At 44.1% G+C, this 72,089-nt stretch overlaps 2 protein-coding genes and 1 long non-coding RNA gene across 3 annotated transcripts; all 3 read right to left on the reverse strand.

The window, feature by feature from the left end:
* Nucleotides 1-26,367: 26,367 nt before the first annotated feature.
* Nucleotides 26,368-27,644, reverse strand: LOC139836044 (uncharacterized). The gene is made up of 2 exons (XR_011751862.1): nucleotides 27,088-27,644; nucleotides 26,368-26,987 (listed from the first exon to the last, which is right to left on the reverse strand). It is a non-coding gene; the product is annotated as an uncharacterized lncRNA (long non-coding RNA).
* Nucleotides 27,645-62,854: 35,210 nt separating this feature from the next.
* On the reverse strand, nucleotides 62,855-65,590 carry LOC139831772 (protein neprosin-like). The gene is made up of 4 exons (XM_071821105.1): nucleotides 65,372-65,590; nucleotides 64,596-64,649; nucleotides 63,598-63,738; nucleotides 62,855-63,232 (listed from the first exon to the last, which is right to left on the reverse strand). Exons 1-4 carry the CDS (start codon nucleotides 65,588-65,590, stop codon nucleotides 62,855-62,857), a joined length of 792 nt encoding a protein of 263 aa, XP_071677206.1.
* A 255-nt stretch (nucleotides 65,591-65,845) lies between these two features.
* On the reverse strand, nucleotides 65,846-68,276 carry LOC127329002 (uncharacterized). The gene is made up of 9 exons (XM_071821107.1): nucleotides 68,051-68,276; nucleotides 67,787-67,982; nucleotides 67,485-67,688; nucleotides 67,223-67,399; nucleotides 67,005-67,148; nucleotides 66,785-66,919; nucleotides 66,588-66,698; nucleotides 66,374-66,508; nucleotides 65,846-66,300 (listed from the first exon to the last, which is right to left on the reverse strand). Exons 1-9 carry the CDS (start codon nucleotides 68,239-68,241, stop codon nucleotides 66,106-66,108), a joined length of 1,488 nt encoding a protein of 495 aa, XP_071677208.1. The 5' UTR covers nucleotides 68,242-68,276; the 3' UTR covers nucleotides 65,846-66,105.
* Between the last annotated feature and the right edge of the window lie 3,813 nt (nucleotides 68,277-72,089).

A 72,089-nucleotide genomic window follows, 5' to 3' on the forward strand; every position in this document is an offset into this window, starting at 1 on the left:
TACTATTTCTTATAAGCATGTTAATTTTTGTGGAATGCATAGACCTTGTGGAATTAACCAAATCGAAGATGAATATTGTATCCATCATAGGAATGAAAAAACTAGAAAGTGGTCTAGGGCTCTAGATGATCTTGGTGAAAAAGTTTGTGCCTCTATCCTTTTATTTGTGAACTTTTCCATAGAGTGGGTCATTTTAATTTCAATGCTCCTCCAATGATAATTCGAACCTCATGAGTGCTGCAAATTTGTATTGTGATGATGAAATTACTCCTAATCAGCATGATGAACTTACTTTATTTTTGTGGTGTGAAGAGTTATCAAGAAAAATTTCTTTGTTAGATATGAATGATCTTGATATTAATAGTGTCCTGCATGGGTGTCTTTCTTATTGCATTGATAATTGCCATACAAATACTTACATACAAAATATTTTAGAAGATGACACTTTGCCAAAATATGATAGGACCGCTGTGTGTTTTGAACTTATTGATGAAAAGGAGGAATCCTCCCAAGTTTCTTCTACTGTTTCTGGAAATAAATCAGGTTATGTGGAGAAGCCTCCCATCAAGCCTCTCCCTCCTAAAGAAGGGAACGAGGAGAAGGAGAAGAAGAAGAAGAAGGGAACGAAGAAGAAGAAGAGGGGGAATAAAAAGAAAGAGGTAATGGCATATCCCCGCGTGTATGAGATAACGATAGGTAACCGTAAGTATGTTGCTCCTAATGATTATTATGATAATGAATCTGAGTACAATGATCTTCCTATGCCCTTTACCTACATTAGTGATCATGATTTGAAAGAGCACACTACTTTTGATATTGAAAATCTCTGGGAAACTAATTCTGAAAATGATGATGTTAATAATTGCCATAGTATTAGTACTATCCATGCTTCTTCCCATAATGATATAGAAAGCTCTAAGCTTGGGGATGATGTGTTTGAAAATCCTTTTTCTACTGATGATTATATGTTTGATACATCTCCTTCTAGTAACAATGATGGTATGGTTACAGATGAACATACTGTGGAAGATAACTATTCTATTTCTTATGATGACACTATGCCTCCAATCTTTGACAATTATTATAAAGAATGCTATGACACAGGTTATAATTATCCTTATGAAACTTGTAATAGTTATGTTGGGATTGCCAAAAACCATTCCCTTAGTATGCAACTTGTTTACCATGTTCAAATTCTTGATAATAATCCTGTTTCAATTATTATTAATGAGAAGAGTTTTTCTTATGCCAAAATTAATGATAATTTTATGCATGTAGCTCATGATAAGAATGTTCCATGTGATAGTTATATTGTTGAGTTTGTTCATGATGCTACTGAAAATCTTTATGAGAGAGGACAATATGGTTGTAGGGATTTTCATGTTACTAAAACACCTCTCTTTTTGCTTAAAAATCTTGAAGTTGCGCTTGTCTTGTTTTCCTATGCTTATTGCATTGTGCTTACATGACTTGTTTATTTACAAGATTCCTATGCATAGGAAGCGGGTTAGGCTTAAATTTGTTTCACACTTGCTTTTTGATGCTCTCTTTGCTTCAACTCTCATCCTTATATGAGCATCATTAAAATTACCGAGCCCATCTTAATGGCTATAAAGAAAGCATTTCTTGGGAGATAACCCATGTTTTATTTTGCTACTGTTTTGTTGTGTCTTGGAAGTTGTTACTACTGTAGCAACCTCTCCTTATCTTTATTTTATTGCATTGTTGTGCCAAGTAAAGTCTCTAATAGAAAGTTGATACTAGATTTGGATTTCTGCGCAGAAACAGATTTCTACCTGTTACGAATTTGAGTAGATCTCTCTGTAGGAAACTCGTAAAATGCTGCAAATTTACATGCGTGATCCTCATATATATACGCAACTTTCATTAGTTTTGAGCTTTTTCATCTGAGCCTGTTAAGTGCCTCTGAAAAATTCGTCTTTACGGACTGTTCTGTTTTGACAGATTCTGCCTTTTATTTCGCATTGCCTCTTTTGCTATGTTGAATGGATTTCTTTGTTCCATTAACTCTCAGTAGCTTTGGGCAATGTCCAGAAGTGTTAAGAATGATTATGTCCCCTCTGAACATGTGAATTTTTGATTATGCACTAACCCTCTAATGAGTTTGTTTTGAGTTTGGTGTGGAGGAAGTTTTCAAGGATCAAGAGAGGAGGATGATACAATATGATCAAGAAGAGTAAAAAGTCTAAGCTTGGGGATGCCCCCGTGGTTCATCCCTGCATATTTCAAGGAGACTCAAGCATCTAAGCTTGGGGATTCCCAGGGCATTGATACGTCTCCGATGTATCGATAATTTCTTATGTTCCATGCCACATTATTGATGTTATCTACATGTTTTATGCATACTTTATGTCATATTCGTGCATTTTCTGGAACTAACCTATTAACAAGATGCCGAAGTGCCAGTTCCTGTTTTCTGCTGTTTTTGGTTTCAGAAATCCTAGTAACGAAATATTCTCGGAATTGGACGAAATCAACGCCCAAGTTCCTATTTTCACCGGAAGCATCCAGAACACCCGGGAAGGACCAGAGGGGGGGCACTGGGCCCCCAGACCATAGGCCGGCGCGGCCCAGGCCCTGGCCGCGCCGCCCTATGGTGCCGTCGCCCCTTCGACCCTCCTGCGCCGCCTCTTCGCCTATTTAAAGCCTCCGTCGCGAAAACCCTGATGCGTTGGACGAAAACCACAGAAACCTTCCAGAGCCGCCGCCATCGCGAAGCCAAGATCTGGGGGACAGGAGTCTCTGTTCCGGCACGCCGCCGGAACGGGGAAGTGCCCTCGGAAGGCTTCTCCATCGACACCGCTGCCATCTTCACCGCCATCTTCATCACCGCTGCTGCTCCCATGAGGAGGGAGTAGTTCTCCATCGAGGCTCGGGGCTGTACCGGTAGCTATGTGGTTCATCTCTCTCCTATGTACCTCAATACAATAATCTCATGAGCTGCTTTACATGATTGAGATTCATATGAGTTTGTATCACAATTTATCTATGTGCTACTCTAGCAAAGTTATTAAAGTAGTTCTATTCCTCCTGCACGTGTGTAAAGGTGACAGTGTGTGCACCGTGTTAGTACTTGGTTTATGCTATGATCATGATCTCTTGTAGATTGCGAAGTTAACTATTGCTATGATAATATTGATGTGATATATTCCTCCTACATATGCATGAAGGTGACAGTGTGCATGCTATGTTTGTACTTGATTTAGTCTTTTGATCTATCTTACACTATAAGGTTACTAAAATATGAACAAATTGTGGAGCTTGTTAACTCCGGCATTGAGGGTTCGTGTAATCCTACGCAATGCGTTCATCATCCAACAAGAGTGTAGAGTATGCATTTATCTATTCTGTTATCAATGTTGAGAGTGTCCACTAGTGAAAGTCTAATCCCTAAGCCTTGTTCCTAAATACTGCTGCGTTACTACTGCTTGTTTACTGTTTCACTGTGTTACTACTGCTGCAATACCACCACCATCAACTACACGCCCGCAAGATATTTTCTGGCACCGTTGCTACTGCTCATACTTATTCATACCACCTGTATTTCACTATCTCTTCGCCGAACTAGTACACCTATTAGGTGTGTTGGGGACACAAGAGACTTCTTGCTCTGTGGTTGCAGGGTTGCATGAGAGGGATATCTTTGACCTCTTCCTCCCTGAGTTCGATAAACCTTGGGTGATCCACTTAAGGGAAAACTTGCTGCTGTTCTACAAACCTCTGCTCTTGGAGGCCCAACACTGTCTACAGGAAAGGAGGGGGAACGTAGACATCAAGCTAATTTTCTGGCGCCGTTGCCGGGGAGGAAAGGTAAAAGGTACTCACACTCCGGATCTCGGCTACTAAGCTATTTCCCGGCGCCGTAAGTACTCGAAGCTATTTCCTTTAGATCCTGCAATTGCAACTTTTTGTTTCTTGTTTACACTAGTTAGGCATAATGGACAACAATGAGCTTCTTATTCTATTTCCTGATTTAAGACATGGATGGTTTGATGCGAAAATTAAAAAACCTATGGAATCTTATTTGCATGCTGGTAGTAATATTAGTATGAACGCTTTGAACACCATTGTTGATAATAATATAGAAAGTTCTAAGCTTGGGGAAGCTGGTTTTCATGATCTTTTTAGTCCCCCAAGCATTGAGGAGAAAATTTTCTTTGATGATACTTTGCCTCCCATATATGATGATTATAATGATAGTGGTCTTTTGGTGCCACCTACTATGGAGAGTAAATTTTGTTGTGACTATACTATGCCTCCAACACTTGATGAGAATAATAATGATAGCTACTTTGTTGAATTTGCTCCCACTACAACTACTAATAAAATTGATTATGCCTATGGGGAGAGTAATAATTTTATGCATGAGACTCATGATAAGAATGCTTTATGTGATAGTTATATTGTTGAGTTTGCTCATGACACTACTGAAAGCTATTATGAGAGAGGAAAATATGGTTGCAAAAATTTTCATGTTACTAAAACACCTCTTTATGTGCTGAAATTTTTGAAGCTACACTTGTTTTATCTTCCTATGCTTGTTACTTTGCTCTTCATGAACTTGTTTATTTACAAGATTCCTATGCATAGGAAGCATGTTAGACTTAAATGTGTTTTGAATTTGCCTCTTGATGCTCTCTTTTGCTTCCAATACTATTTCTTGCGAGTGCATCATTAAAACTGCTGAGCCCATCTTAATGGCTATAAAGAAAAGAACTTCTTGGGAGATAACCCATGTATTATTTTGCTACAGTACTTTGTTTTATATTTGTGTCTTGGAAGTTATTTACTACTGTAGCAACCTCTCCTTATCTTAGTTTTGTGTTTTGTTGTGCCAAGTAAAGTCTTTGATAGTAAAGTCAATACTAGATTTGGATTACTGCGCAGAAACTGTTTTCTTGCTGTCACGAATCTGGGCCTAATTCTCTGTAGGTAACTCAGAAAATTATGCCAATTTACGTGAGTGATCCTCAGATATGTACGCAACTTTCATTCAATTTGAGCATTTTCATCTGAGCGAGTCTGGTGCCATTTTAAAATTCGTCTTTACGGACTGTTCTGTTTTGACAGATTCTGCCTTTTATTTCGCATTGCTTCTTTCGCTGTGTTGGGTGGATTTCTTTGTTCCATTACCTTCCAGTAGCTTTGGGCAATGTCCAGAAGTGTTAAGAATGATTGTGTCACCTCTGAACATGTGAGTTTTTGATTATGCACTAACCCTCTAATGAGTTTGTTTCGAGTTTGGTGTGGAGGAAGTTTTCAAGGGTCAAGAGAGGAGGATGATATACTATGATCAAGGAGAGTGAAAGCTCTAAGCTTGGGGATGCCCCGGTGGTTCATCCCTGCATATTTCAAGAAGACTCAAGCATCTAAGCTTGGGGATGCCCAAGGCATCCCCTTCTTCATCGACAAATTATCAGGTTCCTTCTCTTGAAACTATATTTTTATTCGGTCACATCTTATGTACTTTACTTGGAGCGTCTGTGTGCTTTTTTTTTGTGTTTGAATAAATTGGATTACATCATGCTTGTGTGGGAGAGAGACACGCTCCGCTGGTTCGTATGAACACATGTGTTCTTAGCTCATAATATTCATGGCGAAGTTTCTTCTTCGTTAAATTGTTATATGGTTGGAATTGGAAAATGATACATGTAGTATTTGCTATAATGTCTTGGATAATGTGATACTTGGCAATTGTTGTGCTCATGTTTAAGCTCTTGCATCATATACTTTGCACCCATTAATGAAGAAATACATAGAGCTTGCTAAAATTTGGTTTGCATAATTGGTCTAAGGTCTAGATAATTTCTAGTATTGAGTTTGAACAACAAGGAAGACGGTGTAGAGTCTTATAATGTTTTCAATATGTCTTTTATGTGAGTTTTGCTGCACCGGTTCATCCTTGTGTTTGTTTCAAATAAGCCTTGCTAGCCTAAACCTTGTATCGAGAGGGATTACTTCTCATGCATCCAAATCCTTGAGCCAAACAACACTATGCCATTTGTGTCCACCATACCTACCTACTACATGGTATTTCCTGCCATTCCAAAGTAAATTGCTTGAGTGCTACCTTTAAACAATTCAAAATTTATCACCTCTGATTTGTGTCAATGTTTTATAGCTCATGAGGAAGTATGTGGTGTTTATCTTTCAATCTTGTTGGGCAACTTTCACCAATGGACTAGTGGCTTCATCCGCTTATCCAATAATTTTGCAAAAATAGCTGGCAATGGGATTCCCAGTCCCAAATTAATTAACAAAAATAGACACTCCTCCATGGTATGTGATTGTTGGACGGCACCCGAAGGATTCGGTTAGCCATGGCTTGTGTAAGCAAAGGTTGGGAGGAGTGTCATCATAATAAAACTAAAATAAAAAAGCACTCCTTCATGGTATGAGATTGTTGGCAGGCACCCGAAGGATTCGGTTAGCCATGGTTTGTGAAAGAAAGGTTGGAAGGAGTGCCACACAAAAATAAAATAAAATGGGAGCCGCTCTTTGAAGGTTTGTCTGGCAAGGGGGTTAGAGTACCCGCTACCATTCGTTGACAACAACATACACCTCTCAAAACTTTATTTTTATGCTCTCTTTATGTTTTCAAAATAAAAGCTCTAGCACAAATATAGCAATCGATGCTTTCCTCTTTGGAGGACCATTCTTTTACTTTTATTGTTGAGTCAGTTCACCTATCTCTCTCTACCTCAAGAAGCAAACACTTGTGTGAACTGTGCATTCATTCCTACATACTTGCTTATTGCACTTATTATATTACTCTATGTTGACAATATCCATGAGATATACATGTTACAAGTTGAAAGCAACCGCTGAAACTTAATCTTCCTTTGTGTTGCTTCAATGCTTTTACTATGAATTATTGCTTTATGAGTCAACTCTTATGCAAGACTTATTGATGCTTGTCTTGAAGTACTATTCATGAAAAGTCTTTGCTTTATGATTCAGTTGTTTACTCATGTCATTACCATTGTTTTGATCGCTGCATTCATTACATATGCTTTACAAATAGTATGATCAAGGTTATGATGGCATGTCACTTCAGAAATTATCTGTGTTATCGTTTTACCTGCTCGGGACGAGCAGAACTAAGCTTGGGGATGCTGATACGTCTCCGACGTATCGATAATTTCTTATGTTCCATGCCACATTATTGATGTTATCTACATGTTTTATGCACACTTTATGTCATATTCGTGCATTTTCTGGAACTAACCTATTAATAAGATGCCGAAGTGCCAGTTCCTGTTTTCTGCTGTTTTTGGTTTCAGAAATCCTAGTAACGAAATATTCTCGGAATTGGACGAAATCAACGCCCAAGTTCCTATTTTCACCGGAAGCATCCAGAACACCCGGGAAGGACCAGAGGGGGGGCACTGGGCCCCCAGACCATAGGCCGGCGCGGCCCAGGCCCTGGCCGCGCCGCCCTATGGTGTCGTCGCCCCTTCGACCCTCCTGCGCCGCCTCTTCGCCTATTTAAAGCCTCCGTCGCGAAAACCCTGATGCGTTGGACGAAAACCACAGAAACCTTCCAGAGCCGCCGCCATCGCGAAGCCAAGATCTGGGGGACAGGAGTCTCTGTTCCGGCACGCCGCCGGAACGGGGAAGTGCCCCCGGAAGGCTTCTCCATCGACACCGCTGCCATCTTCACCGCCATCTTCATCACCGATGCTGCTCCCATGAGGAGGGAGTAGTTCTCCATCGAGGCTCGGGGCTGTACCGGTAGCTATGTGGTTCATCTCTCTCCTATGTACCTCAATACAATAATCTCATGAGCTGCTTTACATGATTGAGATTCATATGAGTTTGTATCACAATTTATCTATGTGCTACTCTAGCAAAGTTATTAAAGTAGTTCTATTCCTCCTGCACGTGTGTAAAGGTGACAGTGTGTGCACCGTGTTAGTACTTGGTTTATGCTATGATCATGATCTCTTGTAGATTGCGAAGTTAACTATTGCTATGATAATATTGATGTGATCTATTCCTCCTACATATGCATGAAGGTGACAGTGTGCATGCTATGTTAGTACTTGGTTTAGTCTTTTGATCTATCTTACACTATAAGGTTACTAAAATATGAACAAATTGTGGAGCTTGTTAACTCCGGCATTGAGGGTTCGTGTAATCCTACGCAATGCGTTCATCATCCAACAAGAGTGTAGAGTATGCATTTATCTATTCTGTTATCAATGTTGAGAGTGTCCACTAGTGAAAGTCTAATCCCTAGGCCTTGTTCCTAAATACTGCTGCGTTACTACTGCTTGTTTACTGTTTCACTGTGTTACTACTGCTGCAATACCACCACCATCAACTACACGCCCGCAAGCTATTTTCTGGCACCGTTGCTACTGCTCATACTTATTCATACCACCTGTATTTCACTATCTCTTCGCCGAACTAGTACACCTATTAGGTGTGTTGGGGACACAAGAGACTTCTTGCTTTGTGGTTGCAGGGTTGCATGAGAGGGATATCTTTGACCTCTTCCTCCCTGAGTTCGATAAACCTTGGGTGATCCACTTAAGGGAAAACTTGCTGCTGTTCTACAAACCTCTGCTCTTGGAGGCCCAACACTGTCTACAGGAAAGGAGGGGGAACGTAGACATCAGGCATCCCCTTCTTCATCAACAACTTATCAGGTCATCTCTAGTGAAACTATATTTTTATTCCGTCACATCTTATGTACTTTACTTGGAGCGTCTGTGTGCTTTTATTTTCATTTTGTTATCTTAGTTCTCTGAATAAATTAGATCATACCTTGTGTGTGGGAGAGAGACACGCTCCGCTTTTTCATATGAACACTAGTGTTCTTCGCTTTTACTTTTAATGTTCAATGGCGAAAGTTGATCGCTTCACTTATTGCTATTTGGTTGGAAACAAAAAATGCTTCATGTGGTAGTTGGTATATTGTTTTGAATAATTTGATACTTGGCAATTGTTTTGAGCTCTCATAGATCATGTTTAAGCTCTTGCATCATGTAGTTTAAACCTATTAGTGGAGAACTACCGTAGAGCTTGTTGAAATTTGGTTTGCATGATTGGTCTCTCTAAAGTCTAGATATTTTCTGGTAAAAGTGTTTGAGCAACAAGGAAGACAGTGTAGAGTCTTATAATGCTTGCAATATGTGCTTATGTAAGTTTTGTTGTACCGGTTCATACTTGTGTTTGCTTCAAACAACCTTGCTAGCCAAAGCCTCGTACTGAGAGGGAATGATTCTCGTGCATCCAAATCCTTGAGCCAAAACCTATGTCATTTGTGTCCACCATACCTACCTACTATGTGGTATTTCTCTGCCATTCCAAAGTAAATTACTTGAGTGCTACCTTTAAAATTTCATTCTTTGTCTTTAGAATATATAGCTCATGGGAAAATAGCCTTAAAAACTATTGTGGTAAAGAATATGTAGCTTATGTATCTTATTTCTTATAAGTTGCTTGTTGAACGGTAACCATGTTTCTGGGGACGCCATCAACTATTACACTTTTGTTGAATATCATGTGAGTTGCTATGCATGTTCGTCTTGTCTGAAGTAAGGGTGATTTATCATGATCAAATGGTTTGAGTATGCATATTGTTAGAGAAGAACATTGGGCCGCTAACCGAAGCCATGTATCATGGTGGAAGTTTCAGTTTGGACATTAATCCTCAATCTCTTATGAGAATATTATCTGTTGTTGAATGCTTATGCATTAAAGAGGAGTCCATTATCTGTTTTCTATGTTGTCCCGGTATAGATGTCCTTAGTTGAGATCTATGATAAACGAGAAATCAAATGCGATATATCTCCTTGGACCTTTGTACAGGCGGCATAGAGGTACCTGATACATCTCAAACGTATCTATAATTTCTTATGTTCCATGCTTGTTTTATGATGATACCTACATGTTTTGTTCACACTTTATATCGTTTTTATGCATTTTCCGGAACTAACCTATTGACGAGATGCCGAAGTGCCAGTTCCTGTTTTCTGCTGTTTTTGGTTCCAGAAATCCTAGTAAGGAAATATTCTCGGAATCGGACGAAATCAATGTCCAGCATCCTATTTTTCCACGAAGCTTCCAGAACACCCGAGAGCCAGCAGAGGGGGGCCACAGGGCCACCAGACAACAGGGCGGCGCGGCCAGGGCCTGGGCCACGCCCCCCTATTGTGTCACCGCCTCGTCAGCCCTCCGACTCCGCCTCTTCGCCTATATAAAGGTCCCTGACCTAAAACCTCGATACGGAAAAGCCACGGTACGAGAAACCTTCCAGAGCCGCCGCCATCGTGAAGCCAAGATCTGGGGGACAGGAGTCTCTGTTCCGGCACGCCGCCGGGACGGGGAAGTGCCCCCGGAAGGCTCCTCCGTCGACACCACCGCCATCTTCATCAACGCTGCTGTCTCCCATGATGAGGGAGTAGTTCTCCATCGAGGCTAAGGGCTGTACCGGTAGCTATGTGGTTAATCTCTCTCTCATGTACCCCAATACAATGATCTCATGAATTGCCTTGCATAATTGAGATCCATATGATGAGCATTGTATCACTATTAGTCTATGTGCTACTCTTGTGATGTTATTAAAGTATTCTATTCCTCTTTCACGGTGTAATGGTGACAGTGTGTGCATCGTGTAGTACTTGGCGTAGGCTATGATCATAATCTCTTGTAGGTTATGGAGTTAATTATTACTATGATAGTATTGATGTGATTTATTCCCCCTTCATAGTGTAAAGGTGATAGTGTGTATGCTATGTTAGTACTCGGTTTAAATTGCAAAGATCTATTATGCTCTAAAGGTTACTTAAATATGAATGCCGAATGTTGTGGAGCTTGTTAACTCCGGCATTGAGGTGCTCTTGTAGCCCTACACAACGAATGGTGTTCATTATCAAACAAGAGTATCTGTAGCACAAAGGAAGAGAGCTTATTTATTTATGTGATCAATGTTGAGAGTGTCCACTAGTGAAAGTATGATCCCTAGGCCTTGTTTCCAAATACTGCAATCATCGCTTGTTTACTGTTTTACTGCATCTTTACTTCCTGCAATATTACTACCATCAACTGCATGCCAGCAAGCACTTTTCTGGCGCCGTTACTACTGCTCATATTCATTCATACTACTTGTATTTCACTATCTCTTCGCCGAACTAGTGCACCTATATATCTGAAAAGTGTATTAGGTGTGTTGGGGACACAAGAGACTTCTTGTATCGTGATTGCAGGGTTGCTTGAGAGGGATATCTTTGACCTCTTCCTCCCCGAGTTCGATAAACCTTGGGTGATCCACTTAAGGGAAACTTGCTGCTGTTCTACAAACCTCTGCTCTTGGAGGCCCAACACTGTCTACAAGAATAGAAGCGTGCGTAGACATCAGTACCCCTTTGTGACACTTGGTTGAAACATATGTTATGCAATGATAATCCATGTAAATCCAAGCTAATTAGGACAAAGTGCGAGCACTATTGGTTTTCTATGCATGAGGCTTGCAACTTGTAGGATGTCTTATGCATAACACATATGAATTATTACTACAGTTGACAAAATTGTTTCTATGTTTTCAAAATAAAAGCTCTAGCACAAAAATAGTAATCCATGCTTCCCTCTGCGAAGGGCCATTCTTTTACTTTATGTTGAGTCAGTTTACCCACTTCTTTCTATCTTAGAAGCAAACACTTGTGTCAACTGTGTGCATTGATTCTTACATGTTTACTTATTGCACTTGTTATATTGCTTTATGTTGACAACTATCCATGAGATATACATGTTACAAGATGAAAGCAATTGCTGAAACTTAATCATCCTTTGTGTTGCTTCAAACTTTCTACTAAGAATTTATTGCTTTATGAGTTAACTCCTATGCAAGTCTTATTGATGCTTGTCTTGAAAGTACTATTCATGAAAAGTCTTTGCTATATGATTCAGTTGTTTAGTCATTGTCTTTACCATTGCTTCGAATCACTTCATTCATCTCATATGCTTTACAATAGTATTGATCAAGATTATGTTGGTAGCATGTCACTTAAGAAATTATCCTTGTTATCGTTTACCTACTCGAGGGCGAGTAGGAACTAAGCTTGGGGATGCTTGATACGTCTCCAACGTATCTAAAATTTCTTATGTTCCATGCTAGTTTTATGACAATACCTACATGTTTTATTCATTCTTTATATCGTTTTGATGCATTTTCCGGAACTAACCTATTAACAAGATGCCGAGGTGCCAGTTCCTGTTTTCTGCTGTTTTTGGTTCCAGAAAGGCTGTTCGGGCAATATTCTCGGAATTCGACGAAACAAAAGCCAAACATATTATTTCACCGAGACGGACCAGAACACCGAAGGGGAGACGGAGAGGAGGCCCAGGGCCTCCACACCATAGGCTGGCGCGGCCTAGGAGGGGGGCGCGCCGCCCTATGGGGTGGGCCCCCCAGGCACCCCTTGCGCCGCCTCTTCGCCTATTTAATCTCTCGTGACGTGAAAACCCTACAACAATTGAAGAAACTCCGGAAAGACTCCAGGGACGCCGCCGCCATCGCGAAACTCCGTTTCGGCGGACAGAAGTCTCTGTTCCGGCACGCCGCCGGGACGGGGAATTGCCCCCGGAGTCATCTCCATCGACATCACCGCCATCTTCATCGCCGTTGCTGTCCCCCATGATGAGGAGGGAGTAGTTCTCCCCCGAGGCTGAGGGATCTACCGGTAGCTATGTAGTTCATCTCTCTCTCCCATGGTGTGATCTATATGAATATGTAGATGTTACTCTTGTCTATTATGCACTCTAGAGGTTACTTTAATATGAACTCCGGATGTTGTGGAGCTTTTTTACTCCGGCTTGAGGTGTGCTCTTGTAGCCCTACACAATGAATGGTGTTTGTGTTGCCTGCCAAAACCCACCGGCGGGCAGCGGCGAGCAACACGAAGAGCCGGGAGGGTCCCAAGACTGCTGGTGGGCCCTGGTCCCTGGGTCGTCGTCCCGCAATGCTCCGGCACACGTCCTGGCGGTTGCAAGGGCGTGCCACCTGACCTATACCTGGTCAGGAAGGTGATGGATTGCTTCGTTTAGCTTCCTGCATGGTAGACACGTAAACATTTAATACGAGCCCCGATCGGCTCTTAAGTTGTTCTGTGGATCGGCTCAAAGAGTCGATTGCCCCGTGGTTCACATTAGATTTACAACGACACGGGGATCATGCTTTATCAATATCAAGCTAAGCTAATCTACGATAGTATAGGGTTTTCACTGCATAACCGGAACATCCTACGCGTAATTGAGCCTAGCAGATACGTAAGATAATGGAAAACCAACCCTAACGAGGCCTAAAAACCAACATGAACTTGATCCCCGGAACAATCCCTTTAGGGTTTAATAAACCACATCTTACGCACTACCGGATCGTTCAACCCGTTTGTAAGGCCTAACCATGCAGATATTAAACTAATCCTTGCAGAACAAGGAACGACTATAACAGATCGGATCTACTAAACAAAGATAAAGCAAGATGCCGCCCTTACACCTAAAATAGGTGTAAGGACGGCTAGATATCGAGGGGCAGCATAGCTAAGCAAGCATATCAGAAGAACGACGATGCCAGCCCCAAAACATCTAAGATAAGTAGTGTTACTCGCCATCAACAAGGCTTCAGCACGAGTAACACCAGATAACGAATAAACCTATACTGCCTAGATCGCAAGATGCGATCTAGGCAGCATGATGATTACCCGGGAGAAACCCTCGAAACAAGGGGTGGCGATGCGCCTAGATTGGTTTGTTGTGAACGTGATTGTCCTCCTTTCTCAATAACCCTAGATACATATTTATAGTCCGTAGACTTTCTATCTTTTGGAAATACACCTAACCGTGTACGGGCTAAACTCTATCTTTTAATTCTAAACTACCATAATATACAGATACACGGGCAAACTAGCCCAAACTCTCGTGCAAGGCTGCTTCAGAGACGCTCCACGTGTATATTCTCCAAGCCCATCTCAAGTACGGCCCATCTCCTGATTTGGCCAAAATCTGGTGATAACACATGCCCCCTGGTTTTGGTAATGATAATTTCAAAACCACTCTGTTTTTCGTAGGGTCATGTCGTGGCAGAGCAGAACCGCTTCAGTATCTTTCCATCATGATACCCTGTCTTCTCAACTTCTGCACGATTGATAGTTTTGGCACCGCATCCTCGAAAACTGCTCAAGCATTAAATCTCCACTATATCCCCTTTATTTAACCGCGCCGAGCAGTTCGCCTCTTCATCCTCTTGCTCCGTACTAGCCATCGGCAAAAAAACCCTTCCTCTGTAGCCATGTCTTCCTCTTCCTCCTCTGCCTCCTCCGGCCTTTCCTTCGACTCCTCCTCCTCCAGCGAGCTAGAGCCGGAGGTCAATCTGATGGCCATCTACGAGGCTCTCGCCCCCGAGTATTGGGACGCGAGGGATTGGGACTCCTCCATCGAGTCGGAGGACGACGAGTCCCTCACCGATGGGGAAGAAGACCTCCAGTTCCTCGTTGACGGGGAGCTGGAGGCAGCCAGCGACGACGACCTCTTCTCATGGGAGGCGGACCTCTCCTCCGACGAGGAGGAAGAAGAGACGGAGGAGGACTCCTCCTCCGAGGAGTACCCACCGGCCAAGCGCTTCCGCGCTGGGTCGGATGACGACGACGACGACGACGAGGAGGATGAAGCCCCTACCGGTGGCTTCATCAGCAGCGACGAGGAGCCCGCCGGCAGCAGTGCCGACGGCAGCTACGACGGCGACGACAAGGGCAACAACGGCCCGTAGATTAGGGAGTAGTGCAGGGCTAGTAGTGGTAGTGCATTAGGCGTCGGATGATCCTTTTGAGAGCCATCGGCTCTTCCTTGTAAATCGCTCCTTTGAATCAATGAAAAATGTTCTTCCAATTTGATTTTTCAATTGTCCAATTTCAAATCTTCCGATTGTCCAAGCAAGTCAACGCACCAAGAACCGATAACCGCGTATCGGTCTTTCACCATCAAACGCCCATAAGGCTTCTCATTATATTTTGTAGTTCTAGAGTCGATGGCTGCACATCAGCTGTTTTATTCTTAAGTCGATGTCTGTGCATCGGCTATTGCTTTGCACGTATATTTCTTTATCGGCCGATTTCATGTATCGGCCCCCATATTCCATTGTTCATCATCCCCAAACTTGAGAAGGGATTTGTTTTTTTTACTGGCCGATTTCGTGCATCGGCCTCCATATTTCACTGGCCATCATCCCACATACTTGGGAAATATTTCTTGAGATGCTAGCCATTGACGGCTACTGGGAACTTCACCCCATCCAACTGCTCGAGCATGTATGCATTGCCCTTCAAAACTTGGTCAACTTTGTACGGTCCGTGCCAATTTGGAGACCATTTACCATACGCTTTATCCTTAGTCCCCAACGGCAACACAGCTTCCCATACCAGATCACCAACGAGGAACTCCTTCGGTTTCACCTTCTTATTATATGCACGAGCTACCTTGGCTTTGTTCTCCTTGATTTTCTCGAGCGCCCAGAGTCTGAGTTCCGTTGCATTCTCAATGCTATCACTCATCAGGGCTGCATATTCTTCAGTTGTTAAATCATTCTGAAACGTAGTCCGTCTCGAGCTAGCCGTGATTTCCCAGGGCAACACGGCTTCTTGTCCGTAGACCAGATGGTATGGCGAGGTCTTTATTGCTCCATGACACGACATGCGATAAGCCCACAAAGCCTCTGACAACACCTCGTGCCAACGTCTAGGATACTCGTCAATTTTCCTCTTAATCAGCTTGATAAGGCTCTTGTTGGATGCTTCAGCTTGACCATTTGCTTGAGCATAGTATGGAGACGATCGGATCAGCTTGATTCCCATGTCCTCGCAGAACTTTCTAAACTCCTTAGAAACGAAAACCGAACCTCCATCGGTCGTGATAGTCTGGGGAATCCCGAATCTATGAATGACATGCTCCTTCACAAAGCTGATGACATCCTTGGATGCTACTGACTTCATAGGGACGGCCTCCACCCATTTAGTGAAATAATCTGTAATGGCCAGAACCCACTCATGGCCTTTGCTTGATGGAGGATGAATTTTGCCGATCATATCCATGCCCCAACCTCGAAATGGCCAAGGTTTGATGATGGGATTCATCGCTGATGCAGGTACCATCTGAATACTCCCAAACTTCTGACATGCTTGACACCCTTTATAGTACTTGAAACAATCCTCAAGCATGGTGGGCCAATAAAATCCCGATCGCCTGGTCAGCCACTTCATCTTATGAGCCGATTGGTGAGTTCCACAGGCACCTTCATGTACGTCATGTAAGAGCCGATTGGACTCGGTTGGTCCCAAACATTTGAGAAGTAACCCTTCCAACGTCCTGTAGAACATGTCATCCCCAATTAGGACGTACTTCATGGCCTTATATCGTATCCGTTTAGGTGCCCCCCGAGCCGAATCTTTCAAGTAATTGAAAATATCGGCTCTCCAATCATCTGGCTCCATGAACTGCACCTGGACATCGGTTCCATCTGCTACGTCCTTGTATCCTGATGCCATCTGTGCGAGATCGTTCGCCTCGGTATTCTGCGACCTTGGGATCCAACTGAAATTTATATACCTGAACTGTGCCATTAGCTCACGGCATTGCATCCATAATGGGAAGAGCAACTCGCTCTCACATTTGTATTCCTCCGTGAGTTGAGAAATCACCAATTTGGAATCTCCAAAGATCTCCACTGCTTCTGCCCCGGCTTCCAATAGCAACTCCATTCCCTTGCATATTGCTTCATACTCAGCGACATTATTGGTGCAAGGGGTGGGTAACCTGATGGAGAAGGAATATGTTGCCCCCCGAGGCGACACGAGTAGAATGCCGATGCCGGAACCATCATCACAAACCGATCCATCAAAGAACATGGCCCATGCACGCACAGTCAGTGCTGCTATATCAGTGTTTATTCGTTCAGCAATAAGATCGGTCAACGCCTGTCCCTTGACGGCTTTCGCAGGCTGATACCTGATATCAAATTCCGATAATGCAAACATCCATTTACCGAGTTGGCCTTTCAACACAGGAGCCGACCACATATGTTTGATGACGTCTGATTTGCATATGACGATAACTTCTGCTGACAGCAAGATGTGCTGAATCTTGGTGCAGGTGAAAAATAAACAGAGGCACAACTTCTCGATCTCAGGGTACCTCGTCTCTGCATCCAGCATCCTTCTGCTGAGGTAGAAAACTACTCTCTCCAGACCATCGTAAACTTGCACCACCACTGAGGCGATGGAGGTGTCAGCTACTGACAAGTAAATGTAGAATGGCCTGTCTTGCTGTGGCGGAACCAACACAGGTGGCTTCGTTAGATGTGCCTTAATCTCGTCAAATGCTTGCTGTTGCTCTGCCCCCCAGCGAAACTCTTCATCAGCCTTAATTTTCACCAAGCCCATGAATGGCTCGATTCGCCCTGACAGATTGGAGATGAATCGTCTGACGAATTTGATTTTGCCGATGAGACACTGGAGTTCTTTCTTCGTGGTAGGTGGCTTCATCGTTCGCACTGCCTCTTGGCTTTTCAGGCCGATCTCAATTCCGCGTTCATGAACCAAGAAACCCAAGAATTGACCGGCCGTTACACCAAAGGCACACTTCTTTGGATTCATTCTTAGTCCGAACTTTCTAGTTCGGTCCAGGACGTGTCGTAAATCCTCCAAGTGCCCTTCCACTGCAACAGACTTGACCACCACGTCATCAATGTAAATCTCCACCAATTTGCCGATCAAATCATGAAAGATGTAATTCATGGCTCTTTGGTACGTTGCGCCGGCATTTTTCAGCCCAAATGTGATGACTACATACTCAAACAAGCCCACCGAGCCTGGTACTCTGAATGCAGTCTTGTGTATATCTTCCGGAGCCATGAAAATTTGGTTGTAGCCGGCATTGCCATCCATGAAACTTAGAACCTTATGACCAGCAGCTGCATTGATCAATGTCTCTGCTACCGGCATTGGGTACTCATCCTTTGGAGTGGCTCTGTTGAGATCCCGAAAATCTATGGCGACGCACCATCGGCCGTCCTTTTTCTCTACAGGTACGACGTTAGAAATCCACTCAGCGTACCTGCATGGCCTGATGAATCCGGCGTTCAGCATTTTCTTGATCTCTTTCTTGACTTCCGCAAGAATTTCGGCCTTCATCTGTCGTGCTCGCTGCTGGAACGGCCGAAATCCTTTCTTCAGAGGGAGCCGATGCTCGATGATGCTCCTGTCTAACCCTGGCATCTCTGTGTAATCCTAGGCAAAGCAATCTGGGTACTCTTTCAACAGAGATATCATCAGGCTCCTCAGATGCGGACCCAACTTTTTGCTGATAAATGTTGGTCGTGGCTTATCCCCAGAACCAATGTCAATCTCTTCTAGCTCATCAGCTGATGTAAACCCATATCCTAGCTTTCCGTCGCCTGCTAGATCGGTGCTAAACACAGGCAAAACATATTGTGAGGATAATATGGGCCGATTGCCTGAATCGGCCTCCTTTTTCATTGCATTGCTCGATGAGGGTTTACAACTTATTTGTGTCCTACGACAACTACGTGGCCTGCTTGTGGTGAGATCATTGCTTTTTTATTGTGTGGGGCTGATCGCAGGGATCGGCCTTGCCACGTACGTCTACTGACTTTGGACTTGCTACTCCGTCAGGCCGGTGGATAAGACCAGCCTTACCCCGTTTTTTGAAGCTTCGATGCGCTCACAGCCGTCCAAACTGATCCCAGAGATCGGCTCTTGGTCATCTGCATCCCAAATGTTCATGCCAGCTAGTGAGATCTCGATCGAGTCATCTGCATGAACGACCTCTACTTCATCTCCATCCCACTGTATCAGGCATTGGTGCATCGTAGATGGAATGCAGCAGTTAGCGTGAATCCAATCCCTCCCTAGCAGGACAGCGTAGGTGCTCTTGCTGTTGACGATAAAGAACGACGTAGGGATGGTTTTCCGGCCTATGGTTAGATACACGTTCAGAACGCCTTGTGCTTCTGACGCCTGGCCGTTGAAATCGCTTAGTGTGACGTTGGTCTTGATCAGATCTTCGTTAGAGCGTCCCAAACGCTGTAGCATGGAATATGGCATTATGTTGACTGCCGCTCCCGTGTCGACCAACATCTTATTGACAGGCTGCCCATTGATATAACCTTTTAGGTACAGGGCCTTCAAGTGCCTGTAGCTCCTCTCTCGTGGCTTCTCAAAGACAACTGGCCGTGGACCGCAGTCAAACTGTGCTACTGGCACTTCTTCAGTTCTTGGAGCATGAAACTCCGATGGCAGTATGAACACCATGTTTGTATCAGCCGATGCCTGTGCATCGGCTTTTGTCTGCTTGGGGCACCATTCTTTCTTCTGTGGACGCGCCTCCGTCTCCAAAGTTTGCTGAATTTTCACGGCCAGATCGGGCCGTGCTTTCCTCAATGTGTACAGGTACTGTGCTTCGGCTTCTTCCAAGTTACGTAGCCGTTGAACCCTACGCTTCTGAGAATGACTGAGTCCATCAGGGCACCACCTTGGCCGGTGGTACCTATCTTCTTCTTCATCTTCTGAGTCCTCGAAGTCTTCATCTCGAGATGACTCAGCTCGCCGGCTCTGAGGTGGGAGAGGCCCTAGACGTTTGAACACTGACACCTCACTTGTGCCCTTCCTCTGCTGTCTACATTCTGGGCAGTTGTCGATTGTAGGCAATCGGCTCACTCCTGAGTCCCAGCAGTGCTTAAAGAAAGGACAATCCCAGTGTCTGTCCATGTCTTCGTGCTCTCTTGATCTCCCTTTAGCGCGGCATTCGTATCCTTCGTCGTCTCTGTCATATCGACGATGTTTTCTGTCGTCTGCACCAGACCGACGATATCTGTCGTCATCTTCGTCGTACCGCCGACGTCGGTCGTACTGGTACTCATATTTGTTAAGGAGATGCGCGGAGAGTGGTCGTTGATACCGCACGCTTCTCACTTCTTCCACGGTGAGGTACCGTCTGTTATCATATTGGGGCCGGTCGCGTGGATCGGCCTCCTTCTTATCCTTGCCACGGGAGTGACTACTTTCCTCTTTATCTTTACCATGGCGGTCTACAGGCCCTGCCATGTTGATATCGGAAGAGAAACCCGGCTGACGCTTCGTGGCATGGTTGAGCTCCACCATATTGACGCCAGGAAACGGTTGCATGTCTACTTTCATGGCAAACTGACCGAAGATTAATCGGCCTTGTTCTATCGCCATTTGAATCTGTCGACGCAACACTTTGCAGTCGTTGGTGGCGTGGGTGAACGTGTGATGCCATTTGCAGTATGGTCTCCCGTTCAACTCTTGCACCGTAGGGATTTTATGGCCTTCGGGTAACTTCAGCTGTTTTTCCTTCAGCAGCAAATCGAAAATCTGCTCAGTTTTGCTTATATCAAAGTCGAACCCTTTGGCCGGCCCTGGTTGTTTCACCCATTTGCAGGACACGGGTAATGCCCCGCGAGTCCATTCAGCCACGGCGACTTCCTGATGTTCCGCAGTGTCTTCAACTTCATCTGCCTCGACCAGGCCTATCGGGCGCTTGAACTTGTCTTGGTACAATTCTGGGTGGCGCTGTTCATATAATGTTAACTTCTGAACCATGTGTGCCAGCGAATTGTACTCCACTTGGAAAGTCAGATCCTTGAGTGGCGCCGCGAGGCCTGCCACTGCCAGCTCGACTGCTTCTTTTTCAGTTAAACGAACCGAATAACATCGGTTCTTGACAGTTCTGAAACGCTGAATGTATTCAGACACCGTCTCTCCCCGCCTTTGCCGCACCTGCGTCAGATCGGCAATGCCAGCTTCGGTAGCTTCTGAGTGATATTGTACATGGAACTGCTTTTCCAGTTGCTTCCATGTCCGAATTGAATCTGGTGGCAACGAGGTGTACCACCCAAAAGCTGGACCCGTGAGCGATTGTGCGAAGAACCTTACACGTAGCTGGTCGGATGCTGAAACCATGCCCAACTGTGCCAAATATCGGCTCACATGCTCAATTGAGCTAGAGCCTTCCGATCCACTGAACTTTGTGAAGTCAGGGAGCCGATACTTGGGCGGCAACGGGATTAGGTCATATTCATTGGGATACGGCTTGGAATAGCCGATTGTTCTCTTCTTTGGCAGGATACCGAACTGATATCTCAGGATTGCACTGATTTGATCCATGGTATGAGCTGCAGGGGCTGAGCTTTCATAACTCGTTCCGGTGGCATATTTAGCTAGCCACGCCTGTTTCTCAGCATCTGCTCCAGAACTCCCTCCTGCTGTGATCTGGTTCGTGTGTGCCCAATTGTTGCAGTCCGGCACGTATGTGCACACGTATCCATGTGGAATCTCTTTGGGCGGCTCATACAGGAATTGGTATTCGCCAGGATCACCTCCAACCTTGTAGACAACATATGCCGGTGAACCTTGTTGCTGAGCCACAAGCGTGAATGGGAGTTGCGGTCTGGTGTGGAACGGTATCTCTCCCTGGTGAGTCCCTAAGGCAGGTCCTGACGGAGAATATTGATGCTTCATGATTTCCTGAACCACACGGAGCGCAACACCCTCAAAAGCATTCACCAGGCTCTCAGAATGACGATGTAGAGAATGCGCCACCATATAATTGGTTTCCTAGCGCAGGGCTCTGGTGCGCTCTTCCGAAGGAAGAGACAGATCTACTCCATCGAGCACGCCTTCAGGTGTGAATCCTTTGAACCTAATGCCGTGTGAACGGGTTTTGTCGAAAGAGCCGATGAGATCGGCTTCGAAGAGAGCCTTAAGCTCATCATACTTCTTCTTGTGCTCGTCAGGCAGCTCTTCGTACTTGACTGGTTCGCCTGACATCTCAGCTGCAGATGTTGACGTGGTTGTTGCAGACTGTCCCACCGGGCGTGGCAGAATGTGTTGCCTGCCAAAACCCACTGGCGGGCAGCGGCGAGCAACACGAAGAGCCGGGAGGGTCCCAAGACTGCTGGTGGGCCCTGGTCCCTCGGTCGTCGTCCCGCAATGCTCCGGCACACGTCCTGGCGGTTGCAAGGGTGTGCCACCTGACCTATACCTGGTCAGGAAGGTGATGGATTGCTTCGTTTAGCTTCCTGCATGGTAGACACGTAAACATTAAATACGAGCCCCGATCGGCTCTTAAGTTGTTCTGTGGATCGGCTCAAAGAGCCGATTGCCCCGTGGTTCACATTAGATTTACAACGACACGGGGATCATGCTTTATCAATATCAAGCTAAGCTAATCTACGATAGTCTAGGGTTTTCACTGCATAACCGGAACATCCTACGCGTAATTGAGCCTAGCAGATACGTAAGATAATGGAAAACCAACCCTAACGAGGCCTAAAAACCAACATGAAGTTGATCCCCTGAACAATCCCTTTAGGGTTTAATAAACCACATCTTACGCACTACCGGATCGTTCAACCCGTTTGTAAGGCCTAACCATGCAGATATTAAACTAATCCTTGCAGAACAAGGAACGACTATAACAGATCGGATCTACTAAACAAAGATAAAGCAAGATGCCGCCCTTACACCTAAAATAGGTGTAAGGACGGCTAGATATCGAGGGGCAGCATAGCTAAGCAAGCATATCAGAAGAACGACGATGCCAGCCCCAAAACATCTAAGATAAGTAGTGTTACTCGCCATCAACAAGGCTTCAGCACGAGTAACACCAGATAACGAATAAACCTATACTGCCTAGATCGCAAGATGCGATCTAGGCAGCATGATGATTACCCGGGAGAAACCCTCGAAACAAGGGGTGGCGATGCGCCTAGATTGGTTTGTTGTGAACATGATTGTCCTCCTTTCTCAATAACCCTAGATACATATTTATAGTCCGTAGACTTTCTATCTTTTGGAAATACACCTAACCGTGTACGGGCTAAACTCTATCTTTTAATTCTAAACTACCATAATATACAGATACACGGGCAAACTAGCCCAAATTCTCGTGCAAGGCCGCTTCAGAGACGCTCCACGTGTATATTCTCCAAGCCCATCTCAAGTACGGCCCATCTCCTGATTTGGCCAAAATCTGGTGATAACAGTTTGCTATCCAACAAGAGAGTGTTTGAGAGTAGTACTTATTTGTTCATCTATGTGATCATAGGCTTTGCAATCTAGATGTCATATGCTATTCAAGTGCTTTATTATGTGAACTTTGGAGTTACTGTGACCTCGGTGTAATGGTGACAGTGTGTGCGCCGTGTGTAACTCCCTTATGAATTGTGGTGTGTTAGTACCTCCTATGAATGCTCACGGTGACAGTGTGGGGTGTTTACTAGTACTTGGGAATACGCCTTTGAGGTGTGCTTTGCACACTTGCCCAATGAATTTGAGTTCTTTATTCAACAGGAGAGTAGTATGATGAAGTGCTTATTTATATTCAATTATGATTGCAATGTTGAGAGTGTCCACTACAGAAAGTAGGATCCCTAGGCCTTGTTTCCAAATACTGCAAACATCACTTATTTACTGTTTTACTACATCTTTATTTTCTGCAATATTTACTTCAGATCGCAATTACCGTTTACCACAATCTATACCACTTGCGTTTTAATATCTCTTCGCCGAACTAGTGCACCTATACATCTGACAAGTGTATTAGGTGTGTTGGGGACACAAGAGACTTCTTGTATCTTAATTGCAGGGTTGCTTGAGAGGTGACCTCTACCTCCCTGAGTTCGATAAACCTTGGGTGATTCACATAAGGGAAACTTGCTGCTGTTCTACAAACCTCTGCTCTTGGAGGCCCAACACTGTCTACATGAATAGAAGCGTGCGTAGACATCACTTGTCCATGGCGATCTGTGCGGCCCGATATCGCCACCAACACCGGGCGGTCGCCGCTACATCCTCGTGCTCATCGATGACCGCAGTCGATACATGTGGGTGCAGCTCCTTGCTGGCGTGTAGTTGACACACGTGTGTTGGGAACCCCAAGAGGAAGGTGTGATGCGTACAGCAACAAGTTTTCGCTCAGTAAGAAACCAAGGTTATCGAACCAGTAGGAGTCAAGGAACACGTGAAGGTTGTTGGTGACGGAGTATAGTGCAGCGCAACACCAGGGATTCCGGCGCCAACGTGGAACCTGCACAACACAATCACAATACTTTGCCCCAACTTAACAGTGAGGTTGTCAATCTCACCGGCTTGCTGTAAACAAAGAATTAAATGTATAGTGTGGAAGATGATGTTTGTTTGCGAAGAACAGTAAAGAACAAGTATTGCAGTAGATTGTATTTCAGATGTAAAAGAATGGAACGGGGTCCACAGTTCACTAGTGGTTGATACGTCTCAAACGTATCTATAATTTCTTATGTTCCATGCTAGTTTTATGACAATACCTACATGTTTTGTTCACACTTTATGTCATTATTATGCATTTTCCGGAACTAACCTATTGACGAGATGCCGAAGTGCCAGTTCCTGTTTTCTGCTGTTTTTGGTTTCAGAAATCCTAGTAAGGAAATATTCTCGGAATTGGACGAAATCAACGCCCAGCATCTTAGAATTCCACGAAGCTTCCAGAACACCCGAGAGCCACCAGAGGAGAGCCACAGGGGGCCCACACATGGGGCTGGCGCGGCCAGGGCTGGGCCCGCGCCACCCTGTTGTGTGGCGGCTCCGTACCCCCTCCGACTCCGCCTCTTCGCCTATATAAAGGTCCCTGACCTAAATCTTCGATACGGAAAAGCCACGGTACGAGAAACCTTCTAGAGCCGCCGCCATCGCGAAGCCAAGATCTGGGGGACAGGAGTCTCTGTTCCGGCACGCCGCCGGGACGGGGAAGTGCCCCCGGAAGGCTTCTCCATCGATACCACCGCCATCTTCATCACCGCTGCTGTCTCCCATGAGGAGGGAGTAGTTCTCCCCCGGGGCTGAGGGCTCTACCGGTAGCTATGTGGTTAATCTCTCTCTCATGTACCCCAATACAATGATCTCATGAATTGCCTTGCATAATTGAGATCCATATGATGAGCATTGTATCACTATTAGTCTATGTGCTACTCTTGTGATGTTATTAAAGTATTCTATTCCTCCTTCACGGTGTAATGGTGACAGTGTGTGCATCGTGTAGTACTTGGCGTAGGTTATGATCATAATCTCTAGTAGGTTATGGAGTTAAATATTACTATGATAGTATTGATGTGATTTATTCCCCCTTCATAGTGTAAAGGTGACGGTGTGTATGCTATGTTAGTACTCGGTTTAAATTGCAAAGATCTATTATGCTCTAAAGGTTACTTAAATATGAACACCGAATGTTGTGGCGCTTGTTAACTCCGGCTTGAGGGAGCTCTTGTAGCCCTACACAACGAATGGTGTTCATTATCAAACAAGAGTATATGTAGCACAAAGGAAGAGAACTTATTTATTTATGTGATCAATGTTGAGAGTGTCCACTAGTGAAAGTATGATCCCTAGGCCTTGTTTCCAAATACTGCAATCATCGCTTGTTTACTGTTTTACTGCATCTTTACTTCCTGCAATATTACTACCATCAACTGCACGCCAGCAAGCACTTTTCTGGCGCCGTTATTACTGCTCATATTCATTCATACCACTTGTATTTTACGATCTCTTCGCCGAACTCGTGCACCTATACATCTGACAAGTGTATTAGGTGTGTTGGGGACACAAGAGACTTCTTGTATCGTGATTGCAGGGTTGCTTGAGAGGGATATCTTTGACCTCTTCCTCCCTGAGTTCGATAAACCTTGGGTGATCCACTTAAGGGAAACTTGCTGCTGTTCTACAAACCTCTGCTCTTGGAGGCCCAACACTGTCTACAGGAATAGAAGCGTGCGTAGACATCAAGAACTTTTCTGGCGCCGTTGCCGGGGAGGAAAGGTAAAAAGCACTCATACTCCGGTCCCAGGTAACTAAGTACTTTTCTGTTGCCGTTGTGTGTGTGCTCGAAGCTATTTCCTTTAGATCCTGCAATTGCATTTTTTTGTCTCTTGTTAAACACTAGTAAGGCATAAGAGAGTGGATTTGTTGACCGGGTGTATACGTGAGCACGCGTCTAATACCGTTGGATCTATTCCCGCACCATTGGATGCTGCCCATGTCTGTTTGTTCACTAACAGCAACTTCACAGTTCTATTCCATGATGTGAGTGGGACCCGCTTCATGGAGAGAATAAAAAACGAGTTTCTTCTCCAAAACAGAGCATGACAAACGATGCCACGAACTGATACAAGTACAACCAATACACACAAGTGCCTTCACGTTTGGCTTTAGCTGCCCGCAAGATCTTTCTCGGACCTCAGTCTTCCAAAATGCGAAAAGATAAGAAAGGGGAAAGTGAATTAAAAAACACACCGATCTCTCTGTTTTTACACCTCAAAAGAATACAGAACAACCAGAGGTTAATCAATGGAAGAAATTTACCACCATAAGAGCGGACACAATATTAAAAGCTAATTATCCAAACTGAACACTAACATAGCCATTCATTAAACAAAAGAAGGCTCCACGAATCAAGACTGAGGCAGTTTGATCCATGCCTCCATGGTCGCACCATACTCCCCAGAATGAGTGCCAATCGAGCGGGACAATGTCCATTCAAGGGATTAAGAAAAGTCAACTGAAGTCATCACCAAATTCACCATCAACAGTGTTCACCGAGGCAAGATTCTGAGAGAATCAGAACAGAGAAATTAATAAAACAGACATGGAGATCTGGCATCCTCTCGATGAAGTGCACCGTGGCGTTCCTGGGCATCCATTGGCGTCCACTCCCTATCCAAGCAAGTGAGGAGCGAGCAGGGGACTGACGGGGTCGTTGGAGACAGGCGTGGAAGACGCCGTTGCAGCCGGCGAAGGCGGCGCGGAGGCTGTCGTAGTTGAGAAGGTCGGCGCGGCAGAGGGTGAGCCTCTCCTCCGCTCCGTCCAGGGCCAACAAGTGCGCGTTCTTGCTATCGGCTGCACAAATTAACCAGTCAGTCACACGCACGCGCCATGCATTACCAGATCAATGAATCAGCAAAATAATCGACGGAGAACTCAGAGACGATGCGCTTACCAGGATCCCTAGCGGTTCCCCTGACGCGGTAGCCACGGAGGAGGAGCTCCTTCACCACCCAGGAACCAGGGGTCGGCGCCGGTGCCCTGGTCCTGGCCGCCGAGGGCAAGTGCTTCTCCACGGCTTCGACCACGCCTGGGAGAACCGCCCGGGTCTTCCCCTCCTCGCCGACCTCCGCGCGCTGCCCATGTCGACCGTCACGGCCATCACGGGCCACGCCGCCGCCGGGTGCGCGCAGGGCTGTCCGCTTCCCGCCGCAGCTGCCCCGCGCAGAGCAGCCGCCGTCGCGGGTATCGTCCGGGCCATGCTCGTGGTGGAGCCATGGGCGGGCACAGGATATTTGGAATGGGTATTCAAAGTTAAATAAAAAACCAATACAAACCTGAAGGTTAATTTTTTTTTCAATATAGAAGTACAGACTACAGCACAACGATTGGCATATTGTTCAATATAAACCATGATTTGAACAGAAAGGTTCAATCAAAACACCATCTCAACATAGTAAATAAATTGCATGACAAAATTTTCAATACTAAATAGAAAGGTTCTGAAATATTCTATAACAATGACACCATCTCATAATACTAGAGAAATTACATAATAATAGACAAATTCAAAGCACAACTTTGCGACTCTCCAAGGCTTGGAAACGTGATATGATTGCATCATGCTTGGAAAAAGAATTCATTGTCAAGATATGTAACCAAGCAATCATTCAAGTATTGGCCTTCCATCTTGTTCCTCAATTTATTCTTCACATAGTTCATTGAAGAAAAAACTCTCTCCATAGTTGCAGTTGCAACAGGAAGAACTAGAGCCAATTTAAGAAGCTTGCAAACGAGATTATAAGTCTGGTCCTTCTTCGTCTCAACAAGCTTAATGGAAAGATCTGCAATACTTTTTACTTCCCTGAACCTTTCATCTCTATGCATATCAGCTATGAAGTTTCTGAGTTGAAAGGGAAGACGCATTAATTTCATCTTTGAGAAATCTTTGGGATAAAAATGAGAAAGTTTAACCAACTTCTCCTTATTATAAGCAGAAAATGAATGAAGCCATACAAACAAGTAACTCCGTGTTTACCTCATCAAATCGATCATTGAACTCTCGAATTTGTCTATCAACGACACCCAAGAACATATCCACATGGAAGGGATTCTGTTGCTCCAGATGACCCGATCGATCGCGTCGCCGGCGCCGGCGTCCAGCAGCCGGCACAAATTGCTCGCTCGTCGCCTCACGATCTTGTTTGTCGCTGGATCGGTGGAGCCTGACGAATACCAAAGGACTGAACCACTGAATAAATCTGCTGCTGCATTTGGGGCTTGGGCCTTGACCTAGATATGGTTTGGTGGGGTTTGGTTTTGGGGTCCGTTCGATGGAGATGTTGTGAGCTCAACACGTTTGGAAGACACGTTCCTGGAGAAGAAACCCGAGTTGACCAGCCCATGCCAGGTTCATGCATCCAACATACATACCTATGACATGTATACGATTTTTTTTTTGCCAAAAAAATGGGTATTCAGCTGAATACCCATAAATCTGTTTGTGCCCGCCCATGGGTGGAGCTCATCGTTCCACAGAGGGCGGTGTCGCAGGCCGGTCCTAGGAGAGAGAGAGGGGCATTGGGGGAGGATAGGAGAGGATAGAATGAGAGGATAGGAGACGATAGAATGGATAGGAACGAGAGCATATAGGTTGGACGGCAGGACGAGGACTCGCTCTTAGTGGGTTAGTGGGGCTGCAGGGGTGCGTTTCACTGCAGAGAAAGATTCCACCAAACGGACGGCGTTAGACACGTGTCAGATATGCAGTGCGTGCTCACGTATACACACTCGGTTACCAGGCTTCTTTTGCACAGGAGAGTGGATTTGGTGTTCAGGGGGTACGTGAGCACGGTCTAAACATCGTTGGATCAGTTTTGAGATTCGTTTTCTGTCTCCGGAGACTACAGGGCGTGAATAGCTTTCCTGCCTAAAAAGCGGCCCGTCCTCGTGGTCCTCTAATCATGACCACTCCGTGACCACTCCGAACAGCTCCTCCGCTAGAGGAGATGGAGAAAAGGCGCCGGCCATAGCAGCACAGGCGGCCACTCTCTGGCTCCTCGTCGGTGACTCGTATGGCCGCCCAATCGGTGCCGCCAGCCAGGGCGAACTGAACGCCACCGCCTCGGTTACGGACGGGGAGCAATACAGCAAGAGCCACGAGATGCGAGCAGCGCCAGAGCAGAGCCTTGAGTTGGACGAACCTGCAGTGGACACCGTCTCATATGCACAATAAATTTCATAGAATTTAATTGCAAAAAGAGCAGGCATCAGGCACATTCTCGTTTGATGTGTCTTTATGGACGAAGGTTACAGTGAGAGTAGTTTTTCCTGCCGTGGAGTCACAGGACACAACAATACATCAGAAAAAAAAGAACAGTATTCGCCAGCAGCTCCACTTCGGCGCAACATCCGTGGACGAATTTGAGATTATAGCTTTCATGGAAACACCTCCGGCTACTCCTCCTAGGCGCCGCTGACGTCGCGCGGATGGCCGCCCAACCAATGCGCGAGCAGGGCAGACAGCAGACTCGAATTACAGCAATCCGCTAATCAAAAAAATGCCACCTCTTGAAACCAGAAGAGATGGAGAGAGAGAGACTATGAGATCGATCCGTGCCTCCCATGGCCGCACCATAGTCCAGAGCGGCGACGCCGGTCGACAATGGAGAAACAGTGAGGCAGAGGACGGCAATCCGGTGTCACCTGGATCGGGCCCCTTGCCTCCGGCCTAGCGTTGACCGGCCACGCCTCGACTTGCGCTGGCGTCTCCGGCCTCGGCTCACCCCGGCTCCACACGAGCGTCTCCTCACTCAACTGGGCAAGGATCGACGAAGGTTGACCACGCAGGATCAGAACGAGAGGAGTTGGTTGTGCTCGAGGTTGGGCTCTGCCTCTGCCGCGAGGTGTGAGTTGGATAGGGTAGGTGGAGGGGAGGAGTGGGTGGGCGGGCGTCCTCATCGCAGGATTTGGTTCCATGGTGGTCACAAAGTGGACTGACAAGGACTCCCATTCACACCTCGTCACAGATTTACAGGCTAACGGCAGAATAAGCGGTGTTAGACACGTGTCGCATAGCAAACGCGTGCTCACCTACCCATGTGAACACCAGCGTTCATCCGTCTGGCTATATGGTAGCTAATGAGCAAGGTTGTTTAATATCTCTTTGTTCCTGGGTGGACGTCCACAAGTGCGATACACCTGGCGGTTCAGATGTTCGACGACATGACCCCAGGGAACCACTCAACATAACCCGAGCAATACCAATTCCACCCAGGTAGTTCATTAAACTTAGTTGTTTTCCATAACTCACTAATAAAATCATTTCATAGCATAGTTGAGCAACAACTAAATTTAATGGCGACAAAGAAGTCAAGTAGGGGTTTGCATAGCAAGCATAATACCCTACACATGTATACTACAAAAATTTCTACAGTGCATTGATAAAAACTAGGACATTTGTGATAGGTGTATCACTTGCCTGGATAAGGTGGAGAGTTGGTACAATCTTCACAACCACACACATTGCAGTCGGCACAATCACAATCTACAATCATATAACAATGCACCATAAGCATGATGCTATACATTGACATGCTCAAACAGAAAACATGTATGCAGTATGTATCTTAATCATGCTCACACCACTTAATTGTTCTCTAGTTGTCCTCTACATGCATGATGCTATGGATGCAAGGAAGTTTGTATTCCGTTTATTATTATAAATCCAAGTTGTCTTCTCTGGTCAAGAACCAAATTATAAAATATTTGATGTCTATGAGATTTAAATAAGACATGCATGCTAATATTGGAGTTCTATATGATTAAATAAAGGAATTTGATAAATAGGTGCAATTAATATTTTATAAACCATAATTTATTATTTCAGAGACATCTCTGCATGTTAGATGATTTTATAAAACTAATGCAAAAGGAATTACTCAAATTGAGATTACGGATTTTATTTTATAGCCTGCTGATTCAAGTTGGATATTTAAATTTGGATGATTTTTAAACTTCTGTAAGTTCACATTTGATTGATCCAAAATGTTCCTTATGTTTTTAGGATTCCAACAGTATATTATTTGTAAATTTTGGACAAGCATATCTCTGGATATGAATTTTACAAAGAGCAGACTATGGAAAGTCGATTTAAACGAAAACTAGGGTGGACAGTGGACATGTGGCACCTATTGGTCGGTACCTCTTCGCGCGGATTGATAGCATGAGCCGTTTGATCTAGTTAACTTCTACGGCTCAGATCTGATTACATAACTAGACAAGAAAAAAAAGAAAAAAAAGAGAGGTGGTGGACCTCGGCGCTGAGGTGGCGGCTAAGGTGGCGCGTGACGTGGCGGCGGGGATGGTGAGCGGCGGCGGCGATGGTGAGCGGCGGCGGCGCGGCTCGGCATCAATCGGCGGCGGCACTCTGGCGTTCCCCAGCGGCGGCCAAGGCGCGTACGGGGTGCGGCGCGGGGCGGCGAAACTGGGGGCGTCGGCGGCGTGGCCTAAGGGGGTCCCTGGCGGAGGCGGAAGGCGGACGGAGGCGGCGCGGCTGTGGCAGCTCTAGCGAAAAATCGGAGCAACCTGGCGGCGGGATTGGGTGCGGGGGCAGGGGAAATGGAGAGGGAGGCGGAGGCTTCAAGGGGGGGGAGATCGGGGCCTAGGGGGCGTGGGGGAGGTGGGGGTCGTTGGCGGGGAGGTGGCCGGGATGGAGACGTGGGCAGCGGGAGGACTCTGGATGAGTGTGGCCGCAGGCTTCCGCAGGCCCGCTGAGCCGCGCCGCGAAAAAAACGTCTCGTGGCGTCGTGGACAACCTGCTAACTCAAAGTGGGCTTTCTGGCCCAGTCCTGCTATGCCCTCTTGGCCCGCCACCCGCACCGCAATATTCCCCACTCGGCCACTCCGTCAGACGCCCTCCCGTACTGCGATCCAATCGCCACCGTGCTCCGGCCAGACAGGCCGCCGCCGCCTCCATACTTCGCCAAGGCAGGCCGCCGCTACCGCCGTACTCAAGCGAGGGCAGGCCGCACCGCACACAGGCGAGGCAGATCCCGAGCGCCGCCGCCGCCCGCCGACCTACTGCTCAGCCGGAGCGGGCTTACCGACGGCCGGCTCCGGCGACCGATGGCTGCCCTCCCTGCCCTGCCCTCCCCTCCCCTCTCTACAGAGCAGCAAGCAGCAATATCAACACGGTCATCTCGTACCCCTTCCGCCACGCCGCCAGCACGCACACCAGCCGGCCGATGCCGCCCCGCCACCAGCACGCGCGGCTTCCTGCCGCTCGTCCCCGACGGCCGGCGCGGTCTCCGCGACGGCGCGACGGACGCAGCGTTCGCGGCCACCAGCTTCGCGCCGCGAGCCCGCTGCTGCTGCGGGGCCGCAAGGTGTAGGCCGCTCTGGTGCGGCGACGGGTGCTCCTCGTGGCGGAACCGCGGAAGAGGTGCGTCTTCGCGGCCGAGGTGGCGGAGAGGAGCGTCATGGGCATGGACCCGAGCTCGCGCGGACTCGCGGAAGGAGAGTGCGTTGGGCAAATGGAGGAGCTGGCGGCGCCGGAGGCCATCGACATGTCCGGGTCCGGCGCTGTCCCCGTATCAGCTGGTGGTGTTGGGAAACACGCGCGGACGCAGGAACCTTCCAAACCCGCACCTGTCCGCGTACCTGCGTCCGCGGGCACCTGCTTGTCCTGCATTCTGCACTTGCGGCTCACGCGGCTAAAGCGGGCTCTTCCGCGGACTTGTCCACCTACACCCAGAGGGAGGAGCGCTTGCGGGAGGTTGGGGATGACCTGCGGGGTGGGGCCCGCTGGCAGGTGGGCCCAGGAGGCAGAGGGTGAAAGGGGAGAGACTAGAGAGAGAGGGCGAGCGGTGCGGGCCAGATCTGGCTGGGCCGGGTTGGTTGGCCCAGTTGGTCGACCATTCTTTTTTATTATTCTTTTCTTTTTGTGTTTCTTTTATTTGTATATACATTTGGGGCACCAAAAATAATCAGAAAAATCTAAATAAAATATGTGTGTTCCTTGTGAGAAGGGCTTCACTTTGGAACCACTTTTAAAACAAAATGAAAACTTTATAAAACCAAAGTTGGCAAACATGCCTAAGTGGCTATTAGTGCCATTTTATGTTTGGGGTTTTGAAATGAATTTGAATTTTTCTAAAAATGCAATGATGACATGATGCTTATGAATGCTATGCATGATGTTTGGAAATTTGAAAATTGGGATGTTACACATAGGGCGTGAACCACCCATCAAGGAAGAATAAATTAGGTTCATGTAGCTAGCTTGCATACCAAGCTGCCATATATTTTGCTTCACTAGTACACGGTATGGATTTAGGGGCACTTTGCCCTGGGGCACTTTTCAAAGTGCCCCTAAATATCCTCCATTAGAGGCACTTTGGCAAAAATGCCTCAAAAGCTCTACCTATTGCGGCAGTTTAGAGAAGTGCCCCAATAGGTGGTTACCTATTGAGGCAGTTTGGAGAAATACCCTAATAGGTGAGTCCTTTTTGGGACAGTTTGGAGAAGTGCCCCAATTGGTAGCTACCTATTGAGGCAGTTTGGAGAAGTGCCTCAGTACATAGCTACCTATTGAGGCAGTTTGGAGAAGTGCCCCAATAGGTGAGTTCCTTTGGAGATAGTTTTGAAAGTGCCACACTAGGTGGCTCCCTTTTGGAGCAGTTTTGCAATTGCCCCGATAGCTAATGTGATTAAGTTCTAGACAAAACACTATATAACAGTATGATTAGGTTCTCCAAACTGAACAACATTGCACCATAGCAAAATGTACAAGCCATAAGTGACATGGCATGGTATTGAAATTATTATCAAGGGATTTCTATTTTCGTGCCCCTGGCTCCTTAGTTGTGCTCAGTTTTCCCCAGCCCCTTAGTTTTTCCTCAGTTTTCCCCAAGACCTTGTCTGAAACCCGCAGAACTGCAGAAGGAGCTCGGACGGAGGATTCCCGTTTAGTTGACGTTGGTTGGTGCTGGCAAGTGGGGCCGCTGTTGGTGCCCCGCAGTGGACACGTCTTCACTTATCCAGATCATCGTGGGACCCACAACTTGTCCACGTTAGTGCGCCGGACCCACAGCTTACCCAGGTGACCGTTGCAAAATGGGAGCCCGAGCCAGCCCCGCGCCCGTGCCCGTGCCATTGCTTCCCCTTTCTTTCCCCGCGCCCCATTGTTCTTCTTCTCCGCCAGCGGCAGCCCTTCTCCGGCAGGCGGGTGATGTCTAGTTTCTCTTCGACCTCCCGTTCTTCATGGCCGCAGTATGGACCCGTGCCTTTGACAAGATGCCCTGACTGCCCACGCCAGGAGCCTCTGAAGCGGTCGATCTGTAAGACGGACGAGAACGGCAACCATGGACGTGAGTTCCTTGCATGCGAGAGCTTGCCATATAGAGAGGGGGATAAGGTTAGATCTCGCTCCAATTTCTCTGTTTTCTCTCGATTTTCTTGCTATTCGCTCGAATTTGGGATTTAGGGTTCCCGCTGTTGTTTTCAGATCCTGAAGAAATGCAGGCATTTCGAGTGGATCGATGTGTACGTTCAGAGGCTTCAATTGCAGGAATCAATTGGCGCTATTGGGGAGCGCAATTTGGGAGGGGGACTTCCTGTAGAGAATGCGGCGGAGAGAGGAGCCGTTCCGATTATGCCTAATGCTCCCAATGCAGGAGTGCTGGAAGTGAAGGGAGAACTGAAGAAAATGAACAAGCAGTTAAGGCAGCTGATCGAGTTGAAGAAGCAAGCTAATCTGATGGCTGGTTGTTTTTTCTGTTGTATAATTGCGATCGGATTCTTATCATTGCTCACCAGGCGCTAGAAGTTGTTACAAGGGATACCTTGTTACAAATTCATTATTCAGTTACATATACTTGTAGTTGATTTCATAGTTAGTGTGTGCATTCACCGAAATTACCAACTATATTGGAATGCTAAAGAAAGTTGATAATTGTTAGAGGGGTGACAAATAATCTAGGGCTCCCAATAATCTATTCACCGAAATCCGCAAATATGTATGCCTCATGTTTATACCAAAATTATACCACTTTTGGGCCGTTTCAAATTACCAAAACTATATGCCAAAACTATATACCCTAAAAGAAAAAGGAAAGCGAAAGATAGTTGATAATTGTTAGAGGGGTGACAATAATGCATTCACCAAAATCCGCAAATATGTATGCCTCATGTTTATACCAAAATTATACCACTTTTGGGCTGTTTCAAATTACCGAAACTATATGCCAAAACTATATCCCCTAAAAGAAAAAGGAAAGCGAATAGTTGATAATTGTTAGAGGGGTGACAATAATGCATTCACCGAAATCCGCAAATATGTATGCCTCATGTTTATACAAAAATTATACCACTTTTGGGCCGTTTTAAATTACCGAAACTATATGCCAAAACTATATCCCCTAAAAGAAAAAGGAAAGCGAAAGATAGTTGATAATTGTTAGAGGGGTGACAATAATGCATTCACCGAAATCCGCAAATATGTATGCCTCATGTTTATACCAAAATTATACCACTTTTGGGCCATTTCAAATTACCGAAACTATATGGCAAAACTATATCCCCTAAAAGAAAAAGGAAATCGAAAGATAGTTGATAATTCTTAGAGGGGTGACAATAATGCATCCATCGACAGAGAGAGAGAGAGGGGTGGCCACGAAGAGAGAGAGAGGGGTGGCCACGAAGAGACGGGGAGGGGTATACTGCCCGTTAGATCAGTTGATCAACGGTTCATGGAGTCGATCCGTGTAACAACGGCTCAACCAATCAGGATAAGTTTGGGCTTCTGAGAGCATTTGTGACAGAACTTGAGGGCAAAACTGAGTAGTACTAACAATCCAAGGGCACATAAATAGTAAATAGACTAAGGGATTCAAACAAAAAGAATTACAAAATGAAAATGCATGTTTTGTACAATATAATTCATATTGGGCTACATCAAATTATTTGCAATTCAAATATACATGAGTGTGACAATTATGGCATCATTTAGACAAACTATGTTTTTTGGGAAGATGTTTTGCAAAGGGGTTTGAGTGGAAAACCATGCATCTTCATAGCTACACTAGTGATTCTGAGAAGTGACAATTTGTGGTAAAACTTGATTTATATATGTTTGTTAAGGTTTTTTTGGTGGTAGGTTGTGTAGGAAGACTCCATAAGTAGGTGCCACTATGTTTTTTATTTTTTTGAATTTTTTTGCGCATGAAATGACTCAATTAGATATGTTAATCTCATTTTTGACTCTCTGTTGACTAGCTACTTGAGGGTAAAACTGAGTATATTGCACTTGCCAGTCTAAGTACTTGAGGGGAAAACTGAGTACATATAAAATTTCTGTATAAGGCCCGAGGTTATAACTGAGTACACCAAACGTCCCAGGGTTAGACTCGTGTCGCGGTGCACGCTGCAGCCGTGCATAGCGGACGCGTGTTGTCGTACACGCCACCTTCGTCTTTATAGAGCCCTTTTTCTCTCCCTCGACGCACGTTCTCACTGCAACCGCCTCTCCTGTCCCATCATCTTCTCCACAACCGAAGAAAAAACCCCGAAGAAAACCGCCGGCGATGGAGAAGAATGAGATGCCCATTGTCGGCGCATCAGCCGCTGATACGCGTAGATGCACACGTCCGTTGGGAACCCCAAGTGGAAGGTATGATGCGTATAGAAGCAAGTTTCCCTCAGTATGATACCAAGGTTATCGAACCAGTAGGAGCCAAGAAGCACGTGAAGGTTGTTGGTGGAGGAGTGTAGTGCGGCGCAACACCAGTGAAACCGGCGCCAACGTGGAACCTGCACAACACAATCAAAGTACTTTGTCCCAACGTAACAGTGAGGTTGTCAATCTCACCGGCTTGCTGAAAACAAAGGATTAAGCGTATCGAGTGGAAGATGGTGTTTGTTTGCAAAGAACAGTAAAAGCAGTAGAATGTATTCAGATGTAAAAGAATGGACCGGGGTCCACAGTTCACTAGTGGTGTCTCTCCAATAAAATAACTAACATGCTGGGTGAACAAATTACAGGCGGGCAATTGACAAATAAAGATTCAATACATATCAACGATGATTACTATGTGATTTAATCAGGGCATTACGACAAAGTACATAGACCGGTATCCAGCATGCATCTATGCTTAAATAATCCACCTTCAGGTTATCATCCGAACCCCTTCCAGTATTAAGTTGTAAACAACAGAAAATTGCATTAAGTATGGTGCGTAATGTAATCAACACAAATATCCATAGACAAAGCATCGATGTTTTATCCCTAGTAGCAACAGCACATCCACAACCTTAGAACTTTCTGTCACTATCCCAGATTCAATGGATGCATGAACCCACTATCGAGCATAATTACCCCCTCTTGGAGTTACAAGTATCAACTTGGCCAGAGCCTCTACTAGCAACGGAGAGCATGCAAGAACATAAACAACACATATATGATAGATTGATAATCAACTTAACATAATATTCTCTATTCATCGGATCCCGCCAAACACAACATGTAGCATTACAAATAGATGATCTTGATCATGTTAGGCGTCTCACAAGATCTAAACAATGGTAGCACAAGCGGAGAAGACAACCATCTAGCTACTGCTATGGACCCATAGTCCAAGGATGAACTACTCACGCATCAATCCGGAGGCGGGCATGATGATGTAGAGCCCCTCCGGTGATGATTCCCCTCTCCGGCAGGGTGCCGGAGGCGATCTCCTGAATCCCCCGAGATGGGATTGGCGGCGGCGGTCTCTCAGTAATGTTTACCGTATCGTGGCTCTCGGTACAGGGGGTTTCGCGACGAAGGCTATTTGTAGGCGGAAGGGTAGGTCAGGGGGCAACGCGAGGGCCCCACACAACAGGCCGGCCCGGCCAGGGCTTGGGCCGCGCCGCCCTGGTGTGTGGCCCCCTCGTGGCCCCACTTCGTCTCCCTTTCGGTCTTCTGGAAGCTTCGTGTAAAAATAGGCCCCTGGGCGTTGATTTCGTCCAATTCCGAGAATATTTCCTTACTAGGATTTCTGAAACCAAAAACAGCAGAAAAACAGCAACTGGCACTTCGGCATCTTGTTAATAGGTTAGTGCCGGAAAATGTATAATAATGCTGTAAAGTATGTATAAAACATTCAAGTATTGTAATAAAAGTAGCATGGAACATAAGAAATTATAGATACGTTTGAGACGTATCAAGCATCCCCCAAGCTTAGTTCCTACTCGCCCTCGAGTAGGTAAACGATAACACAAATAATTTCTGAAGTGACATGCTACCAACATAATCTTGATCAACATTATTGTAAAGCATATGAGATGAATGGAGTGATCTGAACAAAAGATTGCTAACAAAGATAATGACTAAGCAAATGAATCATATAGCAAAACTTTTCATGAATAGTACTTTCAAGACAAGTATCAATAAGAGTTGCATAAGAGCTAACTCATAAGCAATAAATTCTAAGTAGAATGCATTGAAGCAACACAAAGGATGATTAAGTTTCAGCAATTGCTTTCAACTTGTAACATGTATATCTCATGGATATTTGTCAACATAGAGTAGTATAATGGGTGCAATAAGTAAACATGTAAGAATCAATGCACACAGTTAACACAAGTGTTTGCTTCTAAGATAGAGAGAAGTGGGTAAACTGACTCAACATTAAAGTAAAAGATTGGCCCTTCGCAGAGGGAAGCATGGATTACTATTTTTGTGCTAGAGCTTTTTGTTTTGAAAACATAGAAACAATTTTGTCAACGGTAGTAATAATTCATATGTGCTATGCATAATATTTCCTACAAGTTGCAATTCTCATGCATAGAGTACTAATAGTGCTCGCACCTTGTCCTACTTAGCTCGGAAGACACGGATTATCATCGCATAACATATGTTTCAACCAAGTGTCACAAAGGGGTACCTCTATGCCGCCTGTACAAGTGTCTAAGGAGAAAGCACGCATTGGATTTCTCGCTTTTGATTATTCTCAACTTAGACATCCATACCGGGACAACATAGACAACAGATAATGGACTCCTCTTTTAATGCTTAAGCATTCAACAACAGTTGATATTCTCATAAGAGATTGAGGTTGTATGTCCAAACTGAAACTTCCACCATGATACATGGCTTTAGTTGGCTGCCCAATGTTCTTCTCTAACATATGCATACTCAAACCATTTGATCATGAAATCGCACTTACTTCAGACAAGATCAACATGCATAGCATCTCACATGATATCCAACAAAGGTAAAAAGTTGATGGCGTCCCCAGAAACATGGTTACCGCTCAACAAACAACTTATAAGAATTAAGACACATAACTACATATTCATAACCACAATAGTTTTTAAGCTATTTGTCCCATGAGCTATATATTGCAAAGGTAAAGGAATGAAATTTTAAAGGTAGCACTCAAGTAATTTACTTTGGAATGGCAGAAAAATACCACATAGTAAGTAGATATGGTGGACACAAATGGCATGGGTTTTGGCTCAAGGTGTTTGGATGCACGAGAAGCATTTCCTCTCAGTACACGGTTTGGGCTAGCAAGGTTGTTTGTAGCAAACACAAGTATGAACAGGTACAACAAAACTTACACAAGAACATATTGCAAGCATTATAAGACTCTACACTGTCTTCCTTGTTGTTCAAACACTTTACCCGAAAATATCTAGACTTAGAGAGACCAATCATGCAAACCAAATTAAACAAGCTCTACGGTAGTTCTCCATTAATAGATTAAACTACATGATTGAAGAGCTTAAACATGATCTATGAGAGCTCAAACAATTGCCAAATTACCAAACCATACGCAGCATTTTCCGATTCCAACCAAATAGCAATTTAACGAAGCAATTTCAGCCTTCGCCATGAACATTAAAGCACAATTAAGAACACAAGTGTTCCATATGAAAAAGCGGAGCGTAATATCTCCAATATAAGAATGGTGGGATCCAACTTTATTCAAATAAAACAAAAATAAAAACAAACCGACGCTCCAAGTAAAGAACATAAGAATGTGATGGAATAAAAATATAGTTTCACTAGAAGTGACCTGATAATGTTGTCGATGAAGAAGGGGATGCCTTGGGCATCCCCAAGCTTAGATGCTTGAGTCTTCTTAAAATATGCAGGGATGAACCACCGGGGCATCCCCAAGCTTAGACCTTTCACTCTTCTTGATCATAGTATATCATCCTCTTCTCTTGATCCTTGAAAACTTCCTTCACACAAACTTCAAGCAAACTCATTAGAGGGTTAGTGCATAACCAAAAATTCACATATTCAGAGGTGACACAATCATTCTTAACACTTCTGGACATTGCACAAAGCTTCTGAAAGTTAATGAAACAAAGAAACTCATTCAACATAGCAAAAGCGGCAATGCGAAATAAAAGACAGAATCTGTCAAAAACAGAACAGTCCGTAAAGATGAATCTGGCAGGGGCACTTAACTTGCTCAAATGGAAAAACTCAAAACTAATGAAAGTTGCGCACATATCTGAGGATCACGCTCGTAAATTTGCAGATTTTTTCGATTTTTTTACAGAGACGCCTGCGAGAATTCGTGACAGACAGCAATGCTGTTTCTGCGCAGCAATCCCAAATATAGCATCAACTTTAGCATAGAAACTTTACTTGGCACAAAAATATGATAAGGAGAGGTTGCTACAGTAGTAAACAACTTCCAAGACTCAATAATACAGTAAATAAAATAAAACATGGGTTATCTCCCAAGAAGTGCTTTTCTTTAACGCCTTTCAGCTAGGCACAGAAAGTGCAAATCAAGTAACATCAAGAGAAGAAGCATCAACATCATAACTTGTTCTAATAATAGAATCAAAAGGCAACTTCATTCTCTTTCTAGGAAAGTGTTCCATACCTTTCTTGAGAGGAAATTGATATTTAATATTACCTTCCTTCATATCAATAACAGCACCAACAGTTCGAAGAAAAGGTCTTCCCAACACAATAGGACAAGATGCATTGCATTCGATATCCAAGACAACAAAATCAACGAGGACAAGGTTATTGTTAACCGTAATGCGCACATTATCAATCCTCCCCAAAGGTTTCTTTTTAACATTATCAGCAAGATTAACATCCAAATAACAATTCTTCAATGGTGGCAAGTCAAGCATATCATAAATCTTTTTAGACATAACAGAAATACTTGCACCAAGATCACATAAAGCATTACACTCAAAGTCATTGGATTTCATTTTAATGATGGGCCCCCAACCATCTTCTAACTTCCTAGGAATAGAAGCTTCAAGTTTTAATTTCTCTTCCCTAGCTTTAATGAGAGCATTTGTAATATGTTTTGTAAAGGCTAAATTTATAGCACTAGCATTGGGACTTCTAGCAAGTTTTTGTAAGAACTTTATAACCTCAGTAATATGACAATCATCAAAATCTAAACCATTATGTTCTACAGCAATGGAATCATTGTCACCAATATTTTGAAAAATTTCAGCAGTTTTATCACAAACAGCAGTTTCAGCAGTTTCAGGCAATTTTGTACGCTTTGCACTAGGAGTAGAAGCATTGCCAACACCAATTATTTTACCATTGATAGTAGGGGGTGCAGCAACATGTGAAGAATCAACATTACTAGTGGTGGTAATAGTCCATACTTTAGCTACATTATTTTCTTTAGCAAGTTTTTCTTTTTCTTCTCTATCCCACCTAGCATGCAATTCAGCCAACATTCTAATATTATCATTAATTCTAACTTGAATGGCATTTGTTTTAGCAAACCTAGCATGTTGAACTTCCTCAGGCATAACTTTCAATTTTAAAAGATCAACATCAAGAGCAAGACTATCAACCTTAGAAGCAAGAACATCAATTTTACCAAGCTTTTCTTCAGCAGTTTTATTGAAAGCATTTTGTGTACTAATAAATTCTTTAAGCATGACTTCAAGACCAGAGGGTACACTCTTATTATTATTGTAATTACCATAAGAATTACCATAACCATTACTATTATTAGAAGGATATGGCCTATAGTTGTTGTTACCATAATTATTCCTATAAGCATTGTTGTTGAAATTATTGTTTTTAATGAAATTCACATCAACATTTTCTTCTTGAGCAACCAATGAAGCTAAAGGAACATTATTAGGATCAATATGAGATCTACCATTTGCAAGCATAGACATAGTAGCATCAATCTTATCACCCAAAGAAGAGGTTTCTTCAACAGAATTTACCTTCTTACCTTGAGGAGTTCTTTCAGTGTGCCATTCAGAGTAATTGATCATCATATCATCAAGTAATTTGGTTGCGGCGCCCAGGGTGATGGACATAAAAGTACCTCCAGCAGCTGAATCCAATAGGTTCCTCGAGGAAAAATTCAATCCTGCATAAAAGGTTTGGATGATCATCCAAGTAGTCAGTCCATGGGTTGGGCAATTCTTTACCAAAGATTTCATTCTCTCCCATGCTTGAGCAACATGTTCATTATCAAATTGTTTAAAATTCATTATGCTACTTCTCAAAGATATAATCTTAGCAGGAGGATAATATTTACTAATAAAAGCATCTTTACACTTAGTCCATGAATCAATACTATTTTTAGGCAAAGATAGCAACCAATCTTTAGCTCTTCCTCTTAATGAGAAAGGAAACAATTTCAGTTTTATAATATCACCATCTATATCCTTATACTTTTGCATTTCACAAAGTTCAACAAAATTATTAAGATGGGCAGCAGCATCATCATTACTAACACCAGAAAATTGCTCTCTCATAACAAGATTCAGTAAAGCAGGTTTAATTTCATAGAATTCTGCTGTTGTAGCAGGTGGAGCAATAGGAGTACATATAAAATCATTATTATTTGTGCTAGTGAAATCACACAACTTAGTATTTTCAGGAGTACCCATTATAACAGTAATAAAGTAAACTAGGCAAATAAAGTAAAGACAAGTAACTAATTTTTTTGTGTTTTGATATAGAACTAGTAAACAAGATAGTAAGTAAAGTAACTAATTTTTTTGTGTTTTTAATATGAAGCAAACAAGACAGTAAATAAAATAAAGTAAAGCAATACAAAAACAAAGTAAATAGATTGGAAGTGGAGACTCCCCTTGCAGCGTGTCTTGATCTCCCCGGCAACGGCGCCAGAAATTTAGCTTGATACGCGTAGATGCACACGTCCGTTGGGAACCCCAAGTGGAAGGTATGATGCGTATAGAAGCAAGTTTCCCTCAGTATGAAACCAAGGTTATCGAACCAGTAGGAGCCAAGAAGCACGTGAAGGTTGTTGGTGGAGCAGTGTAGTGCGGCGCAACACCAGTGAAACCGGCGCCAACGTGGAACCTGCACAACACAATCAAAGTACTTTGTCCCAACGTAACAGTGAGGTTGTCAATCTCACCGGCTTGCTGAAAACAAAGGATTAAGCGTATCGAGTGGAAGATGGTGTTTGTTTGCAAAGAACAGTAAAAGCAGTAGAATGTATTCAGATGTAAAAGAATGGACCGGGGTCCACAGTTCACTAGTGGTGTCTCTCCAATAAAATAACTAACATGCTGGGTGAACAAATTACAGGCGGGCAATTGACAAATAAAGATTCAATACATATCAACGATGATTACTATGTGATTTAATCAGGGCATTACGACAAAGTACATAGACCGCTATCCAGCATGCATCTATGCCTAAATAATCCACCTTCAGGTTATCATCCGAACCCCTTCCAGTATTAAGTTGTAAACAACAGATAATTGCATTAAGTATGGTGCGTAATGTAATCAACACAAATATCCTTAGACAAAGCATCGATGTTTTATCCCTAGTAGCAACAACACATCCACAACCTTAGAACTTTCTGTCACTGTCCCAGATTCAATGGAGACATGAACCCACTATCGAGCATAATTACCCCCTCTTGGAGTTACAAGTATCAACTTGGCCAGAGCCTCTACTAGCAACGGAGAGCATGCAAGAACATAAACAACACATATATGATAGATTGATAATCAACTTAACATAATATTCTCTATTCATCGGATCCCGCCAAACACAACATGTAGCATTACAAATAGATGATCTTGATCATGTTAGGCAGCTCACAAGATCTAAACAATGATAGCACAAGCGGAGAAGACAACCATCTAGCTACTGTTATGGACCCATAGTCCAAGGATGAACTACTCACGCATCAATCCGGAGGCAGGCATGATGATGTAGAGCCCCTCCGGTGATGATTCCCCTCTCCGGCAGGGTGCCGGAGGCGATCTCCTGAATCTCCCCGAGATGGGATTGGCGGCGGCGGCCTCTCAGTAATGTTTTCCGTATCGTGGCTCTCGGTACAGGGGGTTTCGCGACGAAGGCTATTTGTAGGCGGAAGGGTAGGTCAGGGGGCGACGCGAGGGCCCCACACAACAGGCCGGCGCGACCAGGGCTTGGGCCGCGCCGCCCTGGTGTGTGGCCCCCTCGTGGCCCCACTTCGTCTCCCTTTCGGTCTTCTGGAAGCTTCGTGTAAAAATAGGCCCCTGGGCGTTGATTTCGTCCAATTCCGAGAATATTTCCTTACTAGGATTTCTGAAACCAAAAACAGCAGAAAAACAGCAACTGGCACTTCGGCATCTTGTTAATAGGTTAGTGCCGGAAAATGTATAATAATGTTGTAAAGTATGTATAAAACATTCAAGTATTGTAATAAAAGTAGCATGGAACATAAGAAATTATAGATACGTTTGAGACGTATCAGCCGCCGGTGCATCGGCCGCTGCCCCCGTCCAGGCCCCTGTCGCTGCTTCCAACGTAGCAGCCGGCGCATCAATCGCCGACGCATCGGCCGCCGCCAACGTCCAGGCCCCCGTCGCTTGGGACCTGTACGAACCAGTGCCGTACGTCGCGCCGGAGAACCCCTACGACACCAGCATCGTCGACGACGAGCCGGAGGTAACCCTTTGCTCCCTTGTTCTTATCCCATTTCAATCCTTTTGTGTTAGATCTAGCGTTATTATGGTTCGTCTGTTCCTAGTTCAATCCATTTGTGTTAGATCTAGCGTTATTAGGGTGCGTATGTTCCTAGTTCAATCCTTTTGTGTTATATCTTGCGTTATTAGTGTTGGAGATATGCCCAAGAGGCAATAATAAAAGTGGTTATTATATATCTTTATGTTTATGATAAATGTTTATATACCATGCTATAATTGTATTAACTGAAACATTGATACATGTGTGATATGTAAACAACAAAGAGTCCCTAGTATGCCTCTTAACTAGCTTGTTGATTAATGGATGATTAGTTTCATAATCATGAACATTGGATGTTATTAATAACAAGGTTATATCATTGTATGAATGATGTAATGGACACACCCAATTAAGCGTAGCATAAGATCTCGTCATTAAGTTATTTGCTATAAGCTTTCGATACATAGTTACCTAGTCCTTATTACCATGAGATCATGTAAATCACTTATACCGAAAAGATACTTTGATTACATCAAACGCCACTGCGTAAATGGGTGGTTATAAAGGTGGGATTAAGTATCCGGAAAGTATGAGTTGAGGCATATGGATCAACAGTGGGATTTGTCCATCCCGATGACGGATAGATATACTCTGGGCCCTCTCGGTGGAATGTCGTCTAAATGTCTTGCAAGCATATGAATAAGTTCATAAGAGACCACATACCACGGTACGAGTAAAGAGTACTTGTCAGGAGACGAGGTTGAACAAGGTATAGTGTGATACCGAAGATCAAACCTCGGACAAGTAAAATATCGCGAGACAAAGGGAATTGGTAATGTATGTGAATGGTTCATTCGATCACTAAAGTCATCGTTGAATATGTGGGAGCCATTATGGATCTCCAGATCCCGCTATTGGTTATTGGTCGGAGTGAGTACTCAACCATGTCCGCATAGTTCGCAAACCGTAGGGTGACACACTTAAAGTTGGATGTTGAAATGGTAGTACTTGAATATGGAATGAAGTTGGAATATTTGTTCGGAGTCCCGGATGAGATCCCAGACGTCACGAGGAGTTCCGGAATGGTCCGGAGAATAAGATTCATATATAGGATGTCATTTTATGTGAATAAAATTGACGCGGAAGGTTCTATGGAAGGTTCTAGAAGGTTCTAGAAAAGTCCGGAAGAAACCACCAAGGAAGGTGGAGTCCACATGGGACTCCACCTCCATGGCCGGCCAGCCCTAGTGGGGGAGGAGTCCCAAGTGGACTCCCCCTAAGGGGGCCGGCCAACCCCCCACATGGGAGGTGGAAATCCCACCCTTTGGGTGGGAGTCCTAGTTGGGCTAGGTTTCATCTTTTTTGGTAGTTTTTGGGTTCGGGTCTTATTCGAAGACTTGGACACCAACACTTGGGATCCACCTATATAATGAGGGGCCAAGGGAGGGGGCCGGCCACCCCAAGACTACAGCCTGGCCGACCCCCTTAAGTGGCCGGCCACCCCCTCCCAAACCCTAGCCGCCCCCCTCTCCTCCATATTGCCCGCGTAGCTTAGCGAAGCTCCGCCGGACTTCTTCACCGCCACCGACACCACGCCGTCGTGCTGTCGGATTCAAGAGGAGCTACTACTTCCGCTGCCCGCTGGAACGGGGAGGTGGACGTCGTCTTCATCAACAACCGAACGTGTGACCGAGTACGGAGGTGCTGCCCGTTCGTGGCGCCGGAACCGATCGTGATCAAGATCTTCTACGCGCTTTTGCAAGCGGCAAGTGTACATCTACCGCAGCAACAAGAGCCTCATCTTGTAGGCTTTGGAATCTCTTCAAGGGTGAGACTCGATAATCCCCTCGTTGCTACCGTCTTCTAGATTGCATCTTGGCTTGGATTTCGTGTTTGCGGTAGGAAAATTTTTGTTTTCTATGCAACGTTATCCTACAGTGGTATCAGAGCCGTGTCTATGCATAGATGGTTGCACGAGTAGAACACAATGATTTGTGGGCGTTGATGCTTTTGTTATCTTTAGTTGAGTACTTTGCATCTTTGTGGCATAGTGGGATGAAGCGGCTCGGGCTAACTTTACATGACCGCGTTCATGAGATTTGCTCCACGCTCGACATGCAACTTGTATTGCATAAGTGGCTTTGCGGGTTTCTGTCTCTCCTACTATAGTAAAGATTCAATTTACTCTTCTATCGACAACACTAGTATCACCGTTGTGGTTGATGTTCGTAGGTTGATTAGATCTCTCTCGAAAACCCTAAACCACGTAAAATATGCAAACCAAATTAGAGACGTCTAACTTGTTTTTGCAGGGTTTGGTGATGTGATATGGCCATGATATGATGATGAATATGTATGAGATGATCATTATTGTATTGTGGCAACCGGCAGGAGCCTTATGGTTGTCTTTAAATTTCATGTTGAGTAGTATTTCAAAGTAGTTGTAATAGTTGCTACATGGAGAACAATCATGAAGACGGCGCCATTGACCTTGACGCTACGCCGACGATGATGAAGATCATACCCGAAGATGATGAAGATCATGTCCGTGCTTTGGAGATAAAGATCAAAGGCGCAAAGACAAAAGGGCCATATCATATCACATATGAACTGCATGTGATGTTAATCCTTTTATGCATCTTATTTTGCTTAGATCGCGACGGTAGCATTATAAGATGATCCCTCACTAAAATCTCAAGATAATAAAGTGTTCATCCTTAGTAGCACCGTTATCAAGTCTTGTCGTTTCGAAGCATCTCGTGATGATCGGGTGTGATAGATTCTATAAGTACATAGAACGGGTGCAAGACAGTTTTGCACATGCGGATACTAAGGTGGCCTTGACGAGTCTAGCATGTACAGACATGGTCTCGGAACACGTGATACCGAAAGGTAGAGCATGAATCATATGGTTGATATGATGAACACTTTGAGTGGTCGCCATTGAAATCACACCTTTTCTCGTGATGATCGGGTTTGGGTGCGGTGGATTTGGTTCGTGTGATCACTAAGACAATACGAGGGATATTGTTTTGAGTGGGAGTTCACTTAGTTTTTTAATTATGTTGAATTAAAATTTGAACTCAATTTGTCATAAACTTAGTCTAATCTATTGCAAATATATGTTGTAGATATGGCGTCCCCAATCAATTTTAACCAGTTCCTAGAGAAAGAAAAGCTTAAGAGCAACGGTAGCAACTTCACCGACTGGTTCCGTCATGTGAGGATTTTCCTCTCTGGCGGAAATCTGCAATATGTGCTTGATGCACCGCTAGGTGACCCTCCAGCAGAAACAGAAACCGATGAAGTAAAGAATGTTTACGCGACTCGGAAAACTCGGTACTCTCAAGTTCAGTGTGCCATCCTATGCAGTCTGGAATCCGATCTTCAAAAACGTTTTGAGCACCACGATCCTCATGAGTTGATAAAAGAGTTGAAGACTATTTTTGAAACTCATGCGGCTGTGGAATGCTATGAAGCATCGAAACAATTTTTCAGCTGCATGATGGAAGAAGGTAGCTCCGTTAGTGAGCACATGCTCGCCATGACCGGGCATGCGAAGAAACTCAGTGACTTGGAAATAGTTATTCCTAACAGACTGGGGATTAATCGTATCCTTCAATCACTGCCACCTAGTTACAAGAACTTTGTGATGAACTACAATATGCAGAACATGAACAAAGAGTTACCTGAACTCTTCGCCATGCTTAAAGCTGCTGAGATTGAGATCAAGAAAGAGCACCAAGTGTTGATGGTCAACAAGACCACCAGTTTCAAGAAACAGGGCAAGTCTAAGGGAAAATTCAAGAAGGGTGGCAAGAAAGCTGCCACACCTCCTATGAAACCTAAGAACGGCCCTAAGCCTGATGCTGAGTGCTATTACTGCAAGGAGAAGGGACACTGGAAGCGTAATTGCTCCAAGTATCTGGCTGATCTGAAGAGCGGCCTTGTCAAGAAGAAGAAAGAAGGTATATCTGATATACATGTTATAGATGTTCATTTTACTGGTTCTCGTTCTAGTACCTGGGTATTTGATACTGGTTCGGTTGCTCATATTTGTAACTCGAAACAGGAACTAAAGAATAAACGACAACTGCTGAAAGATGAAGTGACGATGCGCGTTGGAAACGGATCCAAGGTCAATGTGATCGCAGTCGGCACACTTCCTCTACATCTACCTTCGGGATTAGTTTTAAGCCTAAATAATTTCTATTATGTACCCGCGTTGAGCATGAACATTATATCTGGATCTTGTTTAATGCAAGACGGTTATTCATTCAAGTCTGAGAATAATAGTTGTTCTATTTTTATGAATAATATCTTTTATGGTCGAGCACCACAAAAGAATGGCTTATTTCTGTTAGATCTCGATAGTAGTGATACGCATATACATAACATTGATGCTAAGCGAATTAAATTGAATGATAATTCTACTTATATGTGGCACTGTCGTCTTGGTCATATTGGAGTGAAACGCATGAAGAAACTCCATACTGATGGATTACTTGAATCACTTGACTTTGAGTCACTTGATAGATGCGAAGCATGTCTAATGGGAAAAATGACTAAGACTCCATTTTCTGGTATGATGGAGCGAGCTACTGACTTATTGGAAATCATACATACCGATGTATGCGGACCAATGAGCGTAGCATCGCGCGGTGGTTATCGTTATGTTCTAACCTTCACAGATGATCTGAGTAGATATGGGTATATCTATTTCATGAAACATAAATCCGAAACTTTCGAGAAGTTTAAGGAATTCCAAAGTGAAGTAGAAAATCAACGTAACAAGAAGATCAAATTTCTACGATCTGATCGCGGAGGTGAATATCTGAGTTATGAGTTTGGCATGCATTTAAAGAAATGCGGAATACTTTCACAATTGACTCATGGGAACACCTCAACGAAACGGTGTGTCCGAACGTCGTAATCGAACTCTCTTAGATATGGTTCGTTCTATGATGTCTCTTACTGATTTGCCGTTATCATTTTGGAGTTATGCATTAGAGACAGCCGCATTCACTTTAAATAGAGCACCATCAAAATCCGTTAAAACGACACCGTATGAATTATGGTTTAATAAGAAACCTAAGCTGTCGTTCCTAAAAGTTTGGGGTTGCGAAGCCTATGTAAAGAAGTTACAACCGGACAAGCTAGAACCCAAAGCGGAGAAATGCGTCTTCATAGGATACCCTAAGGAAACTATAGGGTACACTTTCTATCACAGATCCGAAGGCAAAATCTTTGTTGCTAAGAACGGAACCTTTCTTGAGAAAGAATTTCTCACTAAAGAAGTGACTGGAAGAAAAGTAGAACTCGATGAGATTGATGAATCTATACTCGTTGTTGTGTTTAGCGCAGTACCGGAAGTTGTACCTGTACCGCCTACACCAGCAACAGAGGAAGCAAATGATAATGATCATGTAACTTCGAACGAGGAAACTACTGAACCTCGCAGATCGACAAGGGACCGTGCCACTCCCCGATTGGTATGATCCTTGTCTAAATGTCATGATTGTAGATAACAATGATGAGGACCCTGCGACGTATGAAGAAGCGATGATGAGCCCAGATTCCAACAAATGGCAAGAAGCCATGAAATCCGAAATGGGATCCATGTATGATAACAAAGTATGGACTTTGATAGACTTACCTGATAGCCGAAAGGCTGTCGAGAATAAATGGATCTTCAAGAGAAAAACAGATGCTGATGGTAATATTACTGTCTATAAAGCTCGACTTGTCGCAAAGGGTTTCCGACAAATTCAAGGAGTTGACTACGATGAGACTTTCTCACCTGTAGCGAAGCTAAAATCTGTGAGGATTTTGTTAGCAATAGCTGCATTTTTCGATTATGAGATTTGGCAGATGGATGTCAAAACAGCGTTCCTTAATGGAGACATTGAGGAAGAGTTGTATATGGTACAACCCAAAGGTTTTGTCGATCCTAAAAATGCTGACAAAGTATGCAAACTTCAGCGTTCAATCTATGGACTGAAGCAAGCATCAAGAAGTTGGAACCGACGTTTTGATAAGGTGATCAAAGACTTCGGGTTTATACAGTGTCATGGAGAGGCCTGTATTTACAAGAAAGTGAGTGGGAGCTCTGTAGCATTCTGATATTATATGTAGATGACATATTATTGATCGGGAATGATATAGAACTATTAAGCGATGTTAAAGGTTATTTGAATAATAGTTTTTCAATGAAAGACCTTGGTGAAGCATCGTATATATTAGGCATCAAGATTTATAGAGATAGATCAAGACGCCTAATAGGGCTATCACAGAGTACATACCTGGACAAGATTCTAAAGAAGTTTAGAATGGACGAAAGTAAGAAAGGATTCTTACCTATGTTACCAGGCAAAGTCTTGAGTAAGACTCAAGGTCCGGCTACGGCAGAAGAAAGAGAAAGGATGAGTCAGATCCCCTATGCCTCGGCAGTAGGCTCTATCATGTATGCCATGCTATGTACTAGACCGGATATAGCACATGTTGTTAGTTTGACTAGCAGATATCAAAGTGATCCAGGAATGGAACACTGGACAGCGGTCAAGAATATCCTGAAGTACTTGAAAAGAACTAAGGATATGTTTCTTTGTTATGGAGGTGACCAAGAGCTCGTTGTAACAAGTTACACCGATGCAAGTTGGAACACTGATCCTGATGACTCTAAGTCACGATGCACGGGTACGTGTTTATATTGAATGGTGCTGCAAGAAGCTGGGCAAGCTCGAAGCGGTGCACGGTGGCGAAGTCTTCAACAGAATCGAGTACATAGCGGCTTCCAGAGGCTTCATCAGAAGCGGTATGGATGAAGAGGTTCATTGTAGAGCTCGGTGTGGTTCCTAGTGCATTGGACCCATTAATCATTTACTGTGATAACATGGGTGCCATCGCCAATGCACAAGAACCAAGGTCACACAAGAGGCTAAAGCATATCAAGCTGCGTTACCACTCGATTCGCGAGTACATCGAAGATGGAGAAGTAAAGATTTGCAAAGTACACACTGATCTGAATGTAGCAGATCCGTTGACTAAAGCTCTCCCTAGGGCAAAACATGACCAACACCAGAATGCCATGGGTGTTAGGTACCTTACAATGTAATCTAGATTATTGACTCTAGTGCAAGTGGGAGACTGTTGGAGATATGCCCAAGAGGCAATAATAAAAGTGGTTATTATATATCTTTATGTTTATGATAAATGTTTATATACCATGCTATAATTGTATTAACTGAAACATTGATACATGTGTGATATGTAAACAACAAAGAGTCCCTAGTATGCCTCTTAACTAGCTTGTTGATTAATGGATGATTAGTTTCATAATCATGAACATTGGATGTTATTAATAACAAGGTTATATTATTGTATGAATGATGTAATGGACACACCCAATTAAGCGTAGCATAAGATCTCGTCATTAAGTTATTTGCTATAAGCTTTCGATACATAGTTACCTAGTCCTTATTACCATAAGATCATGTAAATCACTTATACCGAAAAGATACTTTGATTACATCAAACGCCACTGCGTAAATGGGTGGTTATAAAGGTGGGATTAAGTATCCGGAAAGTATGAGTTGAGGCATATGGATCAACAGTGGGATTTGTCCATCCCGATGACGGATAGATATACTCTGGGCCCTCTCGGTGGAATGTCGTCTAAATGTCTTGCAAGCATATGAATAAGTTCATAAGAGACCACATACCACGGTACGAGTAAAGAGTACTTGTCAGGAGACGAGGTTGAACAAGGTATAGTGTGATACCGAAGATCAAACCTCGGACAAGTAAAATATCGCGAGACAAAGGGAATTGGTAATGTATGTGAATGGTTCATTCGATCACTAAAGTCATCGTTGAATATGTGGGAGCCATTATGGATCTCCAGATCCCGCTATTGGTTATTGGTCGGAGTGAGTACTCAACCATGTCCGCATAGTTCGCAAACCGTAGGGTGACACACTTAAAGTTGGATGTTGAAATGGTAGTACTTGAATATGGAATGAAGTTGGAATATTTGTTCGGAGTCCCGGATGAGATCCCAGACGTCACGAGGAGTTCCGGAATGGTCCGGAGAATAAGATTCATATATAGGATGTCATTTTATGTGAATAAAATTGACGCGGAAGGTTCTATGGAAGGTTCTAGAAGGTTCTAGAAAAGTCCGGAAGAAACCACCAAGGAAGGTGGAGTCCACATGGGACTCCACCTCCATGGCCGGCCAGCCCTAGTGGGGGAGGAGTCCCAAGTGGACTCCCCCTAAGGGGGCCGGCCAACCCCCCACATGGGAGGTGGAAATCCCACCCTTTGGGTGGGAGTCCTAGTTGGGCTAGGTTTCATCTTTTTTGGTAGTTTTTGGGTTCGGGTCTTATTCGAAGACTTGGACACCAACACTTGGGATCCACCTATATAATGAGGGGCCAAGGGAGGGGGCCGGCCACCCCAAGACTACAGCCTGGCCGACCCCCTTAAGTGGCCGGCCACCCCCTCCCAAACCCTAGCCGCCCCCCTCTCCTCCATATTGCCCGCGTAGCTTAGCGAAGCTCCGCCGGACTTCTTCACCGCCACCGACACCACGCCGTCGTGCTGTCGGATTCAAGAGGAGCTACTACTTCCGCTGCCCGCTGGAACGGGGAGGTGGACGTCGTCTTCATCAACAACCGAACGTGTGACCGAGTACGGAGGTGCTGCCCGTTCGTGGCGCCGGAACCGATCGTGATCAAGATCTTCTACGCGCTTTTGCAAGCGGCAAGTGTACATCTACCGCAGCAACAAGAGCCTCATCTTGTAGGCTTTGGAATCTCTTCAAGGGTGAGACTCGATAATCCCCTCGTTGCTACCGTCTTCTAGATTGCATCTTGGCTTGGATTTCGTGTTTGCGGTAGGAAAATTTTTGTTTTCTATGCAACGTTATCCTACAATTAGTGCTTGTGATTTGCTTTTGTTTTAGATTTGTGCTGATGATGATGAATATTTGGGCACAAATTGATTCAGGGTTTGGTCAGTAAACAATTGGTGTGTACAAATTTGTTGTGCATGATCTGTGGTTTGCTCACTCAAATCCTGGATATAAGTGTGTCCAATGTAACTGAGGCTACCTCTTTTTTTCGAGCCCATATTATCATGCGTGATCTTTGTTCACTCTCTGTTCCATCATCGTTGCAATTGACTCCGTGTTTTTTGCACGATCTTTGGTGCTACGTGACAGGTGCAGAGCAGCGACGTCGACAGCGACGACGAGTCCTTCCACACCAAGACTCGTCACGTCCTTAGGAGGTTGCAGTCCGGCCATTACGATGGCCCCTTTGCTCGAGGCATTTACAAGTGACCCTTCTGCAACAGGAAGCTCCGCGCCACCGACTTCAACTGCCTGGTGAACCATGCTGAATCCATTGGCAGATGCGGCGCTAGAGTTAGAACGATGGTGAACGTGCATGCGTTCATGGCCAAACACAAAGCACTTGGTATTCACCTGCGCAACCTCCAAGCGAGTCGCAGGCGCAACCTGGAGGCGTTGAACATGCCTACTGCACTCTCTGTATGTGACTGCTTTATTTGTAGAGCAGCTTAAATTCATGTAAAATGTAGCTTATGTTGTAGGGTTCCATCGGTACTGATACGCGTACAGCACGCGTCCGTTGGGAACCCCAAGAGGAAGGTGTGATGCGTACAGCGGCAAGTTTTCCCTCAGTATGAAACCAAGGTTTATCGAACCAGTAGGAGCCAAGAAGCACGTTGAAGGTTGATGGCGGCGGGATGTAGTGCGGCGCAACACCAGAGATTCCAGCGCCAACGTGGAACCTGCACAACACAACCGAAGTACTTTGCCCCAACGAAACAGTGAGGTTGTCAATCTCACCGGCTTGCTGTAACAAAGGATTAGATGTATAGTGTGGATGATGATTGTTTGCAGAAAACAGTAAAACAATATTGCAGTAGATTGTATTTCAGTATAGTGAATTGGACCGGGGTCCACATTTCACTAGAGGTGTCTCTCCCATAAGATAAACAGCATGTTGGGTGAACAAATTACAGTTGAGCAATTGACAAATAAAGAGGGCATGACCATGCACATACATATTATGATGAGTATTGTGAGATTTAATTGGGCATTACGACAAAGTACATAGACCGCTATCCAGCATGCATCTATGCCTAAAAAGTCCACCTTCAGGTTATCATCCGAACCCCCTCCAGTATTAAGTTGCTAACAACAGACAATTGCATTAAGTATTGCGCGTAATGTAATCAGTAACTATATCCTTGAACATAGCACCAATGTTTTATCCCTAGTGGCAACAGCACATCCATAATCTTAGAGATTTCTGTCACTTCCCCAGATTCACGGAGACATGAACCCACTATCGAGCATAAATACTCCCTCTTGGAGTTACAAGCATCTACTTGGCCAGAGCATCTACTAGTAACGGAGAGCATGCAAGATCATAAACAACACATAGACATAACTTTGATAATCAACATAACAAGTATTCTCTATTCATCGGATCCCAACAAACGCAACATATAGAATTACAGATAGATGATCTTGATCATGTTAGGCAGCTCACAAGATCCAACAATGAAGCACAATGGGGAGAAGACAACCATCTAGCTACAGCTATGGACCCATAGTCCAGGGGTAGACTACTCACACATCACTCCGGAGGCGACCATGGCGGCGTAGAGTCCTCCGGGAGATGAATCCCCTCTCCGGCAGGGTGCCGGAGGCGATCTCCTGAATCCCCCGAGATGGGATTGGCGGCGGCGGCGTCTCAGTAAGGTTTTCCGTATCGTGGCTCTCGGTACTGGGGGTTTCGCGACGGAGGCTTTAAGTAGGCGGAAGGGCAGGTCAGGAGGCGGCACGAGGGGCCCACACTATAGGTCGGCGCGGCCAGGTCTTGGGCCGCGCCGCCCTAGGGTGTGGCCACCTCGTGGCCCCACTTCGTCTCCTCTTCGGTCTTCTGGAAGCTTCGTGGCAAAATAGGACCCTGGGCGTTGATTTCGTCCAATTCCGAGAATATTTCGTTACTAGGATTTCTGAAACCAAAAACAGCAGAAAACAGCAACTGGCACGTCGGCATCTTGTTAATAGGTTAGTTCCAGAAAATGCACGAATATGACATAAAGTGTGCATAAAACATGTACATAACATCAATAATGTGGCATGGAACATAAGAAATTATCGATACGTCGGAGACGTATCAACATCCCCAAGTTTAGTTCTGCTCGTCCCGAGCAGGTAAAACGATAACAAAGATAATTTCTGGAGTGACATGCCATCATAACCTTGATCATACTATTTGTAAAGCATATGTAGTGAATGCAGCGATCAAAACAATGTATATGACATGAGTAAACAAGTGAATCATATAGCAAAGACTTTTCATGAATAGCACTTCAAGACAAGCATCAATAAGTCTTGCATAAGAGTTAACTCATAAAGCAATAATTCAAAGTAAAGGCATTGAAGCAACACAAAGGAAGATTAAGTTTCAGCGGTTGCTTTCAACTTGTAACATGTATATCTCATGGATATTGTCAACATAGAGTAATATAATAAGTGCAATATGCAAATATGTAGGAATCAATGCACAGTTCACACAAGTGTTTGCTTCTTGAGGTGGAGAGAAATAGGTGAACTGACTCAACAATAAAAGTAGAAGAAAGGTCCTCCATAGAGGAAAAGCATCGATTGCTATATTTGTGCTAGAGCTTTGATTTTGAAAACATGAAACAATTTTGTCAACGGTAGTAATAAAGCATATGCATCATGTAGATTATATCTTACAAGTTGCAAGCCTCATGCATAGTATACTAATAGTGCCCGCACCTTGTCCTAATTAGCTTGGACTACCGGATCATCGCAATGCACATGTTTTAACCAAGTGTCACAAAGGGGTACCTCTATGCCGCCTGTACAAAGGTCTAAGGAGAAAGCTCGCATTGGATTTCTCGCTATTGATTATTCTCAACTTAGACATCCATACCGGGACAACATAGACAACAGGTAATGGACTCCTCTTTTATGCATAAGCATGTAACAACAATTAATTTTCTCATTTGAGATTGAGGATATTGTCCAAAACTGAAACTTTCACCATGGATCATGGCTTTAGTTAGCGGCCCAATGTTCTTCTCTAACAATATGCATGCTTAACCATAAGGTGGTAGATCTCTCTTACTTCAGACAAGACGAACATGCATAGCAACTCACATGATATTCAACAAAGAATAGTTGATGGCGTCCCCAGGAACATGGTTATCGCACAACAAGCAACTTAATAAGAGATAAATTGCATAAGTACATATTCAATACCACAATAGTTTTTAAGCTATTTGTCCCATGAGCTATATATTGTAAAGGCGAATGATGGAATTTTAAAGGTAGCACTCAAGCAATTTACTTTGGAATGACGGAGAAATACCATGTAGTAGGTAGGTATGGTGGACACAAATGGCATAGTAATTCGCTCAAGGATTTTGGATGCATGAGAAGTATTCCCTCTCGATAGAAGGTTTAGGCTAGCAAGGTTATTTGAAACAAACACAAGGATGAACCGGTGCAGCAAAACTCACATAAAAGACATATTGTAAACATTATAAGACTCTACACCGTCTTCCTTGTTGTTCAAACTCAATACTAGAAATTATCTAGACCTTAGAGAGACCAAATATGCAAACCAAATTTTAGCATGCTCTATGTATTTCTTCATTAATAGGTGCAAAGCATATGATGCAAGAGCTTAAACATGAGCACAACAATTGCCAAGTATCACATTATCCAAGACATTATAGCAATTACTACATGTATCATTTTCCAATTCCAACCATATAACAATTTAACGAAGAAGAAACTTCGCCATGAATACTATGAGTAGAGCCTAAGGACATACTTGTCCATATGCTACAGCGGAGCGTGTTTCTCTCCCATACAGTGAATGCTATGATCCATTTTATTCAAACAAAAAAAAACAAAAACAAACCGACGCTCCAAGCAAAGCACATAAGATGTGATGGAATAAAAATATAGTTTCAGGGGAGGAACCTGATAATGTTGTCGATGAAGAAGGGGATGCCTTGGGCATCCCCAAGCTTAGACGCTTGAGTCTTCTTGATATATGCAGGGGTGAACCACCGGGGCATCCCCAAGCTTAGAGCTTTTACTCTCCTTGATCATATTGCATCATACTCCTCTCTTGATCCTTGAAAACTTCCTCCACACCAAACTCGAAATAACTCATTAGAGGGTTAGTGCACAATAAAAATTAACATGTTCAGAGGTGACATAATCATTCTTAACACTTCTGGACATTGCATAAAGCTACTGGACATTAATGGATCAAAGAAATTCATCCAACATAGCAAAAGAGGCAATGCGAAATAAAAGGCAGAATCTGTCAAAACAGAACAGTTCGTAAAGACAAATTTTCAAATGGCACCAGACTTGCTCAAATGAAAATGCCCAAATTGAATGAAAGTTGCGTACATATCTGAGGATCACGCACGTAAATTGGCATATTTTTCTGAGCTACCTACAGAGAGGCAGGTCGGAATTCGTGACAGCAAAGAAATCTGAAACTGCGCAGTAATCCAAATCTAGTATGAACTTTTCTATCAACGACTTTACTTGGCACAATAAAACACTAAACTAAGATAAGGAGAGGTTGCTACAGTTGTAAACAACTTCCAATGACACAAAATAAAAACAAAGTACTGTAGTAAAAACATGGGTTGTCTCCCATAAGCGCTTTTCTTTAACGCCTTTCAGCTAGGCGCAGAAAGTGTGTATCAAGTATTATCAAGAGACGAAGCATCAACATTACCTCGGGTGTTAGGAGTTGCCTCAACAATGCATGTTATCTTATCTATGTAAGTTTCAGAGGCTCCCTTTTCATTAGTCTTAGGCTTGCTACTCTCATCAAACAAATTTTCAGGAACAAGCCAAGCATAGTTATTTTCTAGTGCATCATTAATCGCTAGGAGCTTACATGGTATTGGTGCTTTGATCTCCCCACCATCATTAATATTATTAGTGTACTTTATTCTATCCATATCCATATTTTCAAGGAGACTAACAAAATTGGTATAAGAACCAAGCATATTATATTTAGCAAAGACCTTTCTAGCCTCTCTTGCTATACCACCAAATTCTCTAAGAAGGGTTTCTAAAACAAAATCTTTCTTTTCCCCTTCTTCCATATCACCAAGTGTGAGAAACATGTGTTGGATTATAGGATTAAGATTAACAAATTTAGTTTCCAACATGTGAACTAAAGAGGCAGCAGCAATTTCATAAGTTGGAGCAAGGTCTACCAAGTGTCTATCCTCAAAATCGTCAAGGGTACTAACATGGTTGAAAAATTCCTCTATATTATTTCTCCCAACTATAGACCCACGTCCTACCGGTATGTCTTTTGTGGTAAAATTAAAAGGAAACATGATGAATCAAGTAAAGTAAATGCAAGTAACTAATTTTTTTTTGTGTTTTTGATATAGTAAACAAGATAGCAAAATAAAGTAAAACTAGCAACTAATTTTTTTGTGTTTTGATATAGTGCAGCAAACAAAGTAGTAAATAAAACTAAGCAAGATAAAAACAAAGTAAAGAGATTGGGATGTGGAGACTCCCCTTGCAGCGTGTCTTGATCTCCCCGGCAACGGCGCCAGAAAAAGAGCTTGATACGCGTACAGCACGCGTCCGTTGGGAACCCCAAGAGGAAGGTGTGATGCGTACATCGGCAAGTTTTCCCTCAGTATGAAACCAAGGTTTATCGAACCAGTAGGAGTCAAGAAGCACGTTGAAGGTTGATGGCGGCGGGATGTAGTGCGGCGCAACACCAGAGATTCCGGCGCCAACGTGAAACCTGCACAACACAACCAAAGTACTTTGCCCCAACGAAACAGTAAGGTTGTCAATCTCACCGGCTTGCTGTAACAAAGGATTAGATGTATAGTGTGGATGATGATTGTTTGCAGAAAATAGTAAAACAGTATTGCAGTAGATTGTATTTCAGTATAGAGAATTGGACCGGGGTCCACAGTTCACTAGAGGTGTCTCTGCCATAAGATAAACAGCATGTTGGGTGAACAAATTACAGTTGAGCAATTGACAAATAAAGAGGGCATGACCATGCACATACATATTAGTATTGTGAGATTTAATTGGGCATAACGACAAAGTACATAGACCGCTATCCAACATGCATCTATGCCTAAAAAGTCCACCTTCAGGTTATCATCCGAACCCCCTCCAGTATTAAGTTGCTAACAACAGACAATTGCATTAAGTATTGCGCGTAATGTAATCAGTAACTATATCCTTGAACATAGCACCAATGTTTTATCCCTAGTGGCAACAACACATCCATAATCTTAGAGATTTCTGTCACTTCCCCAGATTCACGGAGACATGAACCCACTATCGAGCATAAATACTCCCTCTTGGAGTTACAAGCATCTACTTGGCCAGAGCATCTACTAGTAACGGAGAGCATGCAAGATCATAAACAACACATAGACATAACTTTGATAATCAACATAACAAGTATTCTCTATTCATCGGATCCCAACAAACGCAACATATAGAATTACAGATAGATGATCTTGATCATGTTAGGCAGCTCACAAGATCCAACAATGAAGCACAATGGGGAGAAGACAACCATCTAGCTACAGCTATGGACCCATAGTCCAGGGGTAGACTACTCACACATCACTCCGGAGGCGACCATGGCGGCGTAGAGTCCTCCGGGAGATGAATCCCCTCTCCGGCAGGGTGCCGGAGGCGATCTCCTGAATCCCCCGAGATGGGATTGGCGGCGGCGGCGTCTCAGTAAGGTTTTCCGTATCGTGGCTCCCATCTACTGGCTCTCTTCTCCAAAGTCTTTTTTGGCTACAATTTATCGTGAATATGTGAGTTGGGTGAAAACTACGACCGATACACGATCTACAATTCATGCTTGGATGAAATGAACAAACACTGAAAGTGCATACTGAAAGCGTGGGACATAAGTAGTAAAAAGAAGGCAAGAAGAGACGTTCCATTGACAAACTTGAATCTTAGGACATTCAAAATGAATAGTATCAGACTGCAACGGTAAATTGGTAATTTTATTTTGCTTGGTAAAATTTTGTAACTGCTGCTTGTACAATTGGTTTTTAAAAAATGTCATGTCGACAGGCATTCATGCAATATAAATATGTGTCATGGCAACAAACAGGCTGCAGGTAAATGCATGTATTTGTCTTGGATTAAAATTTAAATATCTTGCAGACAGTAGAGGCCAAATTTAAAGTAAAAATAGAGGAAATACATATTAAAAGTGAATCACAAATAGGTGGTTAAATTGCCTGAACGCGGGTACCTGTCCAGCAGCCATGGTCGCAAATGATGGTCACCTAGTTGGTTATAGCAGCCCTAAACAAAAATCCCAAACGAAACAAGTACGGCAATACCTGAAACAAAGAACTACAAGTCAATTGGCTGGCTAATGTTGAAGCCGGTGAAATTTCTCATGCTTTGTTGCTAATATTATCTCCTGCTTATTATTTCTAGTTAAAAATAACCCCTTCCTTTTTATTATTTTATTTTATTTAAATGTAAAATGTTTATCCAAATCAAATGAAAATAAAAGCTTTTGAGTAAGAGATGGGACATGTCAACCCAGTCGGACTTCAACCTAACTCACCCGAGAGTGGAAAACCTATACGCGATGTCGCGCACCACCGCGAGCACTTGGGCCAGGTCCAATTTTATTCGTTTTAGTGGGGTTTATGTTTCGTTCCGGTTTTCGTTTCTTCCGGGTTATTTGTTTTGCATTTTGTTTAAATGTTTAGATTTTTTAAAACATACAGATTTTAAAAATAATTTTTAAAAATCGCTAGGTTTTAAAAACATTCATATTAAAAACTATTTAGACTTTTAAAATGTTCAAAATTTGAAAATATTCAGATTTGTTCGGATTTAGAATTTGTTCATATTTGAATTTCGTTCGAATTTTGAATTTGTCTAGAAAATTAATTTAACGATTTTTTTAATCTTTGTTCAGATTTTGAATTTGTTCAAATACTCATATTTTAAACAAGTTCAAACCATCGCAATAGTCGTATAGAAAATAATAAAAACACATCACCTTGTACGAAAAAAAAACCAGAGAACTAAGGCAGAAGCGAGCCAAAAAACCACGTCGCGTCGAGCTGCAAGCGGCAAGCCCCTAGCCGGCGGCCACCATCTCCTTTGGACCAAGTTAGCCTACACAGGCAATCCTAGAACACAACACCACCGCTCTACTTTATTTTTATTTTTCCATCTCCTGGCGTCCTTTGCTCCCCCATAACTGGTCATGGCCTTAATTCCTTCTTAATCCAATCTTAGTGAGGCGACTTGTTGATTCCATTAAAGTTGACATATATAAACTGGTTGATTTCGTTAAAATCAAGCGAGGTGGGACTATTGAACCGCATTTGCCTATTTTTCTGCTGCCCATGAGACAATTTCTAAACGTATTAAATCGTAGCTGCACCCATCGCCCTACGCGGCCCAGTACGGCGCGGGCATGTACGAACCCTAAGTGGCCGAGTGTGCGCAAGCCTGTACCAAACTCGCAGAGAAACAAATCGCTGGCAGGGAAAAACGTTTCATGTTGTCTACGCGGTGGCAACAAAAGTAATTTTAACACACAGAAAAGGGTACGAATATAACATACGAAATTTTTGAAGAGAAACCTTACTTCCTTTATTAGTAGGTAAAGATATAGATTAGCTATCATTACATATGTGGAATACTGCACAATGAATCCACACAACCTGGTCCTCCGTAAAAGAATCGAGCTGAAGGATCAATGTGTGAAGGAGTATAGCAACATTTCGCATCGACATAAGATGCCAGATCTTTGTCAACGATATGATCATTACCATCTATGTCAATAAGCTTGAGACTGCTGACTGATGCAGCGTAGCCGCTGGCTTGAACATAGCCGCTTCCCATGGGAGGACTTGGTTGTTGTTTCTCGTGAGAGACGTAGCCACCAAAGCTTATCTCCACATTCTTATCTATGAGTCCTGGAACCAAGGACTTAGGAAAGTAACCCACTAATTTTGGATCACCGTTAACTCCGTGCAGGTGGACATGCCAATCACTATTTTTCTGTGATAAACAACATATGAACATGTATTAAAATATAGCTACTTTGCCAGAACTAAAACCCAACGATAAGATATAGTAGTTCACGTGTACTATTTGATATTAACATTATATACTTCAAGAAAGAGATACCATATACCTACATAATTCTACACCCTATTGGCAAGTCAAAAAAAGGTTCATAACTAGAATTTGTTTGTGATATATGTAGTCTTTTTTTCTTCAAATTTCCTTTTTTGACTCCCAATAGCTGCAATTTTCTGAACTTATTTTGATACCTAAATATGGAAGGTAAAATAACCAAATTTGACGCCCTTTCCCCAAGACCAAAATAAAAGATCAACAGTATTTCGGTATGCAGTTTGTACCTTGAATACTCTTAGCCTCATATAAGACTTTTTGCCATGTACATGTGAAACTGAACTGATGACATCCCCTGGGGAGATGCTCGAAGATGTCTTGTGAAAGCCAGGGCAAATCATGTTTGTGCAACCCTTTCGAGTACCACTCTGCAATTGAAATTTTATCAGCCCGAAGAATCTGGAATTTCATGCACATGCCATGTTTCATTTTCCATACCCCAAAGTACTTACGATCTTGAAATAATAAAAAAGTAAATATTTTGAAGAAGTGAACTACCATGTCCTAGTGACAAGTTAGAAAGTGAATTCTATATATCAGAATATCAACTTCGATGCTAATGATGGAACACAAATGTTCTAGTGCCAAGGAACATCATTCTGAAAAGCTTTCACCCAAAATTATGCAATGTTGGGTCATATTATAGAAGGAATATTTTCATTATATTTTGAATTATTAATTATACTAGCACTTAACTACAAAAAAACAACAATCAAAGCAGTATGTGGGAAACTGCATCACAATATGAGTACCTAGACAACATCTGACTACTAACATTGGGAGTATCGTGATGCAGTATGCATATCACATGAATAATTGTACACTTATTAGCAAAACATACTTAGCATGTTAAACGTATAATGTTGGGGAACTTGCTCAACCCTCTAGGGGTGGCATATCTCTCATATATATAGGAGGGTAGAACGTACCAATACAAGAGTACAATACAAAGTCTGTACAAATACACAGCTATACAAGTCTAACATACTTCATCATTAAAAAGATGAGCCCAAGTTTAGTATCAATAAGGACTTAAACCTTAGTGCACGTGGATTATATTTTCATTCTCCCAGCTAGTGAGCTAGGATATGTTCGCGGTTCCTCTACTTCAATATTATTTGTTTTGACAGAGGAATATGACACGATTTTTTTTGTAAAACTAAACATAAATTCCTTATGTTATTTTTCTTAATTATATATATCCAGAGAAAAAGATAATACTTACATTCCAAGCAGTATAGAAATGCGTACGAGAATCGTTGTACAACCTTGGGAAAATCTGAAAAATATTTGTCAGTGTTAACATGGATAGAAAAAAAATCATGCATTAATAGTAATAGTTAATTAACATGCTGAGTGATACATTAAAATATCTTATATTTGTTAAAATTTGAAAATATCTAGGCACATCTAGTAGGTGGATACATTAAAAGTTTAACAAATACAAGATAAATTTCAGAAAACGTAGGGAGTATAATATACAGTATTTCGTCGTGGATTATTCAGAGGCTGAGTGTAATACTTATTGTTTAAATAATAAAGCTCCCTTTGTTGAAAAAATACATTGCCTTTGTTTATTGGGCATGATTTACTAGCTAGAACAGAGCTCCTTAGCTGAGTGAGCGAGGGTTACGATAATGTCACATCAGATGGGGATACATCAGATTCCCCATCCACATTCGGATCCGGCACATTTTTTTTCAAATTTGCTTCAGTCGAAAATTTTGATATTTTCAGATCTCGATCTGTTTTGTATATGGACGCGATGTTATTTTAAATCTATATTAGTTACTTTTCAAATATAAATGTTTAATAAAATATACTATCTGCTACCGGTATCCACTCCTAGATTATATATATAACCAGAAAGGAACAGAGATAGGGTGCATGACTACATATTTTGTTTTCCTCATCAACAACCAACAAGGCTATAACCACAAATATAACAAGAGTCCCGGGTTCGAGTTCTCTCTTCTACCTTAATTAATAGGCTGGCACTACGGGACAGACGCCGTCGGCCGACGGCCCCGCACCGTCGGCACAGGTTCTTCCACCGTCGGCACCTTCTCTGCCGACGGTGACCGTCGGCGTCTGAGCGTCGGCACAGATCGCGTCGGGGACGGGGCACCCACCGTCGGCACAGGACGGCTCCGTCGGCACACACGTGTACCGACGGCTGGACGGTGGCCGTCGGCCGTTACCAGCGTCGGCACAGGACATCTCGCCGTGACGCTCCGGCCGTTAGCTGCCACGCTGTGCCGACGGTGTTACCGTCGGCACCATTTCTTTTTTTTTCTCCAGATTTGGCGCGAAACACGTGGCCATTCGAACTGGAAAAAAAACGCGCGAACTGGGCCGGCTGTGCCGACGGTGTCACCGTCGGCACAGACCCTGCCATTTGGCACAGCTATGGGCCTGTGCCGACGGTGACACCGTCGGCACAGCCATGCCCAGTTTTTTCTGTTTTTTGCCAATTTGGCCTCATTTGCTCAGAAAATCGCACAAAATGCACATATTATAGGATTGAATATGCAGTAACATATATAGCACCATATAGCACAAAGATATCACCGTATAGCACCAAATCTCACAAATATAGCATCAAATCTCACAAATAGCACAAATATAGCATACAAGACCATGGTACATACACCGGATCCACTACAAAGATGGAGCGTGTCATCATGTGCTAGTACAATGTAGAAACTATGGTGGTGCACCACCCGAGTGACGATCTAGCTACAGTGACGAGCTAGCTCCGAGTCGGTGAAGTGAGGCCGCTGTATCTCGACGGTGCTCGGGGAGGTAGAACCACGACGAGAGCCACCGGAACCAGAAAAATGCCGAGGTTCGGCAGAAGCACCAGGAGAATGGCGACCGGGGTGCATCGGCGTACCACAAGGAGTGTCGTTCCCGGATTCTCCCAATCCCTACATGTTGGAGGGAGTTAGCAACTTAGCCATGTCACACCAAGTTAGCAACTTAGCCAAGTTAGCAACTTACCGGGGTCAACTGACGCTGACGCTTGTACATGATATAGAACTCCTCCTTGGACGGGAACACTGGCGTCGGCCCCGGATGAGGTGGCTCTGGGAGTGGTTCCTCTCGCACTCCAGTCATCATGAACCGAGTGAAACTCTGCAAGAAACGGGAGAGATAGCTCAGATTCAAACATGGGGACTTATGATGTTTTGCAACCATAGAGATTGAAACTTACCGCCATCTGGTTGCTCGTCCACTGGACATAGGCATCTTTCACAAGGTCATGCTCCTTAATCTTCTCGAGATACTCCTCGTAAGCTACTGCATAGGCCTCCTCGAGCTGAGTCTACAATTTCAGAAATAATGCGTCTCATCAACATAGCCATTCAGGAACAAGAGTCAAAACAGAGGATGAAAGTGTGGATGACTTACATCAACCTCTACCCGAGAACGGCATGTAGTCCGCGAGGAGGTAGCGTAGCTGCCGGAGGGGAGGGTAGCCTTGATCTGCGTGAAGTTCCTCTGAGGCTTGAAACCCCCAAGAAGGCAGGCGGGACGTCCATGCGGCTGGCCGGACCCCGCCAAGATCATCGCCACCTCGTCGACCGGCTCGGTCATAGGGTCCTCCACCTCTGGATGGAGCTTGGCGTACTCCTCGCAAAGATCTTTCCTTGTTCTCTTTGGCCTTGCCGTAGTACATCTCGTGCGCGGGCCGAGGCTCGTTCGGACCGGGCGTCACCAGCTTCATGTGCGTCCACGCTTCCATCTCACCAAGTTCCCTCCCGAGCTTCTTCCCCTGCATCACAAAACAAATGTTATGCATATCATCGAAAATCAAAAAAATGCAGCTTATTCCATTTTTATATGTACCAGACGCTCCCGATAGCGATCGGTGCTGCTGCTCCCCGCAGTGTGTGTTCCCTGAGAACCACGGTTGGCCTTGTTCCGGTCGCTCACGGCCTTGAAATCGGGGTTTTCGCCGACCCAATTCTTGACCAACTCCATGAAGGCGGCCCTCTTATTATTATCAGCCCAATGTGGTACAACCTGCAAAATCAAAACTCATTTGAAGAACAAACAATATAGTTGCAAGTTAGCCGCGGTACATAGAATCGCATTGACAATTACTTACCGACATGAAGTCATCTATCGTCATAGCCGGGGCGAGTCCCTGCACAATCTCAGGCTTTGTGTACCTTACGCCCTGCTCAGCATAGAAGTGGCCGATGCACGTGATCCTCTGGTTGTACCACTGCTGCCGTGTCAACTTCCGACACATGTTACGGAGCACCACGTCCGCCCTATCCTTATGCTCAGTCGCCACCCTATAATTGCGCTGCAATCAAGCATAACAGAAAGTGTGAGAGGCATGAGTTATCACGGTGGGGTTATCAACTACATATGAACGAAACCCAAAGAGTATGCATTACGTACCCAAAACTTCTTGATCACGGCGTCGGCGGCGGAAGTAAAGCCAGGGTAAGGCGCTATCTCATAGTCTTCCCAAGTGTAGGCTAGCTTGGACTCGCCCCCAAGGACCGGAGTGTACATCCCCGGCCAGTACTTCCTAATAGCAGCTCCAATCAGACTCCCTGGCACGCGGACATTCTTCCCCGTGTATGTGAAATTCCTGCACAATTATCAAACATTAGAAAATGCTAAGTGTCATAACGAAAATGAAATCACCTTACTACTTACTCTATCTTTCCTGGGACAAGGAGCCACTTCTCATCCTCCGTAGCAGGTTCCTTACTCTCATCGGGAACCTGCGCTTCCCCACGAATCCGCAACTTCTTCGGAGCCATCTCCGTCGAAGCCTCCTCGTCCCTAGACTCCTCCTCCTCCCTAGTGTCCTCCTCCTCCTCCCTAGTGTCCTCCTCCTCGTCCATAGACTGTGAAGCCACTGAGCCAGAAGCAGAGGGAATGTCAGCTAGAAGGAGCTGTGCATTCCCCCCTCGTCCTCCAGCTCGTCCTCCCCCTCATCCTCCAGCTCGTCCTCCCCCTCGTCCTCCAGCTCGTCCTCCCCCTCGTCCTCCCCGTCCTCCGTCTGCGTCTTCGTAACGCCGGGTGGGAATAATGGGTCTTGCACTCCGTCTGGAAGCACCCGGCCCTGGCTTCCGCTGATGCATCTGATCAAGCAAGGAGCTCGATGATGCCTTCCGTCCGCTCATATTGGGCAATTACCTGCATAAGAAAAAGAGAAAATAATTAATAAGCATGTTGAAAATTAATTAATAAGCATGTTGACAAATGTATGTATTAAGCATAATGATAATGTAGGTACTAAGCATAATGACAAATGTATGTATTAAGCATAATGATAATGTAGGTACTAAGCATAAAAGACCCTCACCATTCATCACCACTCTCATCTCTAGGCATTGGGTTCTCAGCCTCACTATCAAAATCAGTATCATATGAGTATTCATGGTCGGCATTGGGTTCCGGTTGAGTCTCGACAATGTTGTCTTTGCTCGCATGGCGCTTGGTGAGCATAGCTATGTCCTTCAGGTCCACCACGGTCTCACCACGCATTTGTACATCGTTGTGGAGATCCTGAAGACCTATGTCTATTTGAAGAGCCCCGAACTGCTCTTCCTCTTGATAGAAAATTCCCTCATATGTTACCGGGTCAATGTTGTTGTAATCGTCCTCGGAGGGGATGGGTAGCTTACCATGTGGCGATACCTGGAACACGACTTCCCAGCCCATGAGTTCCTCATTCTGACATGGGTAGGACAAATAATAAACTTGCTTGGTTTGGTGAGCCACAACATAGACGTCGGATCCGCTGTAGGTGGTTGTAGGCCTAACTTCAACTAAACCAATGGAAGGGGTGCTTCTCATTCCACCGTGTGGGTCAAACCAGTGGCATTTGAACACAAAGAGCTTGAGTTCTATGTTTGCGTTGTTGAACGTCAACTCGTATACCTTTTGTAACCTTCCATAGTAATCAAGATCATCGGCTCCGCGGGTGTAGACCCCAGTATTTATTGTTTTTGCATTAGGCCGGTTCTTCTGGTGAAACTCCGTATGGAAGCGATACCCATTTACATCATACTTCTCATGCGTATGGACTCTACGGTTAAAACCCTGGGAAACGCATCTCAACTCATCTGTCATCTCAACGTTGGGATCAGCTCCCTACAAGTTCAGTTCAGATTATTTTGTGCATTAGTTACGTGTAATAAGACAAGTCACGGATTGCAAAGTAAGAGGAACATTTGAGAAATTACTTTTTCATGGAACCAGTTCACGAAGCTTTTATTTAAGGGCGGGGCACCCTCTTTCAGAAGAGTGTACCACTGCGTGGGAGTGGGACCATTTCTTCCTGACCACATTTCATCATGGAATTGGCTGAAAGGAGAAAATACGTATTAGACCAAAACCAAGTTACTGGTTGCAAAGTAATTGGTTCATCATTTTACCTCATGAAATCGACCACTTCCTCCATGTTCATAAGCACGTAAAGCATTATGCAATCCTTCTCTTCTGGCGAAATGTTCTCCACTTTTGAGGCACCGGCCTTGCCACCGGGATATTTGAAGAGCAAGAGCTTTGGGTCACGGTTGGGCTCATCGGAATTGTACCGAGCGACCGGGTTATGCTTAGTGGGCACATCATTGGCATAGTACATTGTCGTGGCGTCTGCCATCTCATGGAGGAGAGTTGCCTCAGCTATGCATGCTTCAATCTTATTTTTGTTTCCACATTTGTACCGAATATATTTGAACTCCCTCTCAATACAAAACTGCCAACGATACTGCACCGGTCCCCCCAAGAGTGCCTCGTTGGCGAGATGCACGATGAGATGTAACATCGGAGTGAAGAAGCCTGGGGGGAATATCATCTCTAACTTGCATAGCATGTCCGGCACTTGCTGCTGCAGCTTCTCAATCACCTCGGTACATATCTGCTTAGCACAGACCGTGCGGAAAAAATGGCTCACCTCCGCAAGCACTCGCCAGACATGATCGGGGAGATACCCTCGAAGCATCACCGGCATCAGCCGCTCAATCCATATATGATAGTCGTGACTCTTGAGCCCGTTTATTTTTCCTGTAGCAAGATTGACTCCCTTACTCATATTCGAACAATAACCATCAGGGAACATCACGTCATATTTGAGCCACGTAAATGCCTCCTTCTTGTCGGCGCTATCAAGACAGTACTTGGCATGCGGCTTTAACCAACCTTTTCGATTGCCCTCAGGAGGCTGCATGTGTAGAGCCACCCTGTCACATATCTCCTCAATATCGACTCTAGCTGAAACATTATCCCTTGACTTGCCTGGTATGTTGCAGCAGGTGTTAAGGAATGCCTCCCCACAATTCTTTTCGGTGTGCATCATATCGATATTATGGGGAAGTTCAAGGTCCTTGTAATACTCGAGCTCTGTTATGCCTGCTATGTGAGTCCAGTTGTGCGTTTTACCATATCCCTCAAATTGGTGGCCGGGTTCCTTACTAGGCTGGAGAGCACGTAGCTCAGCATCAACAGTTGCACCATTGAACTTTGGTATTTCTTTATGTTCAAGCACAACTACGCCTTTCGTGAAGTTTTTCTTGTCAGATCTGAACCGATGCCCTGGACTGAGGAACTTGCGGTGTTTGTCAAAGGCAACATATTTGTGTCCAGCTTTTAGGTGCCTGAATTCTAGTTCGTGCCTGCACACTGGGCATGGAAACTTACCAGCTGTACTATGCCCACAGAATAGGGCGTAACCGGTTAGGTCATGCATCGAATAGTGGAACCAAACTTTCATGATGAAGTTTCTCTTTGATGCTCGGTCGTATGTCAATGTACCGTGATGCCACGAGTGGTGCAAATCATCCACAAGTGGTTGCATTAAGACACTCAATTTCTTCCCTGGATATTCAGGCCCTGGAAGGATCATCGACAAGAATATGTTCTTCCTTTGCATTACGACTCCGGGAGGGAGATTGAGCGGAATAACAAACACGGGCCAGCAGCTGTACGCGGCAGTCGACATACCATATGGGTTGAATCCATCGGTTGCTATCGCAATTCTAACATTCCGAGCCTCACTTGCCTCATTTGGGTGCTTTTGATCGAAGCGCTTCCATGATTGACCATCAGATGGATGTACCATGGGTACCCGTTTCTTCTCGTCTTGCAATCTTATCCCGGTCTTATGCCATGTCATCTGCTTGGCAGTCTCCTCGAACATGTAAAGCCGCTGGATTCTTTTGATGAATGGGAGATAACGAAGAATCTTTATGGCTACTTTTGTCCGCCTCTTCGACCATTGCCTACATCTACCTCATGATACCTAGAGTGACCACACTTGGCACAAGTATTTGTCATCCGCATAGTCTTTCCAAAACAAAAGGCAAAGTTTTGGACAGACAGCAGATGTTACCTAATCCATTTTCAATGCTTTCAAGATTTTCTTCGTTTCGTACATGGTCTTGGGCAAGCAATGACCTTCGTGCAACATGTTACCTACCGTGCTCTTAGTCTTTTCAAAGGATGCTCGAGTACTCTCAACCATGCACTTGTCGGCTAGCAACTGCGTGATGCCATCAAGTTGAGACATTTTTGCACCCGGGTATAGAGGCCTCCTAGCTGAGGCCATCATATCAATGAAGGCCCTCGCGGTTGGCTCAGGTTCCTCCTCTGGAAGTTCCTCCGGTTGTGGCGGTCCCTCCGGTTCAGGCGGTTCCTCCGGTTCAGACTGTTCGTCCCATGGTAACTCTGGCATGTCAGCATCCCG

This window comes from Lolium perenne, chromosome 1 (assembly GCF_019359855.2).
Source record: "Lolium perenne isolate Kyuss_39 chromosome 1, Kyuss_2.0, whole genome shotgun sequence".
In the NCBI taxonomy this organism is placed as follows: Eukaryota; Viridiplantae; Streptophyta; class Magnoliopsida; order Poales; family Poaceae; genus Lolium; species Lolium perenne.

Coding starts and splice junctions, on each gene's coding strand:
- LOC139831772 (XM_071821105.1), bottom strand. CDS start 65,590: ATGTCCTGTGCCGACGCTGGTAACGGCCGACGGCCACCGTCCAGCCGT. Junction 63,739..64,595: donor ATTTCTATACTGCTTGGAAT/GTAAGTATTATC, acceptor TTTCAATTGCAG/AGTGGTACTCGAAAGGGTTG. Junction 63,233..63,597: donor TGAGGCTAAGAGTATTCAAG/GTACAAACTGCA, acceptor TGTTTATCACAG/AAAAATAGTGATTGGCATGT.
- LOC127329002 (XM_071821107.1), bottom strand. CDS start 68,241: ATGGACGAGGAGGAGGACACTAGGGAGGAGGAGGAGGACACTAGGGAG. Junction 67,149..67,222: donor ATCGCTATCGGGAGCGTCTG/GTACATATAAAA, acceptor TTTGTGATGCAG/GGGAAGAAGCTCGGGAGGGA. Junction 66,301..66,373: donor GTCAGCGTCAGTTGACCCCG/GTAAGTTGCTAA, acceptor TCCAACATGTAG/GGATTGGGAGAATCCGGGAA.